The following is a 72,089-nucleotide window of genomic DNA, read 5'->3' as shown; positions in this document are numbered from 1 at the left end:
TGCCAAATTTTTTATTTCTGGGATGAACTTAAGGAAGGTTTTTCGGTATTTGTGCAGGTATCGGAACGGGATATATTTTGAGGCCTATATTTCATATAGATGCATCACTATATTTTTTTCAGATTTTTCGGCTGGATAGATTCTGAGAAGGAGACGTGTTTCAATTTTTGGGGAACATATTTTGAGCCCTATTTCCCCTATGCTTTACCCAAATCAGAAATAAGACCAGTTTCGGAAACTACTATTCGATTCCTTTTATTTGATACCCCACATGACCATATTCTGTTGGTCCTTTCGCATATATGGGGAGCCCCCTTCAAACTTAACACAAAATGGAGCCATTCGCTGCATGCAGAGGAGCACAAGGACCACATATTCTCACCAATTTTCGGATAGACATTGAATCGATTTTAATAAGGTTTTGTTTCACACAAAACCTCTCCATCGGTCTTCCACCGTGTCATGGGCAATTTATTTGGAGGAATACAGGGGAAAGTCTGCTTAGTATACCTGGATGATATAATTATCTATTCTACATCCCTATAAGAGCATACGGAAAGCCTTCGGAAAATATTTTCCGAATTACGGAAGACAAATTTGCACTTTGCAAATATTTTAAATAAATGAACTTTACCTTTGAACTTTTGATAATTGCAAGGATTTCCTAATGAATGATCCAATACTCCAATATACGAAATTTGCGAAACCCTTTATCCTAATGATCCGTTGTTGATGTCGAATGTCTTGAGAATGATCCTGCTGCTTTTATCTGGCCTCGCACATTGGTCAGGGTCAGCCTAGTTAGTTTTATTAATTTCGTCGGGATACCGAATTCTCTCATGGCCGTGTACAGTTTTACCCTGGCGATGCTATCATAGGCGGCTTTAAAGTCAATGAATAGATGGTGCAACTGTTATCCATAATCCAACAGTTTTTCCATCGCTTGCCGCAGAGAGAAAATCTGATCTGTAGCTGATTTGCCTGGAGTGAAGCCTCTTTGGTATGGGCCAATGATGTTCTGGGCGTATGGGGCTATCCGGCCTAGCAAGATAGCGGAGAATATCTTATAGATGGTACTCAGCAACGTGATACATCTATAATTGCTATACTGTGTGATATAGACAGATAATGCCTGGTTGCCAATCGTCAGGCATTGAATCGCCGCCGCAAAATTGCACTAGCCAGCATGATAGGTCGAGGAGTTGCAGGAAGTGTGGGAAAGAGGGCCACCTCATCAAAGATTGCACCGGATGGACGACCGGCATGTTGCGGGAAGCAGCAGATGTCCGGTATATAGGAGGAAGCTGAACCGCACAGGCAAATGAGATTGATACAAATCAGACAGGCCATTCAGGAAGTCATGGCTCCACCGGCAGCCGGTTTTATAAGGGCGAAGGTCAATTGTGTCCATATTTACAGCTGCTACGCTCCTCCTAGTGCAACCTTAGCACAATATGAGGAGATGTTAGACAGTCTGGTGTTGGACGCTAGAGACCGCAGCCCTAAAATCATTGCGCGCGATTTCAACGCGTGGGCCCTGGAGTGGAGAAGCCGATCGACGAACACCAGAGGTCAAATTCTGTTGGAGCCATTTGCGGAGCTGAACATCGTGCTGGCCAACGTTGGATGCATGCCCACCTTTCGAGGAAGAGGGTCGGGTTCGATCGTTGAACTGACATTTGTTAACACTTCACTGGTGAGGGAGATGGGTTGGCAAGTGGGTGAGCACTACACTTACAGTGACCATCAGGCCATCTTCCTCCGTATTGGGAACCGGGGAACCAGTCAACGACGCCGTGGAGGTGGAAAGGCTAAGGCGATTGGCTGGTCTATCGGAGCTTTCGACGAGGAAACATTCCTGGCCGCATTGGAGGGAGCCCATGATCCGGATGGAACAGCGGTGGAAAGGGTCACACAGCTGTCTCGGAGTGTAACCGAAGCATGCGACGCTACGATGCCACGACGACGTTTGCACCACGGCAAGAAGCCAAACTACTGGTGGAACACGGAGATCGCTGCCTTGAGATCCTCTTGTCTCCTGCATGGAGGCTAATACGAATCCGTGGGAGACAGCCTACCAAGTTGTAATGAACAACATCCAAGGCCGAAAATCACCTCAAGTGACATGCCCACGGCTCTTGTTGCAAATAATTACAACTCTTTTCCCGCAGCAGGAGCAGGACGAAAGAGAACCCCAACTGGCAGCTCAGCAGGACGTCTTCTCGATCCCTGATGTTACCGAAGAGGAACTTTAGGAAATCTGCTTGGCCTTCGCGTGCCGGAGGAGACAACGCTGATTGGTTTTGCGGACGACCGACCTGGCCGTAGTTGCAATTACAAAGCATCCCGAGGATGTGGAGCTTTATGCAAATGAAGCCATTCATACCATCAAGTCATGGTTACGAATGGCCAAGCTGGACCTGGCGGACGAAAAGACGGAGGTGGTCCTCATTACCAACCGTAGGAAGAACAACACGGTTACCATCCAGGTTGGTAATCGTGAGGTCGTCTCAAAATCGGTTGTCAAATACCTGGGGGTGATGATCGATGCCAAGTTGAGTTTCAAGGGACACTTGGATTATGCGCAAGAGATGGCAGCAAAAGCCAGCTCATCCCTTGCAAGGATGATGCCTAACGTGGGAGGGCCGAAGTCTCATCACGGGAGTGGTGAGGTCGATCCTGCTATACGCGACCCCTGTCTGGGCGGGAGCGTTGAACCGCGCTGTCAACCAGAGGAAGATAAGTTCGGCATACCGGCCAATTGCGCTAAGGGTGTGCAGCGCATTTAGAACGGCGTCGATGGAGGCAGTGTGTGTCATCGCAGGAATGATCCCTATAGATCTTCTAGCGAGCGAGGCACACTGGCTCTACGAAAAACGGAAGGCAAATCCGGCCGAGGTGAATGCGGATTTCCGAAAAGCCATCAGGAGAGAGTTGTGTGGCATGCGGCAACAACGATGGGATAACTCCGACAAGGGCAGGTGGACCCACAAATTGACCCCGTGTATCGAGAAATGGTTCGGAGAATTGAATTACCACCTGACACAGTTCCTTACGGGACACGGTGGCTATAGGAAGTACTTGCATCGCTTCGAGTTGGACGAGTCTCCCAACTGTCCTGAGTGCGGTGCTACACCCGAGGACCTGGAGCACGTTATGTTCCATTGTCCCAGATTTCTGCAGCAGAAAAGGAGATTGAACAGCATCTTAGGGGCGGACATCGAGCCCTCCAACCTGGTGGAAGAGATGCTGAAGTCGGAGGAAAACTGAATGGTGGTAAATGAGGCAGTAGCCGTGGTGCAGAGAAAACTTCTGGAGTTGGATCGAGCTCGGAAGGCGGCGCAACGGAGACGTGACATGGACGAGCTGGTATAGCGAACCAGAGCCTCCCCCGCGAAGTAATACTTCACGGTGATCCCGCGGGGAGGGGCGGAAGAGTGGGGGTGGTTTTTGTGCAACCTGGCGCAGCAGCGTCTTTCTAAGATTTACACCTCCATCCATAAAAAAAAGGCATTGATTCGCTGCCCCATACCTTGAGCACAAGTTGATGAACCACTTGGTGTAACTGGTCGCCTCCATATTTAACCAATTCGACTGTAATTCCATCGGCTCCTGGCGACTTATGATTTTTTAGCCGATGAATTGCACGGACTGTTTCTCCTAAACTTGGTGGCGCCAGTATTTGTCCGTCGCCTTCAGTTGTAGGGACCTCCAACTTGCCGATGTTCTGGTTGTTCAGTAGCTCATCAAAGTACTCAACCCATCGCTCTTATATGGCCATTCTGTCGGAAATCAGATTTCCCTCTTTGTCTCGGCAGGATGAGAATCGAGGTGTATAATGCTTCATCCTGCTGACTTCTTGGTAAAACTTCCGCGCCTGGTGCGGTTGCTCCCTGTATTTTTCCAGTTCACAGACTTGTTGGTTCTCCCAGGTTTCTTTTTTCGTCTGTGAAGTCGCTTCTCCGCTCAACAAAGTTCGTGATAAGTCTCTGCGCGTGGCCGCGTTCTTTGAGAATGCAACATTACTTGGTACGCGGGATTCTTCCGTTCCGTTGCTAGCTTATGAGGTGACTCATTGGGCGCGACCTAGAAGTGTGTAACCGATATTGTGATAGAAAGTGCAAGCTTTGTATTACAATATGCGGAACATACTTGTCGGTCAGTATTGTGTTGTAGAATGCTGAGTGTTTGCATAACAGCACTGACCTCTTAATCATGTTTTGAGGTAATCGTGGGTCGGCAAATGAGAATAAGAAAGCAGGTTAAGATAGATCTAGAATAAGCATAAGGAAATGTTAGAGTGAGTCATTTTTAAAAGCGAACCCGAAAGGTAGGGAAAGTTTAAGTAGTGTAAAGTAACGTAAACGTAAGTGTAAGTGTAAATTAAGCGTAATGAATAATAAATTTAAGTATAATAACTAATAAAATTTGATTAGAAACGGAACTAAAGAGTTTGAGTGTTAAAAAGAAGTGAACAGTGAAAGTGGAGGTGACGACACTTACATTCATCGTCAAACCAGCCGTTCCGACTCCGTTTGCGGCTGGAGCCAAGTATGTTTGTGGTCGTATCCATGATAACGTTCTTCAGGTGGTTGTGAAGATCATTTGTTGATGCTTCATCTCCAGGTCCTCTGTTGACTGCAGTTATTGCGGCATCCATTTCCCTCTAATAGGTGTCGCGGAGGGTTGTGTTGTGGATGGCTTCAGTGTTCACTCTCACCTGCTTCTCAGAGGGGATTCTAGGTGGTATTGTTATTCGAGCTCGGAGCACCATGCCAACGAGATAATGATCCGAGTCTATATTGGCCCCCCTATATGTTCTGACATTCATCAAGGCTGAGAGGTGGCGGCGTTCGATCAACACGTGGTCAATTTGGTTGAAAGTGGTCCCATCTGGAGAGGCCCATGTATGTTTGTGGACCGCTTTCCGCGCAAACCAGGTACTTCCAACAACCATTTCGTGTGACCCTGCTAATTGAATAATCCGCAGTCCGTTATCATTTGTTTTTTCGTGTAAGCTATGGGAGCCAACGTATCGCCTGAATACGGGCTCCTTCTCTACTTTTCTGTTAAAATCCCCAAGTATGATTTTGATATCATATCTGGGACAGGCTTCGAGGGTTCGTTCTACTGCCTCGTAGAAGGTATCCTTCTCCGACTCTGCATTCTCCTCTGTAGGGGCGTGAACGTTAATGAGGCTTATATTTCTAAACTTGAGTGCATAGCCGTTCGCATCTGTTTTCAAAGCCGATAACAGCAGGTTTCATTTTTTGGCTGACTAAGATACCTACTCCGAGCACATGGTTTACTGGATGACCGCTATAATATATGGTGTAGCGGCTCTTCTCCAGGAAACTTGTCCCTGTCAATCGCATCTTTTGTAACGCTGTTATATTAGCCCTATATTGGGACAGGGTATCGGCTAGCTGCTCATCAGCTTCATCTTTGTACAGGGAGCGTACGTTCTATGAGACAATGAGCAAATCGTTTATCCGTTGTCGTTGCCGGGTTCGTCGTTGTAAAGTCCATCCTGTCCGAGGCTCCTTTCGTGGCTCCGTAACATCGGTTTTCCGTATAGGGTTGTCAGCCCTACCCAACCCCCCACCTGGAGGACCAGTTGGGACAGTTTGTCCCGTTTTTAGGCACGGGAGACTCACCTTCATCTTTCTCCGTCTGCAGCTTTTCCTTACGAAAGAGCTCCCAGCGGTCACCACGTGGAGTTGGAGATAGGGTTGGTAGTAGAGCTGTTGGTGTTGGTTCAGCAGGCATTTCCCAGGTTTTATGCTCCATCGTGGGTACCAATCCACGTTTGGCCCTGGAACCTATACTACCCTTTGACCACCAAACTATATCACTAAATTTAATTAGAATAGAAACAAATCAAGTACATTCAATGAAAGTGCAATCATGTATAGGAAAGAATGGCGCCGAAACAAGTTAATGCCAATATTAAAAAAATGCAAAACTAAACGTAACAACTACGTAACTATAATTTCTAATACAAATAATAAACTCCACAAAAATAGATTAAAAAAAACAAAAATTTTAAATAAATAAATAAATGAATAAATAAAAATATCTATTATAAATTTCAAGCCAATCATACTGCAAATATTAATGATGCTGATAATATTCGCATTGACCAGCATACCAACGAAAAGACAAAAATTTTAGTTCCAAGACCTAATAAATAACAACGGGGTAGTACCTTTACGACTAGGGAGGACGATAATATGAACATGTAACAATTAACTACACATTATTAGACCAGACAGATACAAAGACAACATTAACCAACTTGCTAAATCACTAGATGCTTTCGAATATATACACGCTATCAACAACTCGCTACATGTAACTAAACTTAAATTAAAAGAAACAAATTATAAACTAATGACACTTTTACCTAAAACGAAAGCAAAAGGGGAACTGATAAACGGACTAGGAACTAGATAGGACTAGGAAAAGAGATAATAGGAAATTTTTATACGAGGACGATACTAATAAAATAAAGAACCAAATGAACGAGTTTCTAAAGATCGGAAATGATTTAAAAAACCAATTTAAAGGCCAAATTAAATTAAACATGAAAATGATTCAGCGATTCCATAACATCAGAGATCACATAAACCAACAATAGGAAACCATAGCAAACTATCTAAAGCACACCCAATATAAGTTTCAAAATAAAATAAGAAATTTCCTATAATATCGACTTGCTCGGACACTTGGCCAATATCGCGAAATCCATAATCTTAGCAGGAATTAATACAGGTTGCGGCAGCATAACGTCCTTGTTTCAAAACTCAATAAAAACTATTGTATGCATCGGAAAATATTTATTTATTTTTTATAATGTAGGTATATGTTTAAAGTTTTTATTTACATTGTTTTGAAGATGAAATCTGTTAGGTGACGTCCCCCATTCTCCATACATTGCGTAAACCGATTTCTGGCGTTTGTCATGACTCTTGTTAGCATAGCAGGTGTTATGTTGGCAATTTATTCTTGGATGTTAGTCTTCAAATCTTGTAGGCTTCTTGGACGGTTCACATAAACACGAGATTTCAAAAAACCCCATAGAAAAAAATCACAAGGGGACACATCGGGAGAGCGTGCCGGCCATTCCAAATCGCCTCTAATTGAGATAAGGCGCTCTGGAAAGTGCTCCCTCAAAACAGCCATCGATGCTTTTGAAGGGTGTGCTGTTGCACCGTCTTGTTGGAACCAAGCGTCCCCCAAATCCAAATTTTCTAGCCGTAAAAAAAAAAAATTCTATAGCATGTTTACATACCGGTCCGAATTCACTGTCACTGTAACCTCATTTTCTTCAAAAGACCAGAGACCAATAATTCCAGCTGAGGAAATTGCATACCACACTGTGACTTTGGGAGAATGCAAAGGCTTTTGATGCAATTCTCGAGGGTTGGTGTCAGCCAAGAAGAAATTGCCAACATAACACCTGCTATGCTAACAAGAGTCATGAAAAACGCCAGAAATCGGTTTACGCAATGTATGGAGAATGGGGGACGTCACCTAACAGATTTCATCTTCAAAACAATGTAAATAAAAACTTTAGACATGTACCTACATTATAAAAAATAAATAAATATTTTCCGATGCATACAATAGTTTTTATTGAGTTTTGAAAAAAGGAAGTTATGCTGCCGCACCTTGTACTTTGCTTCAAAGCTTACGTTGTTAATTGTCGTATTGTAATCGTGCATTGTAGTCGTGGAACCAAATTAGTTTTATGTTTGATAAGAATATATTGTATATCATATTACTCGCGTTAGTTTCTTTACGATTTTGTCCCCTCCCTTATTAGGTCGTTAGACTGTATAGTTCCTTTGGGAATGAAATTTTCGGTGGTATCATCTCGCCTCGAGCCTTCACGTCGCTACTGGATGGGTTTAATTCTTTTTGAGTATTGAGTATGGTTGGACAACCCAACGCTGTCGTGGCGGAAGGCCGCGGTTCTAACCTCACTGGTGGCAGAGGGATTTGTATCGTGATTGGATGTCGAATACTAGTCGAATCAGCTGTGAATAAGTACCTGAGTGAAATCAAGGTAATAATCTTGGGTGAGCGCATTCCTGACCACATTGCCTCCTACAGGGTACTGTAGTGTACGGTTACGGTCTTTACTGAAGCGCTTTAACACACTTCAAGGCCCTGGTCCAGTATGAATTGTTGTGCCAACGATAATTGTTATTAAGTCTAGGCACATGAGTAAAATCTCTGTGTCTTGAGAGGGAGATAGTATTTGTGAATGAACACCCTCGGGTCTCATCTTACCGAACTGCTGGGATTCGGGTTAGCTCCAGCACGTGTCGTCCGGTTCCACATATTTTCTCGCGCAGTTGGTGCTCACGACTGGCAAACCTGTTAGGGAAATTTGGTTGGTTGACAGCTTTGGTGAACGTGTTGGTGCCTAGGTGATGCAATGCCGAACTTTCCTCGTAACAGGCCTTTTTTGTTTTTGTTTTTTAAAATCATTTTTATTTTTAAGAAATAGGTAACAATAGTATATAGATTGGAAAAATGAACAACAAAAAGCAATCTTTTAAAATAACAAAAATAACTTAAATCTAATGGCCACTGTGGGCTCTCAAAATTTTTGAATAACGATTTACAGACAGAGAAGAGAAACAGTAAGAAATGAAAATCTAATTTTACAATAAGTTGTCGGGAAATGGTCAAAAACCCGACAGAATTCACTTGGCCTTAGTGGCAAATAAAGAAATATAAAAGTAATAATAAATATTTGATCGCTTCAAAAGATACTTTTAACTTAAATTATTGTTCTTAAAACTATCATAATTATATATTTTATATTATACATTTTTTCTTTTTTCTACAATAACATCCATACAAAAAAAAAAAGAATAATAACGTATGTATTTATAAGTTACAACTGGAGACAAAATCAGCACCCGTTCAATGTGTACATATTTACAAAGCCCCACCAAGAAACAAATGGCAGAACTGAGCACGGCCACCGCATCCCGCAGCCACCAGTACCAAGATTTCTCTTTTTCATCCCGCTTAATGTCAATTGCTCTCGCTCTGGAATATCTCCAGTCGAATCCCGGAGCCCCCACTGTCAAATTCGGGGGGTATTCTATCCTTTTGTCCGTGGCCCGTCTATGTATGTGATACATAACCGGATCACCGGCAGAATCAAGAATTAGACCATTCCTGTCAAGATACACGAACGCTTCGGGAGGAATGAAGCCTGTCGTGGGAGTTTTCTCGAAATACCCATCATTTGGGTAGAACGGCTGCGAAACCCAAGGGTTCTCACCATGCGAAGCAGATCGCACTATATGATTCCGAATCAATCTGACGATAACTGTGTCGATTCTTGGCACAGCAGCAGCTGCATACATCACTTCATTAGTTACATAGTGCTCATAGTTTGACGAAGCAGTCCTATTAAGCCCCGTGCAAGCACGCAGACATTTCCTTTCAAAGATCCTTATTTTCTCCATTTGGCTAGCACTCAAATTAAACCAGATAGCACACCCGTAGGTGAGCACCGGTCTAACCAAAGTAAGATAGCTAATAATCTTAACCTTCCGGCTAAGATGTGGAGCATAAAAGAGTCTTCGAAGAGACATGAATGCCTTGCGAGCGCTTTCTAGCGCGATTTTAACGTGCTCGTTAAATTGGAGACGCTCGTCAAGACGCACACCCAGGTATCTAACGCACTTCTTATGAGGAATGCGCTCTGAACTATCCTCGTTCGCGACAATGTGGAAATCTCTCCAATTCCTTTTCAAGTTCCTACTGGCATACGCCAAGGAATTCCGAAACAGAATCGTTTCACACTTTTGCGCATTGATTTTCATCCGCCAACTGTTCGTGAAGAACTGTAACAGGCCTTTGTTATGGAACGTCTTGTGCGATAGGGAGTTGGCCTTTGCTTAGCAATGAAGATTACTTTGGTTGGTTTTACAGACTACCTAATTTTCAAGCACGCCGAGCACGTGGAACTAGATATATAAAAATCAAAACATTCAGTCCATTAAATCATAGTTACGAATGGGTATCTGACGACAAAAAGACGGAAGTGGTCCTAACTGCCAGTGGCAGGAAACACAGTATTTTCGTCGCCTTAACATCAATCATTCAATACCTCAGCGTAATGATCGATGCCAAGTGGAGCTTCAAGGGATACTTGGAATATGCGTAGGACGATGCTTAATATTAAGAAGTCAAAATAAAGGCACCGGTTCCTCATCGCAGAGGTGGTGATACCCATTTTTCGATATACGGCTACTATCTGGGCAGAAACAGTGAACAATGCTGTAAACCGAATGTCAGTGAGTTCAGCGTACTGGGTAATCGGGTTGAGGACAGCATCAAGTGAGGCAGTGGGAATGATACCCTTGGGTCTTCTAGCGATCGAAGCGTACCAACTTTTGCCAGGAAAGGAGAACAAATCCATTCGAATTGATTGCGTTCTTAAATTGAATTACTGTTTGACGCAGTGCCTTAGGGGACACGGCGGTTAGGAGAAGTGTACGCATGACTTCGGATTGAACGAGTCCCCCAAATGTCCCGTGGACCCCTAGCATATTATGTTCCATTGTCCAAAATTTATGAAGGAAAGCAGAAGATTAAACGATAGCTTCAACGTAGATATCGGACCTCCTAAACTAGTAGAGGACATGCTGGGGTCAAAGACGAATTGGATTGCAGTAGACGCCACAATATGCACGATTCAGAAGAAACTCCGGAAAGTGAACGGGCAGGTGAACTAAACTTGCCGGTGTAGATAAGAACAAGGTGATGAGACGTCCACTAATTTATTCAACCTAGCTTTAGTCAAGATTAAATGTATACTACTGTTCAAGTTAATTTAAGATGTGTTAAACGCTGATGACATATAAAGAATGAACAGCCAATGCCTTACCCGAATGAGAAGAACTTAAATTTAGTAGCAAATGAGGACAAGTTCAAAATTCACAAATTAAAAGCGAAAATCCTTACACAGCCCGAGTAAGTAGACCATTTCAGCAAAACCAGGAGATTATAACTTCGAAAGTATCAATCACTTTATTTATCAAGGTGGAAATCTTGATAAAGATGGAAATAGATTGGATGAAGTTCAGCAGTGAATCTTGCCAACAAATAAAACGTATTATTGAGTCCGAATGGCTCAGTGGTTGAAGCGCTAGGCTGTCGTAGCGGAAGGTCACGGTTCAAATCTCACCAGTAGCAGCGGAATTTGTATAGTGGCTGATTATCGGATATCAGTCGATGCAGCTGTGAATGAGCACCTGAGTCAAAACAGGGTAATAATCACGAACGAGTGCAATACTGAATACTTTACCTTACACAATGTACTGCAGCCTTGCAGTGGACTGTTATGGTCTTGAATAACGTGTTCTAATACGATTTAAGGACCTGATTCAATTAGTTTGTCACACCAACGATTATTATTTTCTTGACAAGTTATCACCATCTCGGCAGATGCTGGATTTTACCTAAGATTAACACAAATTGCCCAGCAATTAGGCTCGGATGATCCTATCTTCATTAATATAATACAGAAGATCTGACGGTGATGGTCTGTGGTAGATTAGCGGGAGAATCCGTCCCGATCCCGCAAGATCGAACGCGTATGCAAAATAGTGTATTTCTGCATGATTTGAACCAGACTATATGAGAGTCTTAGAATATCAAGGGAAATCGTAAGGGGTTTAGGCAATATATAAGCTGACAATATTATGGGAACAGCTACCACCACCTTGAGATGCCAAATTTCCGTATACAAGGTGCGGCAGCATAACTTCCTTTTTTAAAATGCGCGCCACTCAGTTAGTTGATGTCATAGCGGAGCGCTAGTGGTCTCGTTCAAGAGGGGATACTGTAAAGTTTTGTCCCGACACGGTTCAGTCGCCATCATGCATTGGAATAGTGAGGAGCGTGCCTTTGCCGTTGAGGTTTACTTTTCAAGCGGATGTTCGGTTATTGGAACACAGCGTGCATTTCGGAATCGCTTTAATTTAGCCCCGTTGGCTCCCGTCCCAGACCGCAAATCAATTGTTACATGGGTCACTACATTCATCCAAAGTCACAGTGTAGTGTGCAATTTCCTCAGCTGGAATTATTGGTCCCTGGTTTTTTGAGAAAAATGAGGTTACAGTGACAGTGAATTCGGACCGGTATGTAAACATGCTACAGAATTTTTTTTTCCCTCGGCTAGAAAATTTGGATTTGGGGGACACTTGGTTCCAACAAGACGGTGTAACAGCACACACTTCAAGAGCATCGATGGCTGTTTTGAGGGAACAGTTTCCAGAGCGCCTTATCTCAATTAGAGGCGATTTGGAATGGCCGGCACGCTCTCCCGATGTGTCCCCTTGTGATTTTTTTCTATGGGATTTTTTGAAATCCCGTGTTTATGTGAACCGTCCAAGAACCCTACAAGATTTGAAGACCAACATCCAAGAAGAAATTGCCAACATAACACCTGCTATGCTAACAAGAGTCATGACAAACGCCAGAAATCGGTTTACGCAATGTATGGAGAATGGGGGACGTCACCTAACAGATGCATACAATAGTTTTTATTGAGTTTTGAAAAAAGGAAGTTATGCTGCCGCACCCTTTAGTTCAACTTCTCCACGTTCTTCCGTTCAATGTTACTATTACGAGGGATAGCAACATCAATAATATAGGCGGAGCGACCCAATTTGTCGACTAACCGCAAATCAGGCTTGTTGTGGGGTACACGGTGATCAGGAAGAATTTGGGGATCCCAATACCGGATAGCTCAGTAGTTAGAGCACAAGGCTGTCGTACGGAAGATGGCTATTCAAAAGAAAACTATTGAAAAGAAAGGTTTCCAATTAAACTAGAGAATTTTATTTATGTTGAGGTAGCAAACATGTATTTCGTACACAACATGTGTCCTTCTTCAGTGCTTTCGGTCGCGGTTCAAATCTCACTGGTGGCAGTGGAAGTTGCATCGTAATTTCACGTCAGTTAGCAGTTGATTTAGCTGTGAATGAGTACCTGAATCAAATCAGGTCAATAATCTCGGGCGAGCATAGTGCTGACCACACTGCCTCTTACAGACTATCCTGTAGTGTACCGTTACGGTCTTGAATGGAGTGCTCCAACACACTTCAAAGCAATGACCAAAATGGATTGTTCCGTCAACAATTATTATTATTAATACATCCTATAAACACAACTATCGAGTCCTGCCTGCGGCTCATATCGGGAAACCGGACATGTTCCTGTGATTAGCCCACGCTTTTATGTGAAGTTCTGATGAGCTAGGGTAGTGAAGACAACGTCTTGAATGGCGCACATAAACTCCTCAGCAAAGAACTCAGCAGTAAACAGCCATCTGTCCGGCAAATGCAAATCGCCAAACGGCTGCCAAAGGCCTTCGATTTGCATTGATCAACCGGAATGCAAAGGAAGCGGTCGCTGTCACCGAAAGGGTCCATTACAAAAATCTTTACGATAAACTGGACACTCAGGATGGCAAGGGAAATTTGTATCGACTTGCCAAAAGCCGACACGAACGCACACAGGATATCGAACACTTCTGTTGCGTTAATGACAAGAACGGTACTTTGCTTATCTACCGTCGAGCTGCACGAATAGATTACGAGAGTATTTCGAGCAGATTTCAACTGAAGAATTTGTTCATCCTCCATTTAAACAAGCGTTGCCGACATTTGGAGCAATTCCACCTGTCAGTGCAACTGGCACTCAGCGGTGGCGTTGAGGAAGATCGGGCGACAACCCTGTCGGCTGAAATAAAACCAAATGCCGGAGGAGATTCTGCACCGGGAGGCATTGTATCACGTTAGTTTGCCGGCCGTGATGCAGCAGGCGAATGCTCCAAAGGTCTAATTAGGGCGATCAGACCCGAGTCTGCCCCAGGATTCATCTGAAGTGACAATAGGTCACGAAACCTTACCAGGGGTATACTTGTACCAGGGGAACCGGGATAGCCCCTGAATTTACATACTTCAGGAGAATTCCTATTGTATGTGCGTTCATCTCGGTTGTTACGGTTTGCCCCCTAGCTTCATGGGGGTTGTAGTTAGGTTCAAGCAAACAGAGACCTTCTGGCCTCGGCGTCGTGTTGCTTTTCAACACTGGAGCTGCACTCCTTAGTTCGGAAAAGATTTAGGTAGGGCTTTCATTCATCAGTGCGATTGCTGAACCATGCACTTGGTATAGGCTGGTATCGTTGTACCTCGTCACAACAGGACCCAAAATGTGATCACAAATTCTATCCGTGTCGTAAGAAGATCGTGGCATTAAGTCAAGCTAACAGGTACCCACGTAAAACCATAGAGACGAGACTGTCAGTCCAACTAAAGTCGGGGAAACAATTGAATGACATGGGGGTATCCACAGGACCAGACGACATCGCATCTGAGCTCAGAAAGCAGAGAGCAGTGACCCAACACTATGGTTCAGTGAATTCTTCAATCGGGCTTTTCAGGAACGTAGAAAGTAGAAAGTACCAAAGTTCCAATATGGAAAAAGAAAAGTAGTCCACCAGAATGTTCAAATTACTGTTCGATCTGATTACTTTCCCATACCATAAAGATTTTTTAACACATTCTTGACAACCGTATTCGAGAAATCGTTAAAATTATCGTGAATCAAGCCGGATTTGTGAAAAACTGCGGAACAATTAATCCAATACACGCTGCCCGATTACTCATGAAGAAAAATGGTGAGAATCATCGCCCCCTTTATATTACACTTCTGGATTTAGACAAAGCGTTTGACCATGTGCCAGAAACCTGATAGCTGGGAATTCTTTCTTCATGAAAAACTGTAGACGGTGAAGGATAAAAGCGAGTCAACCGCGCCCAAAAACAAGGCAAATTGTAGCAATTGGTCCTCCAGGTTGGAAGTTGGCTAGGGCTGACAACCCTGCATGGAAAACCGATGCTACGAAGCCACAAAAGGGGCGTTGGACAAGATGGAATTTAAAACGACGAATCCGGCAACGACTAAGGAATAACGATTTGCGGATTTGCTCATGGAACGTGCGTTTCCTGTACAGACCGCTGGGCAGCTAGTCTACACTCTGTTCCAATATAAGGCTGATGCAACAGCGTTGCAAAAGATACGCTGGACTGGCACCGGTTTCGTGGAGAGGAGCGACTACACCATATATTATAGTGGTCATCCAGTAAACCATGTCCTCGAAGTAGATTTCTTCATCATCAAGGGCACAACAACCAGTATCCGGTCTAGGCCTGCCTTAATAAGGAACTCTAGACATCCCGGTTTTGTGCCGATATCCCTAAAATCTATCTGGCGTCCTGACCTCCGCCATCGTTCCATCTCAGGCAGGGTCTGCCTCGTCTTCTTTTTCTACCATAGATATTACCCTTATAGACTTTCCGGGTGGGATCATCCTCACCCATACGGATTAAGTGACCCGCCCACCGTAACCTATTGAGCCGGATTTTATCCACAAGCAGATGACGGACCGTTATGTAGGCTACAGAATCAATCGTCCATCCTCATGTAGGGGGCCAAAAATTCTTCGGAGGATTCTTCTCTCGAACGCGGCCAAGAGTTCGCAATTCTTCTTGCTAAGAACCCAAGTCTCCGAGGAATACATGAGAACTGGCAAGATCATTGTCTTGTACAGTAAGAGCTTTGACCCTATGGTGAGACGCACAGTAGATCTACTATAGGCAGTACCCTTACAAAAATGACCCCACTTGCAAATGTGCTTCCAGAAGCTTATCTGTACACATCAGAGACGCTAAACAAGGAAAAGGCATAATCTTCGTCAAATCGTATTGGTAAGAGAGAGATCGGTGAGCTTTTGCTATTCTGGTACTACGGCGTGCTCACCCATATAGCAAAAAGTTGTTTCACGTATTCACTTATACATAAGCAAAAACTTGCCAATCTCACCAATACATTGGCAAGTCCGGGCGGTATGTCAAACACAGCTGATCGGGTTTTCGGTACATCTCGCTCATGCTCAAGGGCAAAACAATTTGAAATCGTGTGTACTCGCACTGATTTCCCCCCTTGCGGGGCAAGGGGGAGTGAGGTAGCTGTCTAGTATCTAACTGTGGTGAGACGTTTCGAGCGGAACAGTTTTTGCAAGCTGAGATAGGCTCTGTTGGCTGACAACAACCATGCGCAGATTTCATCATCGTAGCTATTATCGGTTGTGATTTTCGACTCTAGATAGGAGAAATTATCAAGGGTCTCAAAGTTGTATTCTCCTATCTTTATGTCTCCCGCTTGACCAGTGCGATTTGATGCTGTTGGTTGGTTGGTTTTCGGTGCTGACGTTGTCACCATATATTTTGTTTTGCCTTCATTGATGTGCAGCCCAAGATCTCGCGTCACCTGCTCGACCTGGATGAAGGCAGTTTGTATTTCTCGGGTTGTTCTTCCCTTGATGTCCACATCGTCAGCATAGGCCAGTAGTTGGGTGGTCTTAAAGAGGATTGTACCTCTTGTATTTACCTCAGCATCACGGAACACTTTCTCGAGTGCCAGGTTAAAGAGGACGCATGATAGGGCATCCCCTTGTGTAGACCGTTGTTGATGTCGAATGGAGTGATTCTGCTGCTTTTATCTGGCCTCGCACATTGGTCAGGGTCAGCCTAGTCAGTGTTATTAATTTCGTCGCGATACCGAATTCTCTCATGGCCGTGTACAGTTTTACCCTGGCTATGCTATCATAGGCGGCTTTAAAGATGAATAGATGGTGCAACTGTTATCCATATTCCAACAGTTTTTCCATCGCTTGCCGCAGAGAGAAAATCTGATGTGTTGCTGATTTGCCTGGAGTGAAGCCTCTTTGGTATGGGCCAATGATGTTCTGGGCATATGGGGCTATCCGGCAACGTGATACCTCTACAATTGTTGTACTGTGTGATATCTCCCTTTTTATGTATGAGACAAGGGGATGCCCTATCATGCGTCCTCTTTAACCTGGCACTCGAGAAAGTGATCCGTGATGCTGAGGTAAATGCAAGAGGTACGATCCTCTTCAAGTCCGCCCAACTACTGGCCTGACGATATCGACATCATGGGAAGAACCACCCGAGATGTACAAACTGCCTTCATCCAGATCGAGCAGGCGGCACATCAATGAAGGCAAAACAAAATATATGGTGGCAACGTCAGCACCGAAGACGAATCAACCAACAACATCAAACCGCACTGGTCAAACACGAAGAAGAATAAGGATAGGAGAATACAACCTTGAGACCGTTGACAATTTCTCCTATCTAAGGTCGAAAATCACAACCGATAACAGCTACGATGATGTAATCCGCGCACGGTTGTTGTCAGCCAACAAAGCCTATTTCAGCTTACAAAGACTGTTCCGCTCGAAACGTCTCACCATAGGGTCAAAGCTCTTACTGTACAAGACTACACAATGACGAAATCTATGAGCGATACCACGACCGTCCGGTTGTGGATAAAATCCGGCTCAATAGGTTACGGTGGGCGGGTCACTTAATCCGTATGGATGAGGATGATCCCACCCGGAAAGTCTAAAAGGGCAATATCTATGGTAGGAAAAGAAGTGATATCGAATTGGTGGACCTCAGCGCAAAACCGGGATGTCTGGAGTTCCTTATTACGGCAGGCGTAGACCGGACAACCGGTTGTTGCGCCGTTGATGATGATGACTAGGGACAAGCTTTGAAGGTCCGCTCAACTGCCTCGTAGAAGGTATCCTTCTCCAACTCTGCAGTCTCCTCTGTAGGGGCGTGAAAGTTTATGAGGCTTATATTTCTAAACTTGCCTCGCAAACGCAGAGTGCATAGCCTTTGGCTTATATTTTCAAAGCCGATAACAGCAGGTTTCATTTTTTAGCTGACTAAGAGACCTACTCCGAGCACATGGTTTACTGGATGGCCACTGTAATATATGGTGTAGCGGCTCTTCTCCAGGAAACCGGTCTCTTCCCAACCTAACTCCTGTAACGCTGTTACATCAGCCTTATATTGGGACAGGGTATCGGTTAGCTGCATGGCATCTCCATCTCTGTACAGGGACCGCACGTTCCAAGAGATGATGCGCAAATCGTTATTCCGTTGTCGTTGCCGGGTTCATTGTTGTAAAATCCATCCTGTCCGCGGCTCCTGCTGTGGCTTCGTAACATCGGTTTTTCGTGGAAGGTTGTCAGCCCTACCCAACGCCCAACTTGGAGGACCAGTTGGTACATTTTGTCCCGACTCGCCTTCATCCTTCTCTGTCTGTAGTTTTTCATAAAGAAAAAACTCCCAGCGATCACCACGTGGAGATGGAGATAGGATTTGGTAGTATAGCTTTTGGCGTTGGTTCAGCAGGCGTTTCCCAGGTTTTATGGTCCATCGTGGGTACCAATCCACGGTTCGCCCTGGGACTTATACTACTCTTGGTCAGCCAAAAAAACGAAACCTACTGTTATCGGTTTTGAAAATATAAGCGAAAAGCTATGCACTCTGCGTTTGAGAGGCAAATTTAGAAATATAAGCCTCATAAACGTTCACGCCCCTACAGAGGAGACTGCAGAGTCGGAAAAGGGTATCTTCTACGAGCCAGTTGAGCGAACCCTCGAAAATTGTCCGAAGTATGATATCAAAATCATCCGAAGTATGAAATCAGAATCATATTTCGAGATTTACAACACCATCTACAATCCCCTCTGACAATCAGGTGAGAGTGAATTCTGAAGCCATTCATAACACAGTCCTCCGTTACACCTATAAGGGGGAAATGAAGGCCGCAATATCCGGAGCTAACAGATGTCCTGGAGATGAAGCACTATCATTGATACGGCCACAAACATACCTAGCCCCAGCCGTAAGGAAAGTCGGAACGGTTAGTTCGATGATGAATGTAAGCTAGAAACGCAACTGAAGACTGTTGCATACTGTTGTTGCATTCCGAAACAACGCGGGCACACGTAGATACTGCGTTGAGAAGTGACTTCTCAGACGGAAGAAGGAAGCCAGGAGAACTAGCAGGTCTGTGAACTCTTAAAGTACAGGGAGCAATCGCACCAGGCGAATTGGAGCTCCCGACAACTGAAGACGACGGACAAATGCAATTCATCGACTGAAAAACCATAAGTTCCCGGGAGCCGATGGAATTATACCCGAATTGGTTAAATATGGATTCGATCAACTATACCAAATGGTTCAACAACTAATGCAACGAGGCATTATCTGTCCCATACATAAAAGGGAGATATCACGCAATGCAGCAATTATAGAGGTACTATGTTGCTGAGTATCATCTATAAGATATTCTCCGTTATCTTGCTAGGCCATCATTGGCCATTAGCAACAAATCATATTTTCTTTCTGCGGCAAGCGATGGAAAAACTGCTGAAATATGGCTATCAGTTGCACCATCTTTTCATCGATTTCAAAGCCGCCTATGACAGCATAGCTAGGGTAAAACTGTATATGATCATGAGGAAATTCGGTATCCCAACGAAATTAATAAGATTGACTAGACTAGCCCTAACCAATGTGCGAGAGCAGATAAAAGCAGCAAGATCACTCTCGAGAGAATTCAATATCAACAACGGTCTATGACAAGGGGATGCCCTTTCTTGCGTCTTCTTTAACCTGGCCCTGGAAAAAGTGGTTTGCAATGTAGATGTCAATTTGAGGGGCCCAATTCTCTGCAAGTCCACCCAACTACTGGCCTACGCTGACGATCATGCAGATCGAGCAGGCGGCGCGAGGTCTTGGGCTGCACATCAATGAGGGCAAGACGAGGTACACGGTGGCAGTGTTAGCACCAAAAACCACAGAATCAACAATATCAAATCGCACTGGTCAAGCGAGAAGAATAAAGATAGGAAACTACAACTTTGAGATCGTTGGAAATTTCTCCTGTCTAGGGTCGAAAATCACAACCGATAACAGCTATGACGATGGAATCCGCGCACGTTTGTTGGCAGCCAGCAGAGCCTATTTAAGCTTACTAAAACTGTTACCAAGAAAAATTGCGAACTCTTGGCCGCGTTCGAGAGGAGAATCCTCCGAAGAATTTTTGGCCCCTTACATGAGGGTGGACGACTCCTTAGCTGGTATTGTTGTGGATAAAATGCGGCTCAACAGGTTGCGGTGGGCGTATCACCTAATCCAAATTCGTAGCATCTGATAGCAAAAATGATCTCGAACAACTTGGCCAAGAATAGAATCATCACCTCATGCAACATGGTCTCATATTGAACCTAAGCAAAACTGAATTTTTTGACGACCGATGCCCATGAAACAGACACAAGCGGCAGTGATCTGCTCAGAACTGAGCGATTTAAATACCTTGGGTCAATGTTATCAGCCAATGGAGAAATGCGTTATGAAATGGTTTCACACATTAACACAACCTGGATGAAGTGGCGTTCCACAACTGGTGTTCTTTTTGATCCACGTATCAACGAAAGTCTCAAATCTAAAATTTACCGCAATGTCGCCCGTCCTGTCGCTCTCTATGGTTCTGAGTATTGGCCGAATATAAAAGACAATGAACGGCGCCTTACGGTAATGGAGACGATGATGTTACGTTGGACTAGTGGTGTGACATGTTTTGATCACACCCGAAGTGAGGATATCCGCGATCGTTATGGGGCTGCACCGATCGGGGAAAAGTTGCGAGGGAGGCGTCTTCGATGGTATGGTCACGCAATGCGCGCTAAAGAGAATTTACTTGCCAAGATTAGTCCGAACATCGAAGTCGATGGTAAACGACCAAAAGGCCGACCGAAACAACGGTGGCTTGATATGCTGGATCGGGATTTAAAAGCCTCGAGATTACATCCAGATCAGGTATTAGATAGAGCCAAATGACGAAACCGATCATGACGAGCCGACCCCGCTTGTGAACGGGACAAAGGCTGAAGAAAAAGAAGAATTGGTGGACCTTTCCACAAAACCGGGGTGTCTGGAGTTTTTTACTAAGCAGGCCTAGACCGGATACCGGCTGTTGCGCCGGTGATGATGATGATGGAAAACCAAATCATATTGAAAATAGGCAAATCCAGCAATGTAAAACGGATCAAATTTAACAATCATAAATAAGTAATATCCACGTATAAAGAATACAACGATAAAACAATTGAATACATTTTAAAAAATCACATAACAACAACAACAAGGAAATTCTACTGCTATTTCAAAAGCAATATAACAAATGGAAAATAGACAATCCAAAAGGTTCGGTGGTTCAAGCGAATTGATCTCTTTGGAGCATGGTTGGTTATTAATACCAGGAATTCTTAAAACCTATGAAATAATATCCAAAAGATACTATTACCCGTACTTAAAAGGGCGAATCGTTAATTACATCAATACGTGTCTGATATGCACTCAAAGCAAATACGAAAGGAATCCAATAAAATTTCGACCAACAAGATACAGGAAATATACCATGTATGATAGATATATGGTTTATAAATAAAAATTCTCCTCACCTTAGGTGCCTAAATACATTTTCAAAATTTATGACTATTATACCACTAAAGAACAGATAATGGCACACAGTCATCCAAGCATTGCAAAAGATGTTTAATAGAACCGGCAAGTCCAAAAAATTAGTCACAGATAATGAAGGTGCACTTGACTTCGCAAAAACCAAAGATGGTTAAGTAAATCCAAATATATTTCTATTCCCCGCATTATAAAACTGCAAGCAGTGATGTTGAAGTAGCGCATCGCATGCTAAACGAACATCTCGAAACATTTTACTTACGACAAAAAACAGAAGTCAAAGAGACCTTAACCCTATAGAAGAATGTCTAAAAGTTTATAATAACATAAACTAATCAGCTCATAAAGAAAACCCAGCTGATGTATCTTTTAGCGAATGTGAAACAGATGCAAAGACCATTTATTACCGACTAAAATAATATAAAGAGAATTGCATAGGAACGTTGAATCTTAACAAGATGACGTTAACGAAAATTTTGTTCAAAATCCGAATCCAACTAAATTAGAACCTAGATTTTGTAGAACAGATATAAACACAAAATTCATCCGCAAAGATTCAAAAAAACGCAAAATCTATCTTTGCAGAGATAATTCGAATGTTGTTTCCGGCATTGATTTGGCCAGTATTTAATATCATGATCTGACAATAACATACTAATAGGAACTAAACAGAAATATCTCAACTAAAAAAATTAAATTTAAACGTAATTAGATATAACGTTCTTAAATTTCAATATGTTATATTTGACATTCTGACTAAAAAGGTGTAAATTATTGTATATCATTACTTAGAACCAATAACAATCTTTCGACTTATCCTCTTACCCAACGAGAATAATGTACTTATCCCCTTCAGTTCTATGTATCTTGCTTTGTTAAATGAACCTTATTGTTTGTTAAATGAACTTTGTTTATTAAGAAAAAACCAAGGAACTATATTCATGTTATCAAAAAAAAAAAATTATACAATCATACAAATTTTCAGCAGCTATTTCGGTTATATACAACATATTTATCACTTAAATTCATAAGTTCAACCTTATTAAAACCAGACAATTTCATGATTTTCTAATGTTTGAATTTCCTACAACTACTCTTCCAGTTGCAACAATCTTAATTCTTGCTCCTTTAAATATATACTTCACAATTAATATTGTTAAGAATTTGCTTTTATGTACTTCTACCGCAGTCACCAATTTCCACCGATTTCATTTACGTAACCCGTCGCTGTCACCAATTATTACGTACTGCGCTATACGTACTCGTCACTAGTTACATAACTCGCTTTTCGTAGGCTCGTATCACTAGATTGCGTAGCACTAAAGAAAAACCCGTTCTATAACTTTAATATAAGCGTTTATTAAACACTAAATTATACAACCGTACTGTATACTTAATTATAGAACAATTCTTTAACCAGTACAATTCGAGGCGTATTCATAACCGACGCGATCTGTTCTAATTTATAACCAGACTGACTTTGCGGGCGGATTTCAGTCCTTTTTATATCCCGCGGAACATTCCTGAAAGGCATGTAAACACTTTACCAGAAAACTACTTCGCGCCTTTGACAAGATCTTGTTACCGACATTAGAGTCATCTGTTAACAATGATCATAATTAAATATTCGCCCTGCTGTTTTACAATTTCGGCGTCTTGGCTAATTGTCATAACTACGATCTACATTGACGTCACACATAATTTTCCAAAGTGATTTTCGTCACTTCTTCTTGTTCTTCAGCCTTTTTCCCGTTCACAAGCGGGGTCGGCTCGTCGTGATCGGTTTCGTCATTTGGCTTTATCGAATGCCTGATCTGGATGTAATCTTGAGGCTTTTAAATCCCCATCTAGCATATCAAGCCACCGTTGTTTAGGCCAGCCTTTTGGTCGTTTACCATCGACTTCGATGTTCAGACCAACCTTGGACAGGTGAATTCTCGCTAACACGAGTTACATGACCATACCATCGAAGACGCTTCTCTCGCAACTTTTCCACGATCGGTCCAATCACATAACGATCGCGGATATCCTTATTTCGGATGTGATCAAAACATGTCACACCACTAATCCAACGCAACATCTTCGTCTCTATTATCGTAAGGTGCCGTTCATTGTCTTTTATATTCGGCCAACACTCAGGATCATAGAGAGCGACAGGACGGGCGACATTGCGGTAAATTTTAGATTTGAGACTTTCGTTGATACGTGGATCAAAAAGAACACCAGTTGTGGAACGCCACTTCATCCAGGTTGCGTTAATGCGTGAAGCAATTTCATAATGCATTTCTCCATTGGCTGATAACATTGACCCAAGGTATTTAAATCGCTCAGTTCTGAGCAGATCACTGCCGCTTGTGTCTGTTTCATGGGCATCGGTCGCCAAAAATTCAGTTTTGTTTAGATTCAATCTGAGACCGTGTTTCATGAGGCGACCATTCCATTGTTGGATAAGTTGCTCGAGATCATGTTTGCTATCAGATGCTAGGAAAACATCATTTGCATAAAGCAGTGTGTAGGGCGCTGGACGTTGGATATCCCGTGTGATGGTGTCCATAACAAGAAAGAAGAGGAGTGGTGAGAGGGCACTTCCTTGATGAACACCAACAGAGACACGAAGCGGTTTTGATACACCCGCCATACTTCGAACTTTACTTTTCGAATCGTGGAAGAGCAATTAAACCCAGCGTACGAGTTCCTCTAAGTTCACTAAGTGTTGTCGTAAAGCATACCAGATGCGTTCGTGTGGCATACGGTCAAACGCTTTTTCTAGATCCAGAAAGGCAATGTAAAGAGGGCGATGTTTCTCCATGAATAACCGTGCAACGTGTATTGTGAGTAGTTGCGCAGTTTTTGACAATCAAGCCGGCTTGATTCACGGTTATTTCAACGATTTCGCGAATACGTTGGATATGAATGCGTTCAAAAATCTTCATGGTATGGGGAAAGTAACCAGATCGGACTGTAGTCTGAACATTCTGGTGGACTACCTTATTTTTTCCATTTTGGAACAGTGGTACTTTCTTGCCAGTCAGATGGTGTTCTTCCTGATTTTCGTCACAATATTAATTAATCTGAGGACAGATTTAAAAAAAGGAAGGAAGGAGTTACGTCCTCACATTCCAATGTGCGCTCTACCACCCAAGCAAGAAATGGAAATTAAAAGATAAGAAACCCAAAGTGCATCCGAAACATCATAAACTAATAGATGTTTAACAAAAATGAGTAAAATATCGGATGCAAATCTGTTTAAATATTCAAGGATAAGATAGATCATAATAGTAGATTTATGGACATTCAGAATAAGTTAAGTGTATTTTAAGAATAGGATATAAACGAAAGACAAAGAAGAAAACTTGGTTAGTTATCGTTAGGAATTTCTAGCGACCACACGTCCGATAATAAAAGAGTTTATTGAAGTCTAAAGTTTTTTCGTTCTTATTTCACAAAGTAACAAGATCTAGACAAATCTAGTAATTAACGAAGCTCACGATGCAACCATGTGCACTTTTCGACATTTCGCATCGTAATGGGCCTGGCGACACGACAACGCGCACTCTTCGAGTTCTCGCAACGAAATGAAGTTGCAAGGTCGTTTGCAGAGTGTGTAGCCATCGAACCATAGCCTGGTTATCAACTTAGTTGTGCTTATGTGGCCGCTATAATGGACCTGGTATATAATCAAGTTTAGGACCAGATCAATGCCATTATAGATCAGCAGGAGGTAACAATTCTTAGGCAGGAAATTTCGGAGTATTCGATTAAGCTGGACCACTGGAATATTGGTGAAGCACAGACAGGGGGGTCAGCTTCGGCAAAAATGAATTGAATTGGAACGGAGGAATTGCTGGTCAGTGTGGACGATCACTGGAAGTTTTTGAATACTGCATACACAATGAAGTAAGCTGAGCCATTGAATGAAGAGGAAATTGGGGCGTATAAGCTGTTTACAATATGTTTCGTTGCGAGTTACGTTTCGTTGTGCATTCGGGGCTTGCATGGCAGGGTCCGCCCCGAAGCCCAAGCCGGAGGTGCCTGCAAAGGTTACTTTTATAACTTTAGTATAATAAATGATCATAAGTTTCCGGAGAATTGCAAATGCAAAAAATTGCCTCAACCCTACAGTACTGACGCTTATTCCCAATGGGCGGCTTTTACACCAGGGGTTGTTTAGAAGGTTTGGAATGCACTATTAAATGACCGCTATGCCATCGCTGGATTAGTCATCACCGAGGCGGTGTTGGAGTAGTTACCAAGAGTGTTTTTAATAGTGTTTGGCCCGGTACAAGATTCCTAAGCTTCAGGATTTGCTGAAGTTTTTGGAGCAGCACGCCCATAGCCTGCCTTCGGAGATAGTCTGGCTGTCGATGCAAACGAACATGACCATCATCTGACGGATCACCTGCTTACGGAGCATGAATCAACCAAAACCAGATTGCGACACTTCACACCTTAAACCAGCTGTTGAATGGCTATTCTCTAGTTTATAGTCAATGAGAGGATATATAAACTTTAAAATTAATTGAACTTCGCAGGATGATACAATAAATAAACAAGATATGAAGTGAAAAAAACATTTATTATGGTGTCTAATGTTAACTATTTAATAATTATTGTAATTTTTCTTTGCTTTCTTATCTCATTACTTAATGCTAGTTATCTTTGAGGCAATATACTTTTATTTTCTACTATATTTCTATTCAAAGTCCCAATTCTAAAATAATTTCTAGACTTATAAAATTAATTTAATTCTAACGCTGCAGGTGCAGCGTGGCCACACAAATACCAGTGCGGTCGTTCATTGCGTATTTCAGCGACGACTGTGCTGGCTACTACATCGAACACCACGCTTTACAGCAGAAGTTTCGAGCACAGTAGATCTACTATAGGCAGTACCCACACTAAAATGACCCCACTTGCGAATGTGCTTACAGAAGCTTATCTGTACACATCAGTGACGCTAAACAAGGAAAAGGCATAATCTTCGTCAAATCATATATAGAGATCGGTGAGCTTTTGCTATTCTGGTACTACGGCGTGTTCACCCAATAAATTGGCAAGGAAACTTTTTGTTTTAGTTTTCTAATCATTTGTATATTAATATCAATTACTTCAAACAGACATATGTGTTTATGTAAGTATATACATGTGCTGATGAAGTTTGCAGGGAGTGTCTAATTTAGGTAGATATATTGGTACATTAAACCAGTGGTATTCAATATACGTACTATATATGTGCATATGTATGCTTTTTTCATCATCAACGGCGCAACAACCGGTATCCGGTCTAGGCCTGCCTTAATAAGGAACTCCAGACATCCCGGTTTTACGCCGAGGTTTACACTTTACGCTTTTTTACACGAAGTAAATCGGAAATACGGGTACGATCAATTTATATACGTGGATGTGTATGTACAGTATTCGGTAGTAGGTAGTTTGTTTGTTTAGGGTGAGGATATCTATGTTTTGTAATATGTACGTATATCTTGTAGTTTGGAAAAATATGAAGGAATATGTTGGATTGGTAACTATATACGGGTGAAAAAATGTGCGTTGAAATTTCTCACATAAGATGAATACAAAACCTTTATACCCGAAGCGCGAGCTTCCGGCATTCCGACTTGTTTCAACTTTGTTGGCCATACACTTTGAAACAAAATGTTATGTAGAAATGCATCTTTTTTTCCAAAAATTCAGATTCATAATTGCCTGTTTTACAAAAGTCCCTTAACCGTACATTTATCGACATATTTTTTTATTTTCAGAATCGATGATGAGAAAATGACCAAATACTCCAAACGTAAAATAAATTGAAATATTTTAAAAACAGTTAATGGATGGATATATTACGATTCGGTTGCAATTAATGACGTTTCCCTTGTTTGAGGTTCGTTGGGTGTTGTTACAGTCAAACCGGTTGTGTACATTACTTCATTGGTTGTGAATGTTCTGTCAAGTGGGATGAAGTTTTTGCATGGGGGTGGTGATAGTGGTATTGTTGTTGAAGAAGAATATCCCAACGTGATTCCAGAAAAAGCCAAGATGACCCGAAATGCAATTAAAGAGGAGTTTGACGAAATTGATAAAAAGAATGGTTGGCACTTTCTGTTTCAGGTAAGTGGAAAGTTATTGATCATTTTGTGGATAATCTCCAATTCCCGTAACATTGTCCGTGTCGTTTATAACTGCAAAGTAGTGAAACATTTTCAGGCAGACTTTATGTCATTACAGTTATATTGATTCGTGTATTTGGAATAATTTCAAATGCCTCTGCGAATTTCTGAAGCGGAAATCGATGGCATAAATTGTAAGTTGGTGTACTGTTGAAATCTACCAATTAAAATCTGAATAGAACTTTAGTTTTTTGAATTCTCTATTTCCGGGTAGTATTAGTGTCTTTTTGATGTTGAATTATGCTAATTACTTGCCTGAACGATGCATTGGAGAGTAAGATTGAAGAATGCGTGTTTACGCCTGCACCGTAAACATATTGTCTGAAAATTGTTGGCTTGTATCGTAGTTTGCTCTTCCGCGCTAATGGCTTGCCGGCCAACTGAAGATGGTCGCACCGGGTGTGTAACCGTATGAATTTGATAATGGCGACTCAACAAGTTCTGTAAAAATACCTAGTTACCATCGTATTGAATTCAAATTTTGTTTATCCAGAAATAAGCTGAAATGAGGTGGATCAAGATGTTTTATAATTAATATTGGCCTAGAGCGGTTCCTAGTAAATTTAAAAATATAATAATATAGTATTAGTAATTTTTTGGGCAGTTATCGTTACGTAGGGTTTCTACCCGGTTAATAGGTTTAACCGTTACGGAGAAAATTGCGGCTGACATATAGGCAGACAATAAACAGGGTTTGGAAAATAAGGCAAACGTTTAAAAGTTTCCCTTTTCTCTGCTGTGCATAGTGGTCGCCTTGCATAATACCCCAAAAACGCCGACAAATGAGGTGAAAGCAGTCAGTAGATGTTATCTTCAGGATGGCAAGCCAAAATCTTTTATTTTTTCGTTAATTTGGATTTTTAATCTTTCTAATAAATTAGAATTAAAATTAAAATCCGCAAATGTCGGTTTATCAAAGCTATACATAAAAATAATTTCAAGTTATGGAAGGTATGAGCTGAAATTCGCTCTTATTCAGCAAATTTCGAGGCAAGGATTATTATTTTTTTTATCACACTTCATATATTCAATTTCGTGAGGAAAATGCAAAGTGATTATATAGTTCGGCGAAAAATTCAAATCTGCTGCTGTATAATTTGGAAATAGTAAAACAATGGAACTGCAAATTGATTAATTCTGATCAGGATTGCCTCAACAAATGATCTTCACAACCACCTGAAGAACGTTATCATTGATACGGCCACACAGATACTTGGCCCCAGTCGCAAAAGGAGTCGGAACGGTTGGTTTGACGATGAAGAGACTTGTCACGAACTCCGTCGAGCGGAGAAGCGACTTTACAGACGGAAAAAGGAAGCCACGTGCTGCGCTGGTGTAAATTCTCAGAGATATTTGAGGCCCAAAGCGGAGACCACCATGCAGTGGAACGCACTGTCTTAAGACGGCCGACGAATGGGTCGCCCAAGAGCGCTTGGCGCAGAACCGTTGAGAAGAAGTGTAGGGTTCTCTGGAAGTCTTGGAACGAATTGAGGTGTATTCCAGTGGACTATGTACGATGATACGTAGGCCTAGTTACGCGGTATACCCTACTAAGGGCTTTACGACAACCATATATTATATGAGGGAATTTCGGTCGATGTTTTTTTATTTACAGTTAGTTAAATTCAAAATATTTCCTCATATGGTACCGAGCGCTAAGATACGCCTTCGCGCTAGGATTGAATTTCGGTTGTAATGGATGTGTTGTGTCCGTCTTTGTGCTTTACTCCGTTACTGTAAGCTGGACAGGCACAGCATAAATTGTGTGGATAATGAAACTGAAGTTCAGTCTTATTGAAAGTAAAATGAGAAAAAATAATAATAACATTGAATAGACTGTGTGGATGCCCTATACTCTACAAAGGAGGGAACAAAAAACAAATAAGGTATACAACCCACCGTTAAAAATTTGGTGTAATTCTTATAAACCGGTTTTCCTAGTATCTTTCAGCTCTTTTGCCATTTTCAGGCATAGTTACACAATCAGATTATAATTTAAATAATATTTGATATTTGCTTTATTAAATGCCAAGGATTCGAGTAATTGTATTGCTTTCGAGTGAGTTTTTCGAAAATGAAACATATTTTAAAGAAAGAGGAAGGAAAGTTGAATGCACAAGAAATAGCGAGATTTCTAGTTTGCAAGAAAGAATCTTTACTTGTGCGAGAAATGGCTCTCAACTTAGAGAGAAAAGAGTGGAGTTTATCTGACCAGAGAGGAAATTTTGAAAGGAAAGAAAGAAAAAAAAACGATTGCAAGGAAATTAAGACGATTCTGAAACATTTGAAGCAGCTAGACGCTTCAGGAATAAAAGGTTTTGTGTGTCCCTATCTGAGGAATGATCAGGACATGACAGTTCCCTGTGTCCATAGTTGAAAATTCAATTGCCCTCTACTTTTTAAAAAGCCATTTACACACATAATTTGATCTGCAAAGCACTATATTGATAGGGGTCGAAAGTGATCATTTCTACAAAGGGCCGATTCACAGAAACTACTTAACCAAAAAATCTAAAAAAAAAACAAGAGGCTGTCACTATATGGTCCCAGGGCTCGGAAATATCTCCCATACCGATATCTGCTCGAATAAAGTTAATAGTATATTACTATAATTTTTAGTAATTGGCAGCAAAACCCCCCTTAAGTTCTTCTTAGCACCATGACATTTTGCAGTGATGTAGGCTATAATATATATCATGATCCCGGTTTGGTGGAAATCGCACTATTACTAACAAACTTATAAAACATCTAAATTGACGCTTTGCAAATTTGCAAATTCAAGAATATGAATGTCAATATCACCCGAAAGTGGATATTTTCACATAATATATACATACATTACGTGGTACGTACTAATGGAACAAATATACACTCAAATCTCGTTATATAGGAAATACACAAAACCTTTCGTACCTGAAGCGTCCAGCTTCCGGTTTCCCGACTTGTTTTAGGTTAATCGAAACTACGCTTTTTAAATTCACCAAATTTTCAGAATTTATTGGGAGGGGATTCTATTTACTTTCAATTTATACGACAAAATCAAATTTTTCTTTGTTGATTTTTAAGGTTTTGTGTGAAACAAAACCTTATTAAAATCGATTCAATGTCTGTCTGTCAGTCTGTCACTCCCGATTTACTCGCAAACGAATTTTAGCAAGAACAGGACGGTGATCCCTTTACATACAACGGGTGGCATCACTTTGCGTAGGGTTTAACGGGTTTAAGGTGCCTATCCATGCGAGAGGGATCTGTACATTTTTTTCACAGAATATGGTCATGTGGGGTATCAAACGAAAGGGCTCAATTAATGCTTTTCGTAAATTTTGGCCAATACTTTTGACATTGGATGAAACGCAGGGTAGTGAGGACTCAAAATATTTGCTCTAAACACGGGTCTCGAATGCAATGATAACAAATCTGGGCCTCAAAATACATCCCGTTTCAATATCTGCTCAAATAGAGTTAATAATAGCATATTACTATATTTTAGGAATTTACCTGAAACCCCCTCATATTCATTCAAGAAATACGAAATTCAGCATCAATATTGATGATAATATACGACAGGAATTCTGGGAAGCTTGAATGCAATCTAACGATTACTAACAAAATTATAATTTCAAAGTTGTTTACTCCACGTGAATTCATTGTACTGCAACATGTATGACGTCATCATTATATAAACTAGGTCACATCACACGCCATCTACTGAATTTTGGCCGCATTAATTTGAGTCACAGCGCACCGCTCCGATCTTCAGTAAATGGCGGGCTTATGACCACTGATCAACTGAAATCAGTCTAGGTAAAGAAGTGGCGTTTTGAGCAATAATCCATGCCCTTGTTGAGTTTTGAATTAAACAAAAATGGAGCAAAATGCCACCTGTAGCCGGTTACGATCACGGTGCTCCTCAGTGTGGAAGCGCGAAGCGGCGTTTGATGAGATCGCCTCCATCCTGCGATCGAAACTGGTCAGCCAGGAAATTTTTTGCGGGTAGTGTTCCATCCGTTACATTGGTGCATGCAGTAAAGTGGAAATATTCAAGGACAATGTTTGTTTAAGATAAGCATAATATTTATACCACCAATTTGTACATATATCTGAAAGTTAATACATCTGCATATAAATGAAGGAATATTTTAGATTTGTAGCTATCTGCGAAAAGAAAAACTTGGACAGAAGGTTTCTCACATAAGAAGAACACAAACCTTTGTACCTGATGCTTGGGGTATTCTGACTTGTTTATGTCAAAAATTCAGTTAATTGTATTAGCTCCATTATTATTTGCCCCACCGACTATATTCTAGCATACCTCCTTTTCAAAGTTTGCTCAAGCACAGCTTTTATCCAATTTTCATGAAAAAGTTACTGGTTTTGCGTTATTTGACGTTAAAAGTATTCATTTTTTAAGTCATTTGAAGTTTATATCCGTGAGCCATAACACAGTCTACATTACACCTACAAAATAATAAAAATGTTCATTCGATTTATTATTAAATATGCTTTGTTTCTGCTTATGTTGTTTGCAAAACAAAACCTTATTAAGATCGGCTCAATATGTCTCGTCTGTCATATGTACTTTTCTCAGAAACGGTTACACCCATTGACATGAAATTTGGTGAGAAGGTGGGAACTGTAAACGCCCCGACATGCAGTGAGTGATATCTTTCTACGTTGAGATTACATTCATTATTACATGCAAAAGGGGGGTGTACATACTTTTTTCACCGAATATAGTCATGTTGGGTATCAAATGAAAGGTCTTGATTAGTACTTTTTGAAGCCTGTCTTAATTTTGATATTTGTTAAAAAGGCGGGGAGTATTACGTATGCTCAAGATATTAATAAATATATGGTAAAAAATTCGTATTCGTATCTTTACCCAGTTCTTCACAAAAAATTTCTAAAAAAGGCGAAAAAAAAACGGCCTTCACACAGGATGACCCCCCTTAAGTTAATAATAGTATATTACCATATTTTTGGGGAAATTGAGTAAGAATCGCTCTGAAGTTTATCCTAGAGTTATGAAAGTAGTAGCAGTATAGAAGATAATATGAAGCATGTTACCCTCAAGTTTGATCAAAATCATCACTAACAAATTTAGAGTAGCTCAAAATTTACTTTACCGTGTAAATTTACTGCAACTATCAATATCACACTAAAATGGGCAATCTGACATGCTAAGTACATATACATAATAGGCTACGTACAAATTGGATAGTTCTGCACTCAAATATACTCACAGAGGAACAAACAAAACTTTTCATACCTGAAGCACCGAGCTTCTGGTTTTCCGACTTGTTTAGAATTGATCATTTAATCGATCGGTTATTTCGAATATGCAATTGCACCCCCGATATGGAGTGCCATTCAGACTGTTCTCTAATTACTGGGAGTTTACTTGTGGACAATTTGTAAACGCCTCAAAACCATTAGGACCCAAAAGGGTATGATAGCTGGTCCAATGAGAGATAAAGGGGGATTTTTGCTGTTATTGGTAACAAATAGCGGATTCGGTACAACACTCCAACGCGCAAAAATTTTGGAATTTGTCCAGTGATGCATCGACATCATCGTCTGACCATGTTGTGCATATGGTAGGATCAACTGGGCGTGGTCGATTACGAACTGCTCCAATCGGGTGTTAATGTTAGTTGATATGTGTAAATCAAGCGTTCAATAAAAAACGCCTGCAATTTGAGGGTCGACGCGGCAATGTGATTTTCCTTCATGTTACGGAAGTTGTGAAAACTTATTTGGAATTGCTGAAATGGGAAGTTCTACCCCACCCGTCTACATACACTCTTACGTCAGTCTCACTTAACGAAAACAAAAAAAAAAGAGTTAAGAATAATTGGAATGACTAAAGCTTCTATCAGTGTCGTGGCATGGTTTGGGAATGAAGGAAAGCAATATTTCTTTAATTTATGAAGTTCAGTTTTTAAAAAACTTTTGAATAGTCATACTCGCTTTCGCGATAAGTGCAATATCAGAAAATTGATATTCCATGAATCACATCTTCTTTTTCTTCAGCCTTTGTCCCGTTCACAAGCGGGGTCGGCTCGTCGTGATCGGCTTCGCCATTTGGCTCTATCGAATGCCTGATCTGGGTGCAATCTCGAGGCTTTCAAATCCCCATCCAGCGTATCAAGCCACCGTTGCTTAGATCTGCCTTTTGGTCGTTTACCATCGACTTCGATGTTCAGACCAATCTTTGCAAGTGAACTCTCGTTTGCACGAATTGCGTGACCATACCATCGAAGACGCCTCTCTCGCAACTTTTCCACGATCGGTGCAACCCCATAACGATCGCGGATATCCTCATTTTGGATGTGATCTAAACGTGTGACGCCACTAGTCCAACGAAGCATCTTCGTCTCCATTACCGCAAGACGCCGTTCATTGTCTTTTATGGTCGGCCAACACTCAGAACCAGTGACAGTGGTAAAATGTTGGCGTTTTATGAGAATATAGTCGATTTGCGTTTTATTGTTCCCACTATAAAATGTGGGAAGATGGGACAATCATTTGATGAACCATGTATTCATAAGTACAAGGTCATGGGTGTCCGCAAAATCGATTATACGCTCGCCACCTTCATTGCGCGCTCCGAACCCCTTTCCCCCATGGCACCTGTTACCGTCTGCCTTTTCACCCACATGACCATTAAGGTCGCCGGCAATGATTATGTAATCGTCAGCAGGCACGTGACAAGTCTTTTCATCGAAAAGTTGCCAGAAGGCATCTTTCTCGGCATCAGGTCGGCCTGTCTGTGGTGCATACGCGGTGAAGAAGTGAATAGTGCGATCAACTGATATAATGGTGAGCTTCTTCAGCCGATCATCAAATCGTTCGACTTCTTTAATGGCATCACAGAAACCCTCTGAGATGGCAATGCCAACACCATATTGAGTGTGTGGGTTACCAAAATAGAGAAGTTTGTAGCCATTTTTACCGCGTTCGCGTTCAATGTCGTAGCTTTTGGAACCAGACCATCGGGTTTCTTGCAGAGCGCAGATGTCAATGCACCTTTTCCGAAGGGCTCTTGCGAGTTCCTCGGTCTTTCCAGTTAGGGTACAAACATTTAGCGTGCAGACACGTATTTGTTTTTTTCGTTGTGTGCGGACTAACTTGCTTACGTCCTGACGATGTCCATGCGTCAAGAACCCTTGCCCATTTCTCGACAGGATCGGGGCCCGTCCTGCCGCGTCGACTGAGGTGGACGCCCTAGCATTTCTCCGAGGCATGTGACTTAATCCGATCATCATGTTTGTAACGACATTCTATGCATTTTCTTGGTCGACCTGTCGCAGGGCCTGTCACCAAGAGAGATCAGGTAGGATTTAGCATAGTAGAATAACTCCAACTATACTCTATTTATCTCTTTCCCTGATCTCAGCATTTTATTTTTGTTTTACTGAGGACCAGCATACTATGTTAATAGCATGGCGAAATCACATCACGTGTATTTTTGGAGACAAAATTGAAATCCGAACAGTACTATTAAGGAATCGTAATAATGACATCAAAAACTTAGTGGCGAGGGAAGTTTTGTGGTGTACGGCTGTTGCGGGACGGACGGCATGGGTAATTTACTATTTGGGTAAAAAAAATCATGCCAGCGCAGGGAAATTGGGTGTTCGTCAAGCATTCAAGATCTATCAAGATAATAACCCTTAAAGGTAAGTTTCCTCGGAGTATTGAAAAAATCCAGGTTATATCCCGAGTCTGGTCAAATCCATACTAAGAAGAATAAAAAGCTGTATATAAAGTTAAAACGCTTTATACAAAGTATCAGCTAATAATTTTTTTGAGCTTTTAATGTCATTAATACGATATTTTAGGTATCCGAATTTCAGTTTCGCCTAGGGAAGTTTTTTTTGTAATTCGCTCTCAGTACGGATTTTATTTGATCCTTTTTTGTGAATTTTGTCATACAAAATATATACAACTCCTTTCTGAGCACTAATGTATTTCTTATGACAGCGTCCAGATTTCAATTTTGCTCACGATATGTATACATGTGAGAAAAACACAAAACCTCTTATATCCTTTTTATTTTGCTTAATAATATCAGTAATGATCTGTTTCTGCCAGTTTTTCATACGGGCACAGACAAATGAAAAAAAAAGACGAACAGGTCACAATTCTATCAAGCTGTAATTGGAACTGTTTAGCATAATGGATTGTTTCATAAATTAAAATAAAATCAAATTTCTAAAAAAGGTGTAATTATATTACGTTTTCAAATTTGTTAACTATAAACAGCAGCACTTACCAAGTCCATTATATTGTAATGTATTTCTAGGAAGTAAAGGAAAAATGTGAGAAAGAGGCTAAGGAAAAATCATATTCAGTTAATGCATCCAGTAAAAATCAAAATCGTATGCTGAACCGTTACAGAGATGTTCATCCCTACGATCACTCACGCATAGTTATTCATCGTGGTAAAGTTGACTACATCAATGCGAACCTCGTGAAAGTGAGTATTCTTCATAAGTAGATTCAAAAGTACATATATATTTTTTTCTGAAGCTTGAGAGAGCCAATAGACAATATATTTTAACGCAAGGCCCACTAAAAGAAACTATCGGGCATTTCTGGCTTATGATTTGGGAACAAAACACGAAAGCGATTGTTATGCTCAATAAACTGTTAGAAAAAAAACAAATAAAGTGTCATATGTATTGGCCTGAACGAATCGGTAGTGAGCACAGCCTCCACATGGATGATGTTGGTTTGACTGTTGAGTATTTGAATTGTGAAGAATACGCAAATTTTTCAAAAAGAATCTTCAGGTATGTTGATCGATTAATTTTAGTAACTTCGCACTGATTACATTTTTAAAGACTTATAGATGTAGAATCGAACACTTCGCGTGAAGTGATACAGTTTCATTATACTACCTGGCCCGACTTTGCCGTTCCGAGTTCACCAGTTGCGTTCTTGCAGTTTCTCAAAAGAGTCCGTGAGTCTGGCGCCCTTGAATCCGATATAGGTCCAGCTGTAATTCACTGCAGCGCTGGCATTGGTAGATCAGGCACATTTTGCCTAGTGGATTGCTGCTTAGTAATTGTAGGTACTCATTTACTTCTATTGATACTACTTATACTAACAGTCATATGTATGTACAGAGTAGACAAAATGTAGGGTATCACTTATAACGGCGTTATGGTTAAGAGGTAAAGCGACGGCCTCTCAATTTCCCTCTTGGCTTGAATGGGTGTGTGTTGGTCTTGTCCTTGTCTCGATGTTGTGAACTTATCACTTGCACAACGTTAAGTGTTATAATAAAACCGAAGCCTCAGTATCATTAAAAAATAGAGGGAACAACAATAACAACGACTGAAACTGTGTGAATGCCCTATACTCCGCTAAGGAGTGAGTAGGAAACACTACACTTAATTTTAAAAAAATATAAATTCCACTGAATTGTTTTTAGTTTATTTATTAAGTTTACATGTTAAGTAATATAATTCATTACATTAATATTTGGTGTTACATGTTTTCATTTCGTTACATTCCACTCCAATTTTATCCTTGACCATATTCTTAATTTTTTCTTATCGGCCGATTTTTGCATATGTTGCCTTCCACTTTTTTGCATTCTTCTATTTGTTCTGCAGCTCACTGGGCCCAGTGTGGTTGCAATCTTGAGTCAGATCCTCAATTTCGTTTCGTTTTTGATTCAATGTTTCCCGTTAAATATACTTTTAATAAAATAATCGGCATTAAATTACTCCAGTAGTTGCAGCTTTAATTATTTTCATATTTATCACTTACTGAACTTCACTTTTGTATCAAAATTTTGGAATTTCACTTTTCCATGTCGCCATGGACACAGCAGTACCTCGTTAATACGCGCTCGGGCTATAAAAATAGCTTAGTTTGTGGATAACTTACCAGAAACATGTGACTAATGACCTCTTATAAACTAAATACATAAAATTTGCTTATCTAACCGCACAAGGCAAATTATATTCCTCAGTTTAATAAAATGTGGATTTCCCAAATTTAACTAATTTAATTGAAAAGTGATACTCTACATTTTATCCACCTTGTACATATTTACAGAAATAATTTCTACAAGTCGATAGCCAAGTCACATCTCATTTCAGCAAATTATCGTAATCTACATTATAAGCGTTGCGGTCGTGGAATAAAATCCCGTAACATCCTTGAAGGCCTAAATACAAAATGTATTGTCGCGCCATAGAATATTATTATTATTACCTTATAACCTTATCGCCTTCTGTCCAGCAAAGCCTTTTGTTGAATGTTTCCGTTTTTTTTTGTTAAAAATATGTCATTTTATATAACATCTTACTATAGCTACTTTCAGCTATTTCAGGGTAATAGTCAAATTATTGCTTATGTGTCCTTAACTTGTGATTATGTTTCTCATTTTCAGCACACGGTAATTATCTGTTTTCTTGAAATTGAGCAAATCAACCTTACTTACAACAAAACAGCCATTTCTTAACTATGATTGTTTTTGAATTGCAAGGTACAATTTCAATTACAAAATATATCATTGATGTTGTATAAAAAATTGTGCAGTGTTTAAAATGCGATCTTACCGCTAGTCCACACATTTCTAACTCTATTGTTGACGTTTTACGATAATATTGAATAATTATCGTGAAGTCCTGTGAGAAGCTGACACATACTTCACCGAGCCAGCAACGTGTATTCCACCAATCTGTTGATTAGGAAATTTAATAATTAGTCTAATACCCCTTTTTATATGGTTGCCCTACACCCTCGGTGGGGTATAGCGCGTCAACCACACCCACGTACCATCGCCTGCGGTTACCTGAAATGCCTTTCAGTTTTCCCGATGACTTCCCGAGACACTTGCACTCCTCTACTGTTCTGCGCCAAGTGCCCTTGGGGCGACCCACTCGTCGGCCATCTTGTGAGAGTGAATTCCACTGTATGACATAGCCCGCAATGCAATGTCGCCTCTCCTGAGTGTGTGACGTATCCACTACCATTTCCATCTTCTGATCACATCGCATGCGAGTGCCAAGCCTGTGCGCCGACCAAGTTGTGCGTGTGAGATAGTGCCAACATACTCCGATGATACTACGCAGACGGGGATGACGAAAGCTTAGAGCTCTCAACTTGATCAGGAATTGATATATATTCTGAGCCTAATCAAAGTAAGATGGTGGGACTCTGGAGGGTACTCCTTCCCCTCTTGCGACACTAATGGCAATGTGCTGTTGTACCCTAGACACTCAAGTGATAGCAGACGCGAATCTGGTGCCGGGTTGCTTCTGACAGCTACCACAAGGGGCGCTCTCTTGATCTAGGACCCGGTTTCTGGCAGACTTCTAATTGCAAGATTTCGGTCCAGGTTAAGAAGGATCACAATTGTACAATGCAACGGAGCAAAGAGACTTTCGGTATAGTGGAAAGGGATGCTCAGGGAAGGATTCCTAAAGGTGACATTGTGACCGTGATGGGTGACCTGAATGCCAAGGTGGGATCTGACATGTTGCTTGGACATGTGACGGGGTAATATGGTCTTGGCAACCGCAACGGTACTGGTGGGAAATTTGGGAATTTCTGCAACTTCCACCGCCTCTTTATTATAATAATAATAATCGTTGGCGCAACAATCCAATTGGATCAGGGCTTTGAAGTGTGTTAAAGCACTTCATTCAAGACCTGACCTGACAACAACAAATTTTTGATATAACCTCCGTGAATGGGTTTCTTTTCCACATGTCGACCTTCTGTTGGACTGAAGTAACATTCGATATGGGATCCCATTCTCTGCTTCTCAAGTTCAAAGGGGATAATTTATTTTCTGCCATGACGGTAGCCTGATGTATTTGGCTAGAGGATTGTTTCTCTTGAAAAAAACTCACGAAGAGAATGCACTTGATTTTCGTGCAATGTTTTTAAATCAAGTACCCCCCTTCCTCCCTGATGACATAGGATGGTGATCGTCAATTTTTCGGCAACTCTATTGTGCATGTTGTTGTTTGGAAGAACTATCCTTACCCGTCTGTTGACAGATTCTAAATCCGGATTACTTCACTGCATCACACAAAGTATATAGAAGGACGGGAATGGCGAAGGTGTTGATTGCAATGATTTTATTTTTTCCCGTACAGCTCAGTTTTCAGGACAAGATTCAGACGCCGTTCAAATTCCCCCAGCAACTTAGATTTCATTATTGCCAAAGCAGGTGTTGCTGCTTGCAATATGCCAAGGTATTTGTAGACATCGTCCGAATTCATACCATAATTCGGATGTTATTATGGCTGTATCCTTCGCTGTGGGTGTGTTTCCCCGAACAATTGTTTTTATGCGACATTTCTCCAAACTTAACAACATGCCGATATCCGTGCTGAACTGAATGGTGATGTCCAGCAAGGAGCGAAGTTGGTCCTCGTCTTTGGCATACAATTTGATGACGTCAATATACATTAAATGACTTAATGTACATTTCGACAATATGCCAAGATTGACTTGAAACCAATATTTGCTTTCATGAAGAAGATGGGATCAAAGCCAAATAAAATCACAATGGGCTTAGAGAGTCGCTTTGAAAATGCCACGCCTGGTTGGTATCTCTCCTGATGTTTGTGAGGATACCGCTAGCTTCGTGCTCCAATTCTTCATTACTGTTCTGAGGAGAAGAACGACATTCGGGTTGATTTTGTACAAGCGCAACACTTGTAGTAACCACGAATGCTGTCGAGATATTTCGTTTTTGGTGGACAGCCTGCTTTACAGCGCCTCGGGAGCATTTTGCGCATCCGTTTTGCTCCTCAGCTATCAAATTTATGAACATCAAGATGTTTTGAAATGTTCACGCACAGAACTGAAGTAAAGACCTTGTAGATGGTAGGACGACAAGTAATTGATCGACATTTTGAAGGGCAAGAGGCGCCCTGTCCTTGGGGTTGAGAAAAGTTATCTCTTTGGTGAAAAATTGTGGAACTAATTTAGGATGGGCAATCATCTGAATACAACTTTGAGACTGGTGACAATTTCTCCTATCTAGGGTCGAAAATCACAACCGATAACAGCTACGATCATGAAATCCGCGCACGGTTGTTGTCAGCCAACAGAGCCTATTTCAGCTTACAAAAACTGTTCCGCTCGAAACGTCTCACCATAGGGTCAAAGCTCTTACTGTACAAGACTATGATCTTGTCAGTCCTCATGTATTCCTTGGAAACTTGGGTTCTTAGCAAGAAAAATTGCGAACTCTTGGCCGCGTTCGAGAGAAGAATTTTTGGCCCCCTATATGAGGATGGACGATTCCGTAGCCTACACAATGATGAAATCTATGAGCGATACCATGACCATCCGGTTGTGGATAAAATCCGGCTCAATAGGTTACGGTGGGCGGGTCACTTAATCCGTATGGATGAGGATGATCCCACCCGGAAAGTCTATAAGGGCAATATCTATGGTAGAAAAAGAAGACGAGGCCGCCTCTGCCGGAGATAGAGCGATGGCGTAGGCCAGGACACCAGACAGTTTTTAGTGATATCGAATTGGTGGACCTCAGCGCAAAACCGGGATGTCTGGAGTTCCTTATTAAAGCAGGCCTAGACCGGATACTGGTTGTTGCGCCGTTGATAATGATGATGAATCATCTGATTAAAATGGTTTGCCAATACCCTGTGAGTGCTCTAGAACCGCTTCAGCCGGAAGTTGTGAATCTTGTCAACTCCTGCCGCCTTCCAATTACCTGTCGTTTCAAGGGCTGCTTCCAGGTCAGCTTTAGTTATTCCAGGCATGGTCATTTCGGGGAAGGTCTCGCATGAACGCATAAGGTGTGGGAGTCACGCTGCTTCTAAATTCGCTCCAAACACTTCTCCAGAAGTCTTCTGTCTGAGCCAGATCGAGGTTACTTTCCCTACCTGAGTTGGTGAGATTTTTATAAAATCGCCGTTAGAACAAGGTGTTGTCTGTCCTTCGCTGAAAGCTTTTTTGATACCTACGGATGCGATTGGAGCATACCGCAAGTCCCTACTTCAGCACCTTGAGGATTTCTTCGATTGGCATATCATTGGACAGATGGTAGTTTCCAATGATGTTCACTACGCATCTGTGCATTTTTGGTGATGGATTTCCAAGAAGTGCGTGCGTGACACGGCCAATCTCTTTTCTCAACTTTTCGACTCTTTTGTTGAGTCGAAATATCCAGAACAGTAAAGTCCTCCTGCGCATTCCTTTGCTATTCGCTCTAAGATGTTGATTACAGAAAAGACCAACCGCGGCAGCTTCAACGTATATCAGGCTGTGAACTTCTGTAGTAGTAATCTCGCTAGACAAACGATCAGCCAAAATTCTGTCAACGGCAGCAATGAATGTCTTTTTCATTTTGGAGGAAATACGCCTTCCGCCATGCACGCCTCGAAGGTATTTATGAACCAATCAAGTCTGGTCCCCACCGCCAGCTTGAGTGCTTTATTAGGGACGCTATCTAAACCCGGAGCCTTGCCATCGTCGATCCTTCTGCAGACCTCCCGAAGTTCCTCCTCGATAGCGCGAGGCATTACCTCCACCTCGAAATGGGCCTCAGTTTGATACCTGCTCCCCGTATGGTGAGGAAAGAGCGTGGTTACAATTTTTTTAAAGAAGCCGTGGACAGGCAACTTGAGGCGCCCCTGCAACTTCTTCATAATCACCCTGTAGGCTATGCCCCAGGGGTTTATGTTGGCATCCACACACAGTTGTCTAAAGCAATCTCTTTTGCTTCTAAGAATGGCCTCCTTTATTCTGCCAGGCAACGCGGTCCTCGTGATCGGGTTTTCCCCTGGATCGCTGGAACTGCCTTCTTGCTCGATGGCATGCCGATCTGAGCACCGCGATTTTGCTATTCCACCAATAATTTGGTTGTTTGCTTGCAAATTCTCGCCTCAGGGGCATAGTAGCGTCGCATGCCTCGGTCACCCATCGCGTGATTCTCGGTGCCATTTCGGTCGCCCGGCCATATAGGACGTCATGACCCGCCAGAGCTTCAGAGAACGTATCTTGCTCGAACGCCCTCCTCGTCCAGCCTGGCATCCCTATTCGCTTTCTGCGAGCATTCAACTCGCCACTTGGCCCACCAGCGACTTTAATAAAGATCGCTTTGTGGTTGCTGTGAGTGTAATGCTCACTGACATACCAGGTAGTTCCCCTTGTCAATGCGGTGCTCACGTACGTGGGGTCGACGATAGAGCCCAGGCCTCTCCCTCTGAACGTAAATAAGGTCCCAATATTGGCAAGTACAACATCCAACTCGACAAATGCCTCGAGCAGGATACGCCTTCTCTCGTTTGTCCTTCGGCTAACCCACTCACCTGCACAGGCATTGGAGTCACCCGTTATGATTTTCGGGGTATCATTCCCTGCGTCCAGCACCAAATCGTGCAATATCTCCCCGTACTGCGAACGCGTTGCGCTAGGAGGAGCGTAACAGCTGTAAACATGAATCCCGCCCATCTTTGTTCTCACGAAACCAGCTTTCGGGACGTTGCATAACTTCCTGAATGGCCTGCCCGCCCCACGTCCATATCGCTGCTTTACCGGTCTGGTCACTGGTCCAGACACCATCACCATAGTTGCGACAGGGTTTACAAATAATGGCAACGTCGATTCCCTTCTCTCGGATGGTCTGTGAAAGGAAATCTTGCGCCGCTTCGCAGTTGTTGAGATTGATTTGAATCAACCTCATTTGGATCTTGTATTTAGCGCTCTTCTGAACACTAGACATCTGCTTCTGCCAGTAATATGTCGGTTGTCCTCCTTTCTTTCGCACAGCATGCATTTCGGGTCAGCTGTGCACTCCTTGGCGATATGTTCATCTCCTCTCCTGAACACTAGACATGTGCTTCTGCCAGTAATATGTCGGTTGTCCTCCTTTCCTTCGCACAGCATGCATTTCGGGTCAGCTGCGCCTCCTTGGCGATATGTTCATCTCCTCCGCACTTTCTGCACCGCTTTGATCTATCGTGGGCGCTGCATGCTGCGGCTATGTGTCAAAGTCGAGGCACCTGAAGCATCTTTTCATGTCCACTCGCTCTCTGAGTCGACAGGTCAGCCAAGCTATCTTGACTCTGCCCGCCGCTGGTAATTTGGACGCTGTCTCTGTTGACAGGCTGATAACTGCAATCCGCTTCCCCCATAAGCCTTTCGCATCGATTTGACTCCCGATTCCTATAGTCCCGGAAGCTCGAACATCTTTTCCAGTGCTGCGTGGACATCCTCCTTCGTGGTGACCTCATCGATGTCCTTGCACTCGAGAGTTACCTCCTGCCGTCTGGCCCTTACTTCAGCCTGTTGGCCAAGGGATTTTTCCACTTGACCGAGGAATTTCCACGCTATTTTATCATTTGACTTCTTTAGCTCCAGCATAAGATCTCCCTTCTGCGACCGCTTAATTCGGTTGACGCTGTTTCCTAGATCCCTAAGCTCCACGTCCGAGACAACCTTTCTCCATTCCTCCGTACCTCGCACTTCATGCTCTGCCTAATTTGCAGACATCACAGCTACCGTCGTTCCTTTGGCACTTTTGGCTGTTTGCTCCGGTTTCTTTGGAGAAGGGCGTATTTCACCCATGTCCTCACGGCTTCTTTTTGATGATCTCACTGCTCTCAATATTTCCGATTTTACCCATGCAAAAAAGCACAGATATGTACACATACATTATGTAGGTAAATTGAATACCACTGTTACTACATATTTTATATATGCGTGTATACATTTGTGTATCCATTTAAATTCGAGTAATTGCAACACATGCGTAACATGCAAAAATCTACAAAACAAGCTAAAAGAGGAAAACTAAGATGTTCCCATGCGCCCACTGTGCATATAAGTCGACTTTATATGATGATGACATCATACACACATAAAAATGAAATGTATTTTGAGGTTCCCAGAACAAGATCTGTTAAACTTATTTTGAGACCTCACTCTCCTATGTTTTATCCAGTATCAGAAATAAAATCTTTCTTGAAAGTAGTCCTTTCATTTGATACCCTACATGACCATATTCTGTGAAAAAAGCACAGATCGCTTTTGCATGGCTGGGTAGCCCCCACTTAAAACCAAAGCAAAGTAATGCCACCCGTTTTATGTAAAGGATTCACCGTCCGCATGCATTTACAGTGATCCGTTTGAAATGTATACACACCGAAACCGTTCAGCCGATCGCCATGAAAATTGGTATATACATAGATATGTAAGCTCGCGACCGCGCCGTCCTGAACGACACAAATAAATCCTTTCGCCGCAGCCAAAAGTTCCCCAGCAGGCCGACAAATGACTGCCAGAGACAATTCACGAGTTCACCGTGCATTGCCTTCGACTTCTATTCATCGCTACGCCCTTGGTCTGATTTCACCTCAGTCAAAGGATTGTCGATAATGTTGTGCCACGTCAACCACGCCCCTTCCTCTGATGTCACGAAGCAGCAGGCTCCATCCGAATATTACATATCTATGATTCACCACAGACTTCCAAGGTGGTCACCAGCACCAGCATACAACTTGATGTGATCTAAGTGCATCAGCTCGCACTTATCACGTATGCCATACTTTTTGCGAAACCATGCCCTGTAGCATCATTCTGTAAACATGAAAGGGGGCTCAAGTGCCATCCAAATCAAAGGAGAATCAACGAATAACGGATGTTATGAATTTGTACGGGGTTGGTAAGCAAGTATTCGGTTTTGTATCTGCGGGGTCTTGCATAGTGTCTTTCTGAGAGATAAAGTTTGGCAATCTCCGCAGTGAGGGGGAAGTGCACCCGATCCTGGCCGAGACTTTTCCAGTTCTTCGAGATGTTCATCGCTCGTCGAACTTCCTCTTCGGTAACATCCGCAAAACTTATGCCAGGCACAGTGACATGGCGGGTACGTTCATGGGTAATCCACTCAGCAGCTCAACATGTTGGCTAGTTAACCTCCAAAGTCCAATACTCGTTTGTTTCCGAAAACTGCACTGTCTGGACGCTCTGTTGGGATTCGTTGAGTGGTCTGAAAAGGCTTGTGTACGTTGCATTCTAAACACGCCTGGAGTGACTTTCGCCACACCGTCGCAATCGACTGCATATGGTAGAATGCTACGGGTGAACTACGGGTGTTTCGCTGGGGATGGCATAGTTCCGGTAAACCCTTTGCACATTATTTTTCACCCGTCTGTTGTGATTGCCAGTGCTGATTTGAGTGAGCCTAGCAATGTCCTGCCGTTAGCAGTGACGCCGGTGCTCTAGAGGAATTTCCCATGGTGGATTTCATCGGTCACTCAAAGCAATTACACAAGTGATTGTAGTTGCAGCAACGACATATCAGCGCACACTCAAAATGCAATTGCATAATTCATTTGATATAAAATTTTCGGAATTGCTGGAAATGCATAGCGCCTGGGAATACCTGGCCTATGTAAAGGATCCATTTCTGAAAATCCTATACAAGCTCTTTGGAATTCGTCTCGAACCTCAGCGGAGACTTCAGCCGAGCGATGAAGGAGGGTGCTTCGGTGAGTACGAATCAAACAGGTCCTCAGATGACTGCCAGGATTGTTTCGCTGCGAAGCGGGTTCAGGACTGCGACCCGCTGTACAATCATGTGCGCTTATTGCAGGAAATGCTCGACAAATCTTTATAGCAACAAGAGGGCGGTAAGATGTGCAGCCCACTTCATCCAATCCCAACACGAACCTGCTGAAGTGGTCGCCACAGTTTGTGGCGAAACAGCCGCAGCAGGCGGAACCATGCTCCTGGTCATCGTAGCGCCTAGACGTCGAACAATTACGGAAGCTCGACCCAGTAACCAAGTCAGAAAACTCCCGTTGGTTATCGGTAGCGGACCTCAAATTTACCGTTCTCGCTCGATGGATTTGCATTTTATACCTAACTGCCAGAAGTAGTGATAGCTTCTTCAGTGAGAATCTACAAGACTGCAAAGTTCATGCACTTTCCTCACCTCCCCCTAAGATGCTGCGATGGCCTATGGCCATTTAAACTTGAACTATTTATCTCTCCGGAAATTGTCACAATCTCGGCAGATGCCGGGTTTTACTAAATACTAGCACTTAGTGACAAGCATTTACGCTCGGAACTATCCTACCTACTTAAAAATAAATATAAAGGGGTTCTGGTGGTGGTGGCCGGTGGTAGGTTAATGGAAGAATCCGTCGAGAACATTGAACATGTATGGAGAATGGTGTATTTCTGCATGGTTCGAACCAGACTGTATGAAATTTCCAGGATATCAAGGGAAGCCGTGAGGGATTTGGATACAATACCTGTAGTTGACAATATTATGGAAACTACAACCACCTTTTTGAGGCCTGTGGCTCATAATTCACTTTCTTCCCCACGCGTTCCAGTTCAATGTTGTTATTGTGGGAATAACATCGATAATATACGTGGAACGACTCACAGCATTGAAAGATCGATCCTTCAAGTTAAATGGAGTCAGTCCACAGTCTGCCTTACAAACACCACGTTCTCGTCTCCGATGTCAAGAAGCAGGATCATCCGCTTCACGGCAGAGTTTGGAAGGTGCATTCGGAATTCGAACATAGTCCGTATCCGCCGCTGGATATTTTCCAGATCGGTCTCCGTCCACGGACATATTCCGAATGCATAATCCAATGAAGGGATAGCGAATATGTTATTATTATTATTATCAATTTTACAATGACGTCAGTTCTCGGCACAAAAGCAGCTGTAACCATATTCATCTCAATATTTGTAGTTGAAAGTGAATTGCTGTGGCAGAATTGAAGACGTTGAATGAAACGGAAGAATGTTGCATAGCGGGCAACGCTACACTTTCAAAGAACGAGAGCGCGCGCAGAGACATGTCACGAACTTCGTCGAGTGGAGAAGGGAAAAGGAAGCCTGTTAGTATCACCAAGTTTGTGAACCCGCAAAGTACAGGCAGCAATCGCACCAGGCTCCGAACAAGTCGGTAGGATGAAACCTTGTATACCTCGATGATCATCCTACCCCGACAAAGAGGAAAATCTGATTTCCGACCGTATGGGCATATTGAAAACATGGGTGGAGAACTTTGATCAGTTGCTCAACAACCAAAATATCGGGGAGTTGGAGGTTGCACCAACTGAAGTCGATGGACAAATGCTCCCACCTCCGAGCATGGAATAAACAGTTCGTGCTCACCAGGAGCCAATGGAATTACAGCCGAACTGGTGGAGATGACCAATTACACGAAGCGGCTCATCAACTGATTTTCAAGGTGTAGGACAGCGAATCAATGCCTAACGATTGGCAATGAAGCAGAGCATGCTCCCATACATAAAAAGGGAGATATCACACAATACAGCAATTATGTATGTATCACGTATCTTGCTAAGTCAGACAGCTCAATATGCCCATATCAAAGAGGCTTTACTCGAGGCAAATCAGCAACTTATTAGGCTGGCGGAGGCCAAGACGGATCTAGGCGTAAAACCGGGATGTCTAGAGTTCCCTACCAGATACCGGTTGTTGCGCCGTTGACGATGATAATATTTTCTAAAACATACTACAATCATTTTCTAGGGCATATAGGCAATTCGATTTGGCTTTACCTTTTTCGTAAACCGTACAAGCCTGATTCAAATTTGATACTCCCCCATTGTAGTGATGAACATCTTTAATCATAAAGGTTAACTTTAGAGCTGCTTCTAGTGTCACCTTATATTAGATTGTATTGAAATTGTAATCCCTCTTGCTAGACGTTCGAGTCAAACACTCATTGAAAAGATTCTAAGTGATTCAAATGTATCAAGCCTCAACTAGAATTTAAGGAAATTTTGAAGTGTAATTTTTTTTTATAGTTAAGAGAATACTTCATAAGACATACACTAAGAATTTCTGAAAAATTGTGAGAGAGATTTTACCTATTTATTTTTCCAGGTTGAAAAAGAAGGGGAAATTGATCTCTCTGTTCAAGAAATACTTTACGAACTGCGGAAATATAGAATGGGTCTCATCCAAACACCAGATCAACTGTATTTTTCGTATCAAGCGGTTATAGAAGGCATAAAGCTGCTCAAAGATCCAGTAAGTAGCTTAGCAATTTTTTACTTTAATTTCTGGTAATATTGAAAACGAGAGATTTCTATTTGAGCAAATATTTTTTGCTTAGTTGGAGGAATAAATTTAAGAAGCTGAATTCTTTGGTTCTTCCGAATTGTACGATACGTCAATCTTTCTCTTTTAACAGTTGATGTTGGTAACCGTATTCCTTAATGCCAATTTATATATCTTTTAAATTCCATTAGACAGAATTTCAAATAAAAGATCCCGGTTGTTTCCTGAAATCAATAGGGTTGAAAAGTATTAAACCTCTAATACCTGAGGCGATCATCTCTTTTGCTTTCAGCTAGTTAATAGGCTTTCAAAAAAATGGTTGTTTCTACTTTCACGAAACTGGTTAGTTCCATTATTGTCAATATAAAATTTGTAGTTAACGAACTTTATCAAATATATGGCTTAAAAGTGATAACTTCGGTTTATTAATTCCTTTTACTTCATTTATTAAGATGTATTGGGTGCATTGAAAGCTTATTCGGCAACATTGTTATTGCAGAATTTCAATAACTACGAAGAAGTTCCTTTAATCGCAGAAGGTTGCAACGATGATATTCACGAGATACCTCCTCCATTACCACCAAGGATTCAGTCGTTACAGGTGTCCTCAGTGATAAATAAACCATTGCCAACGATCCCAAATAGCGAAAGTGTATATGAAGACCTTGTAACCGGTACATCAACAGCCGAAGATATTGATGAAGATGGCCATAATCCACCAGATTCTTCGTCGCATCTCCAGCAAACATCAATCGACAAAATATTGGCTATAGAGGAAAATACAATACTGATGCAAACTTCGCAAGATCCCGGCAATATTGCAGAAAGTACGAACGATAATGAAAAAGTTGCTGGATTGAATGGAAACAACAACAAAAATCTGGAAAAAGGAGGTTCTCCGCTTCTCAAATATGATATGGATGCAACAAACGATGAAAGGTAAATGTGCTTTTCTATATAATTAAATAATGTAATTTTTGTTTCTGTCAGGTTGAATGATTCCCAAGTACGACGACGAAAACGTGCCGAAAAACAGTTAGCTCTTGAAAATAAAATACATAATATCAAACGAAAACAACGTGAAGTTGATGAACAAACTAGAATATCAAAAAAGCGGAAATCATTACTCAAATATATTCTAGCAGGTGTTGTCATCGGCTCTGTTTGCATATATGCGTATTCAAAATTCAGTTAAATTACTATGACGAACGTTCAGAGAAACTGCCATTGTGTCAAATTTGATAATAACACTCAAAGCGAATATCAGGTGCGAATTTCGTTATTATAGACTGATTAAAATAAATTTTATACACATCCGCAAATGTAACAGAGCTTGAATGTGTTCGTGTATACGACAAGCTTCCGTTCAATGTTTACAAGAGATCAAAACCAAAAAGACGCATTCATTGCAAAACAAAACAGATTTTTCTTCCATAATTCGAAGATCACTTTGTAGTAATCCTCAGGTTCACATAGAGTCTTTTTACTATTATGAATTATTTACACTCTAATTTTACGAACCAGAAGGTTTGAATATTTTGTTTTGCGTTATCGAAAAGCAATGTCTTTTTTCCTGTAAATAAATGCAGTTTGTATATTTTCTAATTTAGATTGTTAATCACTCATACAAATGATTAGTTGTCACTCAACCGGTTTCCAATCATCGAAATCGAAATTCTAAAATGAGCCCAGCTGAAGTTCGAATATGTTTAAAAATAGAGAGTGGTCCTTGCAATAATATATAGTTGCTAAAAACTGCTGAATTAGTAAATGGACTAAGCTCTATTCGCCAAATAAAGTCAGGTTCATTGTCACTATCAGCACCAGTACAACACCAACAAGATGGTTCGACAGTATCTCTGCCCAATCTAAATTAGTACAGAAAAACTTCGACAGACTTTTCAGTTTATCGTGCAGTGCGTTTTGCATTGCGTTGCATTCAATTATCACTTTTACTGAAAAACAACAGTCAAACGCTCATCACAGTCCCTGGTATGGATCTCAATTTCAGAGAACTCCTTTATTATTGGGCGCATAGGCTGAGATATTTCCGCATATTCCATTTTATTTGCAGGCAACATTTATAAGCATAATTCATGAACCTACAGCAAGCCATACGAATGTAATGCCTCCTGTATCTGCTACTCAACCTTTGATTTGTAAATGAAGTTGTATATAATTCTTTGCAATATGTACAAAATCAAAAGACATTTTGTGTGCAAAAATTCGGAGGAAACATACGTTGACGTGAATGAATTGGTATACAGTGTAAAAATTGAATACTTAAGGGTTAGTCAATCTTATTATAGTAGCTGCTATGCGTGTATCTGAATTTTTTAATTGAAAAGTGTAAACCATTCAAATAAGTTTATTATTCCGAAACTTGAAAGTTTGGTCAATATTTTTTGTATGAATTTAGTTTTATTATACATCTAGAAAAATATATGTTAATTACCATACAGTATCCACACTGAATGGAATTGTGTTGTTTGAGAATATATAGCAATGTGGAAAAGTGAGGGTTCAAGTTCAAACGAATGCATTTCGACTCGATCCGGGCGTGGATTTCGGGTTCGGTCACAGCTGCTTGCGCATATCTTTTATTTGCCACGCTGCTGCATGCTTACCACCTGCGCAGCATTGACTACGATAATGAAATTACATTTCATCAACTGGACCGTGGAGAGAAAATCCGGGCCCCGGGGTATGCGAAAAAGTTGCCCCGGGGTGAAAATTGTATGGGGGAGGGCAATTTATATTCAAGACCCCCGAGAACACTCCCAGGTCCCTCGATTTTTCCTAGAAGTCTCATATTTAGACTTCCAAGATTGAAGAAGTCTAGAAACAGGTAAAATTAAATGAGTTGGCATTGCATGTAATCAAATTGTTCTTTTCATTCACAGCGTTCTTGAAGTTGTCGTGTACAAACTATTGAGCTATATTGTTCGTGCATAGTTTCTAGACCTTTTTTGTATAAAATTTAAATGAAGAGAGTAAAGTTAATTTTTGTAATTTTATTATAAACGGCACATATTAAGTTATATAATATGGAAATAGAAGGAAGTGTTTTTTTATGCAATACAAAATTTGCCGTCTGAAAAGCAAATTGTTCATTGCCCCATCCTGTATTCTCTGCTGTCAGTGTTCGGTTGTGTCGATTGGTCATCGGATGCAGTTGTATCCACTCATCTATAAACGAAGTGTTTGCACAGCAAGCTCGACCACGGGCGTTATAATCCGCCAACCAAAGTTTCGGAGATTGCTGCAGAAATTCACATCGATCGCCCATAAGCTTTATGAAAAGGAAAGGTTCCAAATAGTGTCTATTCACTTTTTGCTACTACTTGTTTGGTCGAAATTATCATTGTTCATTTCGCTGTGACTCTTATTTATTAAGCCCCGTGGGTGTGCTCATTTTTCGCAGGTCCACTCCTGCTTTATTTTTAGTCAATGTTCGGATCTTTCTTTTCGTTTCTTTAGAGAGCTATGCTGGTCTACTACTACTTTTTTTATCCTTCACATTTCCTCCTGAGAAAATCCATTTTTCACGGTGTTCTTGTAAATTCCCAGTATATCTTTAAATTTTTGTATTGTCGTAAATTGCAGAGACTTTACGATGTTTTTTTTCTGCTATATTATGTATTTTCTGCTATATTATGTATTTAGGCCATAATCTTTCAACAGTACTGAATAACGACTTTTGGTAAAATTAAGCGACAAAAAGATAGAGGATCACTCCGATTTTTTTGATTTGGCAAACTCATCGCGTTACTTTTTTGTAGGTGTATTTAAGTTACGTCCTACCGGGGTGGTTCATTATTAACTCTTTTTTGTTTCAAATTGTGAAATAACCACTTTGAAATTGAAAGTTATGAAATTTGATCAAGTTTACAAATAAAAACTTTGTTCAAAGTTATCCTCTAGTGTTCTGGAACGCAATCCATTAAAACCAGTTGTACCACAATACAGACCAAATTTCGTGTCAGCAGATACAAACCTTCCCCCTTTGAATAAAAAGAGGACGTGCGGGGAGCGGGGCTTTTCAGTTAACATTATCGTTTCATTGGTATTGGTTCTCATTTGTGTGATGGCGTTAGAGCAAGTGGCTCAATGCGATGAGCTCGAAAACTAACATTTGTTTGTACTCAGACGTCGAACCGCAGTTAGTTTTTAAGCTTTTGCTTTGCAAAAAAAAGCCGTATTAAAATCGGTTCAATGTCTGTTTGTCTGTCACACGCACTTTTCTCAAAAGCGACTGTATCAATTGACACGAAATTTGATGAGAAGGTGGAAACTGTGAACGCCCAGCCATGCATCCTTCTACATTAAGATTTAGGGTGGAGAGGGGGGGGGGGGCGGTATGGGGAACATGTAAAAGGGGGATGTAAAAATTTATTTCACTGAATATAGTCATGTGATTAGTATTTTTTGAAGCCGATCTTAGTTTTAAGATTTAAAGGCGGGGAGTGGGATGGGTGGAAAGTGATGATTGTTTTAACGGACCCATTCTCAGAAACCACCCAACAGAAAAATCAGAAAAAAATCATGCAGCTGCCCTGCCTAGTGCCCAGGCCCCAATTCACTCTCCATGTCGATATCTGTTCAAATTAAGTTAATAATAGTATATTACCATATTTTTAGGGAAATGGTGTAAAATCCCCCTTCAGTTTACCCCAGAGTTATAAAAGTTGGTGGTAGTATAAAATATAATATGAAGCATATCATCCCCAAGTTTGATCAAAATCATACTATTAGTAACAAAGTTACAGTAGCTCAAAATTGACTTTACCCTGTAAATTAACTGCAACTAAATATCAATATCACACTAAAGTGGGTAGTCAGACATGCTAAATGCATATACATAACGGGCTACGTACAGATAGGATAGTTCTACACTCAAGTATACTCACAGAAGAATCAAACAAAACCTTTCATATCTGAAGCGCCCAGCTTCCGGTTTCCTGACTTGCTACTTTGTTGACAATGTGCAACTCTTCATATGACGGTTTGTGACAACGGAAGCAGAAAACGCGATCTATATATTTTTGCTAAAATTTCGTCATTTTCGTTACAATAATAAAATATCAGTTATTGATATGGTCGATTGAAGAACTAGTTTTTCAGAAATAACCGATTCGATAGATTTCGAAAAGCTTTCAAAAATGTATGGGTCGTGTATTTGCTCTGAATCGTCGCCTGTAGCGCCAATGGAAAGTGGCGCATAGACAATAGATATATTCAACCGCATTCTAGGACGCGCATTCTAATTAGCAAACAACATGGATACGTTCTGATGAAGGACTAAAGCAAGGAGACTACATGCAGGAGATTCATCTCCCGGCCCATTGCCGGAATTTGCACGGTGGAAGAAAATCATTGCGGCTGAATCTTTTTTCCCGGTTCTGCGCCTCCCGGTGGGACTTTGTGGAAGTGCTTCATTTTTTCATCAATGATTTCATAAATGCAAACTGATGAAAAATGAATCCATCCATTTAGCGTGGTTCTTATCGAGAATTGCAACTACCCCACTTTCTGCATAACATTGTAATCATTCATCCAAGCTGGTGATAAAGTCAGAGGTGAGAAGGGACAAGTTTGTCATTAATGAAAATATCACTACTCCACTCATAAATTGCGCAGGAAGTAAATCATGAAAGCAAACAATTACAAATTCACTAGTTCTTAACTCCTGCTTCTAAACACATTACATTTCATTCCGTAAATAGGCTATTTGATGGGTGCGGTATAATCTGTAATAGAAACGCTTTCCTCTAAAAAAATCATCCAGGTTCAACTGGGAGGAATTGAGTTTCAAAGCGGAGTCCGCCAGGATTGCAATTTATCATCGATATTATTTCTTCTTGTTCTCGGTGATGCTTTGATGTTTAAATGAGGCAATTTATTATCTGCCAATGTACTTGATTGTAGTACACGGTTCTTAAATCAACACGCACGGTTCTTAAATCAGTTCGTGTCAGAACCTAACATGCATACCGCAAAGTTTATCCTGTCGAAAGCTGGAAGACTTGCACACGAGTATTGTAGGCGTTCTGACTGACTATAATTCATTAGCTGGACATATGTTTAGGAATTATTCAAGATGATATGTGCCCTCCTGTAAATTATGATTGCCTTTCACCTCTGGGGTATAGTGCTACAACCGCACCTACCCGTCATCGCTCACGATTACCCGAAATGCCCTTCAGCTCCCCCCACGACTTGCCTCCTCTACTATCCTGCGCCAAGTGCCCTTGGGGTGACCCGCTCATCGACCACCTTGGGAGAGTGAATTGCACTGCATGGCATAGCACGCAGATTATTGCGGCCCGCTCCCTTGCACACGATGCGCTGGTTAGTTTTTCATGGTGTAACAGTGTGAACTAACCATTAAATGTAATACATAGTGTGAATTAACAATTAAGTTTACTACAACTGTATTATTATACATTCAACTGTCAAATATTTTTTCAAATAAATATGATTCCACAACATACTGGCGACGAGGACGGTCGTGTTTTTCGTTTTTCCGATCGCGAGTTGCCACACAGTTTGCCGAATTTTTACGTGTGCAGGCGGAGCAACAAACCGCCATCCTAAAAATTCTTGAAAATTTCGCTACCGTGACGGTTGGTAGAGAAAAACATCTCTACAGAGGTAAAAAAACAAAACATCCTAAAAAACTTTAAATGTGAGAAATATGATGGCGTTACAACGGCTAGTGTTTTCGTAGATTATTTTGAAGCCCAGTGCCACATGTGGGGAATCGCGGATGATATAAGTTCGAAAAGAGAATTATTCGTATCATGTCTAAAGCCGGAAACCTATGGTGAACTAAAAATTGCATTTGCGGACGCAAAGAAAAAATTTGAAAACCTGACTTACACGGAAATCGCGGAAAAATTCGTGAAGCTTTTTGAACGAAAAACCACGCGCTTCAAAGCTCTAACGAACTTTTGGAATTGTGTGAGGAAAAAAGATGAGTCATTCGAATCCTACGCGAACAGGCTAAAAGACATAAGTCGCGGTTGTGGCTACGACGGCGACATGCTAGAACGTCAATTACGTGATCGGTTTGCAACGGGTCTCAACCATCCCCGACTTGAAGTGGAATTGAAACAAAGGTGGCCAGAGCTAAAAACATTCGATGATATTGAAGGCATAGAAAACGAAGTGTCGTTCGCGGAAGTTTTCAAAATAGCGCTGTCAAGAGAGTTGGCGGAAAAAGACATTGTAGAAAGTGAATGCGCGGAAGTGAAAAAGACAGTAAAACGTCGTTCGAAAATCGGTAAGCGGATCCGAATTTTGTCGGAAGAACAATGTTTAAGATGTGGTGCGCGTGAAAGACATTCAAAAGACAACTGCAAGGCGGCGAATCACAATTGTGAAGCGTGTGGCAAACGTGGACATTACGGGTCGTGCTGTATAAGAAAAGGCAGAGCTAAATTGATCGCGAGAGACAAAAAGAAACAACAGCGTATTTACAACGTAAAAAATAGTGATACATCTATTTCGAGTTGTGAGCAAGTTTTTAAAGTAATGAGTGCCATTGCTAAGAAAAGAAACATTGACGTTAAGATAAACGGTGTCACGTGTACGATGGACTGGGATCCGGGCGCGTCAGTTTCCATTATAAGTACAGATTTTTGGAAACAGATCGGATCACCAACGCTTAAAGGGAAGCCAAAACTACGAGCTTATGGCAATTTCGATTTACCTTGCCAAGAGGAAAGCTACAGTGACAGTGACGCTGAACAAGCGAACGCGATCTTTGAAAGTAGTCGTGGTGGACAACGCGAATCCAATGTTATTTGGCTTAGAGTGGAATGAAGCCTTCAATTTGCCACTGCCCGAACCAGTGTACAACGTAGATCGTGTCAACAACCACGTGCAGCCGACAACGAAACCACTGCATCAGAAGTTAAATGACATATTGGAAGAGAACAAGCAGCTATTCGAAGAAGGATTGGGAAAAATAAATAACTACCAAGTTAAAATTCACGTAAAGGAAACAGCAACACCAATACATATTCCAGCCAGGCCAGTCCGATTCGGAATTCAAAAAAGCGTGGAATTCGAACTTGAAAGGTTACAGCAGCTTGGAATTATCTCACCTGTTGACCCCAACGAAACACCGATCGAATGGGCAACACCCACTGTCAACGTGGTAAAACGAAATGGAAATATACGTATTTGTGGTGATTTTCGTGTTACACTGAATCCAGCACTAGTAACAATACGACATCCAGTACCAATATTCGAAAACATCCGTCAGCAGCTTGCCAAGGGTGAGAAGTACATGAAATTAGATCTACGCGATGCCTATCTACAATTCGAGATTAGTCCAGAGTCAAGAAAATACCTAATCATATCCACACACAAAGGTTATTTTCAGTATAACCGTATGACTCCTGGTATATCGAGTGCACTCGGAACATTTCAAAATTATATGGAAAATCTACTTGCTGGCATACCCAACGTTGCAATCTATTTCGACGACATAGGCATTACAGGTCCAGATGAAGATAGCAATCTAAGATCATTAAGAGAAGTTTTTAAACGTCTGCGTGAAGCTGGTTTTCGTATCGAAAAGAACAAATGTAGCTTTTTTCAAGACAGTATCGACTATTTGGGCCATCAATTCAACCGAAAAGGGATCTATCCAGTGGAAGACAAGCTGATAGCAATCAAAAATGCTGCAATACCCACTAACAAGAGGGAGTTACGATCTTTTCTGGGATTGGTCAATTTTTACGAGAAATTCATACCCAACTTACATGGAGCATGTTCCGAACTACACACATTAACTGGTACAAAGTCGCAATGGCGATGGTCAATAAAGGAACTTAGGAAGCAGACGAAACATAACCTAATATTACGACGAGTAATTGAGTTAATTGAGCGTCACTGGCCAGACACGAAGTGTATCAACAACGAGCTGAAACCATACTACGACAAACGGGAGGAACTATCATACGAAAACGGTATTTTGATGTGGCAAGGACGAATTATCGTGCCCGATAATCTTCAAGAAGTAACATTGAGGCATCTTCATAGAGGGCATCCAGGCATTGGCTCTATGCGTGCGTTAGCGAGGTACTATGTATGGTGGCCGAACATCGACAAGGACGTGGAACATACAGTGAAATCATGCATGGCATGTCAACGGCAACGCCCAAAACAATCTGAACTGCCAATCTACTTTTGGTCCCTGCCAGAGCATTGTTGGCAACGACTGCATGTGGACTTTGCAGGTCCCTTCCAAGGAAAAATGTGGATTGTGCTTGTTGATGCTTTATTAAAGTGGGTAGAAGCAGATGTACTTTATGCTGCCACCACAAGAACTTTGTGCGAATTCCTAGAGGAGAAGTTTATAACATTTGGTTATCCGGAAATTATCGTGTCGGATAATGGTAGTCAATTTACGTCAGAAGAGTTTCGAAATTATTGTCGAATAAAACATGTAACGTCTTCACCGTACCATCCGAAAACTAACGGACTAGCCGAACGATTCGTACGAACATTCAAGGAGCGCATGAAAGCCAGTGAATATGATGGTTTATCACGTCAGCGCTTGCGCACATTTCTACTTACATATCGAAACACACCACACTCCTTTACAGGGAAGGCACCATCTGAATTTTTGCTAGGTCGACGCCTGCGAACTTTATTTGACAATCTGAAGCCTAATGTACGGCGAGAGATGCATTTTAAACATGTAAAACAAAATCTTCAAGCAGAGCAGTCTAACAGAGAGTTCCAACCAGCACAACCAGTATTCGTAAAGACAGACATCGAGAAAATGTGGGAACCAGCCAACATAGTCGAAAGAACAAATCGATATTCCTACCGTGTTCGAACAAAGGACGGTGTAGAAAGAAGACGACATGCAGATCATATCCGAGAACGGAGGGTAATACCACCATCAATCGACTTCCGGGATGTTTCAGACTTTAAGCGAAACAGTTTCCATTACCAATCTGCAAGCCCGACAGCAAATGATGAACAGGAACATCAGCAGTCTATGCAGCCCGCTATACCGTCGCATGAAAACGGAAACATGAGTGAACAAGGACAATACACCGAAGCACAACAAATTAAACATCCAGTACGGCGAAGCCAACGGCTAAGAAATCGACCCAAGAGACTAGTCGAAGAGATGTAAAATTACTGAAGGAAGGAGAAATGTAACAGTGTGAACTAACCATTAAATGTAATACATAGTGTGAATTAACAATTAAGTTTACTACAACTGTATTATTATACATTCAACTGTCAAATATTTTTTCAAATAAATATGATTCCACAACACATGGAGAATAAACATAATAAACAATCCGTATTGGAGCAGGGCCATTATTATTAACCATAAATTGATAAAAAAAATCAAAGAAACAAGGAAGGAGGAAGACCTGAGTGCGTTTGGGGGCAGCACAAAAATGCGTCGTCCACCGCAGCGATCAGCGAAAGAGGCAGCGAGGGCTGACATACCCGATGTTACACCGCGGCACCCAAATAAGGAGGAAACCTTATCGAGTGGCGCGACTGACCGTGCGGAGATGGCAACTCAAATACCCTGTAGTGCCCCTATTTCGAAAAAAAACCCAGTCAGAATCGCTAGTCCTGAGCAGATGGATTCGGACACAAACCCAGTGCAAGTGCAGTTGACCGTCCTAACTAGAGCCTAAGAGGAAAGGCTCATTAGGAAATTCCCAGCAGTGGTGAAGCGTACATACGGTCGGCAACGTTCCCCCAGAGCAACATCAGCAAAGGCATCAAAAACGGGCTGATGGAACTGGAGGAATTATGGGATCGCATTTGCTTCTATAGGCAAACGTGGAGAGCAGCGGAAGACGATTGGAGGGCAGAAACAGCCGCATTCCCCGCTGAGAACGGTGCTTGCGTCAAACGGACCGCAGATAGCCCACTGCAAAGCGAACTGGGGGAAGAGCGGAAAGAGAACGACGTGCCTGAAGGAGACTTTAGCAAAGTAGTTTCCACGGCCCAAAAAAAGAAGGTAAAGAAGAAGGAAAGGGAAACAACTGGCTACGCCGCCAGAGACCTGTCTGTCCAAAGACAATGGGGTTTCAAACCAAAAGTCAGGAGTAGAAAAGTCAAGGAAACGAAGGAGGACTAGACCGTTGACTCTGGTGATTAAGCCGACGGAAGACAAAACATTTGCGGAAGTCCTTAACGAAATCAGCTACAGGATGAACCCGAAGACAACGGGGCAAAGGTGTCTTCCATACGGAAAACGAAGAGTCGCGGAGTCCTCGTCGAACTAAGCCCAAAAACGACTAGCAAGAGTACGTTCTGGCAACCGGTCAGGAAGCTATTGGGGGGAAGGCTTTTGTTTTTAGCCTAGAGGAGGATCTTGACTGCCTCATAGAAAAGGTCGAAAGTAGAAGAGGCGATAAAGCCCGAATGTCCAGAGGCAACCAATGCCCAGATAGATATCACCTCTGTAAATCCTCGAGGCCAAAAGCTCACCGTGGTGGAAGTCTCCGAGCAATATAAGAGGAAACTCCTTAGCAGCAAGAGAATCAACATTGGATGGGTATGATGCAGGGTGCGAATGCGGATAGTCCCCACTAAGTGCTACAGGGCTCTTGAATGGGGCAGCCGGGTAACTAATGTGAGGGGACGTGTTCTCCTCGAAGCATTCGCGGAGCTGGACGTGGTACTGGCGAATGTTGGGTCTTCGTACACTTTCCGGGGAAGGGGCCTGGGGTCTATAGTGGACCTGACATACGTGAGTGCCACTTTAGCCAGTAGAATCGCTTGGCATGTCAGTGAGGACTATACTCACAGCGACCACCAGGCAATCTGCATAGAGATCAAGGGCGGATTGAGCTCCAAAAAGAGTTTTCGCAAAATGCCGGGTGGTATGCTTGGCTGGATAGTGAAAGCGTTCGAGGGGGACACGTTTTCCGCGGTGGTCAAATCCGACATATCCCTGAATGGTACGGCTGGAGAGAAAGCCACCCAGATCACTCGATGGGTGACGGAAGCATGCAATACTACTATGCACAGAAGGCGATTGCTCCCCAGTAGGCAACCCAACTACTGGTGGAACAATGAAATCGCGAGTTTGCGAGCCGCATGTTTTCGGGCAAGGAGGCTTTGCCAGAGGCTCAGGGGAAAACCCGGTGGCGACGGTCGAGAGGAGGCATACAAGCAATTGCGTGGCCGCCTAAAGGAAGCCATTCGGAGGAGCAAAAAGAACTGCTTCAAACAGCTGTGCCGACCATGCCGACATAAACCCTTGGGGCGAGGCTTACAGAGTGGTGATGAAAAGGCTGCGGAAATCACCCCAGGTGACCTGTCCGCGCCTCCTGAAACAGATTGTTACCACTCTGTTTCCCTCACCACGAAAATAGGGGAAGGCAAGTTTTTGTCCAGCCAAATGACGGCATAATACCGCCTGTAACTGTGGAGGAGCTGCGGGAAACATGTGGTAGGTTCGGTGATAACAAGGCCCCAGGTTTGGATGGCATCCCCAACCGAGCTTTGAAACTGGCAGTGCCTAAAAGAAGGAATATTCCCTGCCCAGTGGAAAAAGCAAAAGTTGGCGTTGCTTCCGAAGCCTGGCAAGCAACCTGGAAACCCAGCGTCGTATCGTCCTATCTGCCTGTTGGATACAATGGGGAAGATGATGGAGAGAGTCATCTACAACAGACTCCTGCCCATCGTCGAAGCCAGCAATGGTTTGTCGGAACGCCAGTTTGGTTTCCGACGCGCCCACTCTACGGTGGACGCAATTGGCATGGTGGTAAACCTGGCAAAAGGTGCACTGATTTCTGGCGGCTGCTGTGCCGTGGTGGCGTTGGATGTCAAAAACGCATTCAACTCGGCCAACTGGAATAGAATTAAACGGGCGTTGGCTGACATAGGTGTCCCCGGATACTTAGCGAATTTGGTGGAAAACTACCTCTCAGAGAGGACTCTCTGGTACGGGACGGATGAGGGCCCCAAAGAGTACATTGTCACAGCCGGGGTACTACAGGGATCAGTACTTGGTCCCCTGTTGTGGAATATCATGTATAATGGGGTGCTTGCTCTTCCCGTCCCAGAGGGGACTACGATTGTCGGCTTTGCTGATGACCTAGCTGTGGTTGTTGCAGCAAAACACCCAGAAGATGTGGAGGTTTACGCAACGGAAACAGTGAGAGCGGTAAAGTCCTGGCTAGAAAAGGCCGGGCTGACCTTGGCGGATGCGAAAACGGAAGCGGTCTTGCCGCCACCACGGCACTTGCAAAAATGTTGCCAAATATTGGTGGGCCGAAACATTGCCGGAGGTTGGTGCTAGCCGGAGTGGTGCGCTCCATCCTGTTCTATTCGTCGCCTGTGTGGGCAGAGGCGCTTGCAAACTCTCAGAGACGGAAGCAGGTGAACTCGGTTTACCGGCGGATGGCTTTGCGGGTTTGCAGTGCTTTTAGAACCACATCAGATGAGGCAGTATTGGTGGTGGCAGGCATGATCCCGGTTGACATTCTGGCCAAAGAAATGAGTGTCCTGTACAATGCAAGACATATGGAGGGGCATGCACAGCGTAGAAATGCGGCAAGGTCAGAGTCGCTTGATCTCTGGCAACGCAGATGGACCGAGTCTGCGAAAGGTCGTTGGACGCACAGGCTCATTCCCAACGTTAGGGTGTGGCTTGAGCGAAAACATGGGGATACCAACTACCACATTACCCAGTTCCTCACGGGACACGGTGGTTGCTACAGGCAGTATCTGCACCGCTTTGGGTTGGATGATTTTCCGAACTGTCCCAGATGCGATGGCATACCGGAGGATCCAGAGCATGTGATGTTTCACTGCCCACGATTTGCGATGGAGAGAAGGAGCTTAAACCAGGTGCTGGGCAGAAAGCGGGACCCCGGAGAGCTTAGTTACTGAGATGCTGGAGTCCGAGGAGAAGTGGCTTGCGGTTAGCTCCGCAATCATCCAAATGCAGGAGGAGTTGCTGAAAGAACAAAGAAGGAGGAAAGCTGCAAATAGGAGAAAGATGAGTGCCTAAGAGCAAACCTACCTCGCGAAGTAATACCTCAATGGTGGTCCCGCGGGGCTGGGGCTGGAGAGACCGGGGGTGGTTTTTAGTGGGTGTGAACCCCACACGCGCCCGCTGTTGTTCCGCCGTTCGGGCGGCGGAGCTGCGCGGACGTGTCTTTCTAAGATTTTCCACCTCCGTGTACGCACAACAAAAAAAAAAAAAGGTGTCTGGACTATGGACACACGTCAACAGCTTACAAGGGATCAGACAGGAGGACAGCATGTCGGAGAAGCGGCCAAGTGGGTCATCAAGCGAAGGCCTACAATGAAACTGAGAGTTGCTTATCTGCAGGGATCGTAGCGCGTCTGGTGAGAGCGTCGCACACACTGCAGGCTCGGAATTTTTAGGACGGAATTAGAAAGGACTTGAGTGCGAACGCCATGACCCGCATTTTACAAATTAACATGCACAGGAGTGCAACCGCTCACTAGTCGCTAGCACAGTTCGCTGCGGAAGTAGATGCTGATTTAGTGCTAATTAGCGAGCAATACCGAAGGAGAAGATGAAGGATTTTCGGTGCCAGCTTGATCCTCTGGAGGACGCAGTTTTGAGCACGGAGGGGCGAATCTTAGTAGGCGGGGATTTTAATGCCAGGGCCCGTGAATGGGACATGCCTCAGTCAGACTCCAAAGGGAAATGGATTTTGGAAATGGCAGCAAGAACCGGACTCGTAGTTTTAAACACCAGGAGCATTCCTGACATCACTTTTTCGTGAAAATCTCTGGCATCATCGGTGGACGGGTGGCGAGTCTTCTCAGCAAGTGATCACCAGTACATCGCGTTCGCAGTGGTAGACGCTACTTGCCGACGAGCACCAACGCGACGCTCCCCCTGCCTGTGGAATGTCGCGAGGGTGAACATCGGGAAGTTCGTCGAAACTCTTGAAGCAGGTAGGGCCGCGCTGGAGGGTGGCAATGTCGCAGCTGATGCCGTCGTAAATTCAGTGATGAACCTGATAATGACGGCGTGTGAGGCTTCCATGCCCCGGAGGGGATCCAGGCGCGACAAGCCTTACTGGTGGACGGCAGAAATCGCCGACCTACAGAGGGAGTGCCATAAGCTCCGCCGTTTTGCACAACATTTGCAACCCAAGAGGAGGACACGTACCATAAAGGCACAGTATAGATCAGCAAAAAGGAGACTCCGTAGCGCTATAAAAAAAAAGCAAAGCTCGCGGCTGGCAAAACCTTGTCAACGAGGTGAATGAGGACTCGTGGGGACTTGGCTATTAGCTTATCACCCGGAAAATCGGGGTCCTGCGGAAGCCCTGCATACTGAGAACCGACCAGATGCATCACATTGTGCGGGCATTGTTGATGTCAATAGCGCGGAAAGCGTTGAAGATTGCCCCCTTTTCACAATGAGAGAGCTCGAAGAAGCGGTTCGCACTATGAATAACAGGAAGGCGCCAGGTCCTGATGGCATCCCGGCGGAAGTTTATAAACTGGTGTTCCGCCTAACGGTAAGACTTGCTGCTTGAGGCGTTCAACGCTTGCTTAAAGGAGGGCATTTTTCTTTGTCGCTGGGAAGTGTCCAGACTCGCGCGGATCAGCAAGGGTAAAGGAGACCCGGAGCTCCCGTGTGCATACCGACCGCTTTGTATGGTTGACACGGCCGGAAAAGTGCTCGAGAAGCTCATCAGGAGTAGACTCGCTGAAGCGAACAGCGTTGCCGGGGATTTATCCCAAGGCAGGGAGATCCACAGTGGATGCTATTATGGAAGTCATAGATGCGGTTCATCGAGCCGAGGCACACAGCCGCCAATCTCGATGGATAGTGCTCCTCATAACGCTTGATGTCAGAAATGCCTTCAATTCCGTAAGATGGACAGATATGCTAGGCATACTAGAAAACTTATTTCACGTGCCAAGCTATCTCTTGTGAATATTGAGGGATTATCTGAAAGACCGCTCCCTGCTCTATGAGACGCTAGAAGGCCAAAGGACGATGGAAATCACGTAGGGAGTAGCACAGGAATACATCCTAGTGCCGCACCTCTGGAACGCTTCCTATGATGGTCTGCTGAGACTCGATATGCCCGAAGAGTCTCGCATGGTTGGTTATGCAGACGACGTTGCGGCACTTGTTGTCGGACGCACTGTTGAACAGACGCAAAGCAGACTTGGCATATTGATGGAACGGGTGAGCGGATGGATGACTGCTCACGGTTTTAGTAGTCATCTTGTCCAGAAGGGGGACTCCGACCCTGCGTTCCATATCGATCAGCAAGTTGACTATAGAGTCAAAAGCAGCGGTTAAATACCTTGGTTTAATACTCGACGCGAAGATGAACTTCTTCCAGCAAATCAAAGCAGCAGCAAATCAGGGATCGTCAACGATCCTTCACGGGTCACTTACGATACGGGGAGTGGCGTCCCCGAGGTGCCCGGGCAAGTAGTTCTGACCCCCTAACTACCATAATACATGCGTCCTTAGGTAGTAGCCTCGAGAAATTTTCTTGGTGAAGAGCGAACTGCTAATGACCGGTACACGCCGAAACACACTGGGAGTCCCCGGAGCAGTCGACAACTCCTTGTCGACGTCGATGGAGTAATGTGAGCTTAGCTCTGCCAAGGTGGTAGTTGTGGCGTGTTTCAGAAGCCAGCCCCTTTAGACCCTGGTCGGATAGTGTGCATTGAATCGGTATTAGTAGAGGGTATACCGGTTCCTGACTATTGCGGCCCGCTTCCTTCCACACGATGCGCTGGTATACAACTTAAATGGAAATAAAAACAAAGGAAACGAGGGGATAGTGGAAGTGGAGAGTGAGCTGGCTGCGTTTATTCGCAGCACGAAAATACGCCGTTCGCCCCAGCACCCAGTGAAGGACGCAGGATACGGCACCTGCAATGGAGTCAGGAACCCAGACTATACCACACAGTGCTATAATTGCTGTTTGAGAAATTCCCACAACCCATCGACCACCTAAGTCCCCGTAAACATCGTCAACAATCACCGACAGTGATTTCTGTAAGGTCAGCGTACGTCGCAGAATGCTCCAATTACAAAACAAACATTAGCAACCTTGTCCATGTGCTAATGTATAACTTTGCAAGCGATTCCGTGTTCCGGCTTGCTATCGAGCTATATCGTCACCAGCACCATAGTTTCAGTGATGTGTGCACCTGAGTATATTCTGACGACATCGCCCATTGGCTAACTGTATTTACTGCTGTATTAAGAAGCAACAAACAAAACTTGACCTGGACAACTGTGTAAGTTCCGGATTGCTGCAAGTGGTTTTGGCGACTGAAGCTACTTAAGCTGCAGCGAGGCGGAAATCAATGGAGTTACCGGAGTGAGTTAGTAGAGGAGTTAGTGGTTGGAGTCGCAAAGGAGTTGCAGAGTGAGTAGCACAGGAGTTAAAGAGTGAGTAGCAGAGGAGTTGCAGAGTGAGTTGCAGAGCGAGTAGCAGAGGAGTTGCGGAGTGAGTAGCAGAGGAGTTGCAGAGTGAGTATCAGAGGAGTTGCACAGCGAGTAGTAGAGAAATAGTTTAATTAAATTAACGGGCTTTTTAGCATGTATTTTAACGAGTGCCCGAGCGGCTGAGTAAAGTGTAGATTAATGTAGTAGCGTAAATAACAAGTGTTAAACGTGTACAATAGTGTTTCCTTCATTGAGGACGGAGAACTCCCTGGTTTAGAAAGGAATTCTGGTAAGACCCAAAATAAAAAGAATTATTTCCACAGCTACCATCTATACTCAGCAGCGAGGGACAAGGGGAGAGGAGATAGTCACTCCCAAGAAATAAGCGCGCCTAGTAAAATACTAGGCTGGACTTGGGATGACCTGCGCCACATTTTAAGACAAAGAGAAACATGCGGAAGGAGGCATGGAAACTGCCGAAACTAATCGAATATAAGCCGAGTGGGAGGACTGTCGACTACTCTGGTGTAAGCTGAAGAGGACTATAAATAAAGTTACGTTCTGTGAAGCAGTCAAGCGGCTTCTGGGAGAAAAAGCTTTGGTTTCCAGCCTGGAAGAAGAGGCCATCGAACGCGAATGTCCGGAGATAACCAATGTCCGGATTGGTATCACCTCTGCGAACTCCCGAGGCCAAAAACTCGCTGTGGTGGAAGTTGCCGAGCAATCCGCGACCAAGCTTCTAAGCAGCGGAAAAATAAGAATTGATTGGGTAGTGTGTACGATACGAATCTGGGCCGCCCCAACCAAATGTTACAGATGTTTGGATTATGGGCACACACCTGCAAACTGTCGGGGACCTGACAGAAGAGCAACATGCCAGAAATGCGGTCAGGCAGGCCATAAAGCAAACACCTGCAATGAAAAGGAAAGCTGCGTCCTATGCAGAGACCGTGGCGCGACAGATGAGAGTGTTGCGCACTCTGCGGGCTCGGGGCGGTATCCAGTTTTCAGAGCAGAATTGGAAAGAGCTAGGACACGGTCAACATGATTCACATCCTACAAATCAATATGCACGGGAGTGCAACCGCTCACGAGTTGCTAGCGCAGTTCGCTGTGGAGACCAAAGCTGATTTAGTTCTCATCAGTGAGCAATACCAAAATAAGGGGCCAGTTTCATGGCACCCTGACATAACAGGTACCGCGGCCATCCGGCTTCGGGACGGCAACCTCCTTAGGCTTCTTTCCCAAGGCCGAGGGGACGGCTTTGTCTGGATTCAGTGTTCAGGGATAACGTTTTTTAGTGTCTATCTTACGCCGAATGAGACGATGCCGCACTTTCGTCGGAGGCTTGATGCTTTGGAGGACGCTATCACGGATGAGCGAATCCTGGTCGGGGGTGACTTCAATGCTAGGCCGCTTGAATGGGGCATGCCTCACACAGACTCCAGAAGGAAACGAATTCTGGAAATGGCGGCGAAAACAGGACTAGTAGTTCCAAACACCGGATCCACCCCAACGTTCTGGCGCCCGGGCTGCGAGGAAAGCATTCCAGTCGTAACCTTCGCGTCGGAAGCACTGGTGAACAGATGGCGAGTTCTGGATGACTTCTCGGTAAGCGACCACCAATACATTGCCTTCGAAGTGGTGGACACAAACTCTCGGTGTGCGGACCTCGGTGATCTTTCTGTGTATGGAACGTCGCGAAATTGAACACCGGGAAGTTTGTCGAAACTTTTTGAACAGGTAGGGGCGCGCTGGAGGGTACTTCTGGGGGCGATGGCGCCGCAGCTGACACTGTCGTAAATTCAGTTATGAACCTGATAACGACGTCTAGCAGGCGACGTCTACTGATGAGTTCAACGCAGTCTGTCCTGTTCTACGGGGTACGAGGTATGGGCTGACGCTCTTGGCAAGGAGGTATATTGTAAACGTCTCGCGCAAGTGAAGAGACTGGGAGCTTTGCGGGTGGCATCTGCGTACCGCACTGTCTCTGAACCGGCCGTGATGCTGATCGCGGGAGTGATACCCGTTTTCCTTCTTGCTAAGGAGCGTCAAGCCATAGTACAAGGGCAAGGGAGATGAGCCAAGGGAGGTGGTTGTCCACGAAGAACGGCAACGCACTTTAGACGAGTGGCAGATCTCGTGGCGAAATGAAACTACAAGCAGATGGACTTCGCTCATCGGCAACTTAGGTGAGTGGCTGAATCGGAAGCATGGTGAGACTGCTTATTTCCTTACCCAATTTTTCAGTGGGCATGGAAGTTTTCAGTGTTACCTGCACAAGATTGGAATGGCACGACCTCCGGATTGTGTGTTCTGCAATGGAGTTGAGGACGACGCCCACCACACTTTTTTTCTTGTGGAAGATGGGATGAGGTTCGTCAGCAGCTCTATTTAAACACAGGGGATCTCTCTCTAGACAACATTGTCGAAGAGATGCTGAGGAGTGCTGACAGGTGAAGCCGTGTTGCCCATTACGTTCGGGCTCTTCTCGTTGCTAAGAAGATAGAGCTCGACCGGTGGAGGAGGCGGATGGCAGGGGGTTCCTTGAACTGAAAGTTTCCTCCCTCCCCTCCCTTTGGTGAAAGGAATTCCCTGATTTGAAGGCTCCGCAAGACGGGAGAGTTCGGGGACTAGCCCGAAGTAATGTGACAAACGGTTCCAGGCTAGTTCTCTGACGATGAGGACGTGTTTTGTTGGTAGTCCGACGACGTGCTGAACCGGGAGTCCAACACTGTATGCATAAATGCATTCACCTACCATATTAAAAAAAAAGCGGCAGCGGACAGGATTGCAGTTGTGGTCGCGGCCTTGAGTCGGCTAATGGCGAATGTCGGGGACCCTATATCTACTAGGAGACCTCTCCTTATGGATGCAACGCAGTCGGTTCTGCTCTATGGCGCGGAGGTATGGGCTGATGCCCTTGACAAGGAGTTTCCACATTTTTTCCCTTGCGAGAGGTGGGACGGCTTTCGCCAGCAACTTTATGCAGACACAGGGGAGCTCTTTCCAGACAACATTGTCAGAGAGATGCTGAAGAGCGCTGGCAGCTGGGATCGTATTGCGCATTATGTTCATCATCATCATCAACGGCACAACAACCGGTATCCCGTCTAGGCCTGCCTTAATAAGGAACTCCAGATACCCCGGTTTTGCGACGAGGTCCTCCAATTCGTTATCCCTTAAAGCTGTCTGGCGTCCTGACCTACGTCATCGCTTGTTCTCTTCTTTTTCTACCATAGATATTGCCTCCATACGGATTAAGTAACCCGCCCACCGCAACCTGTTGAGTCGGATTTTATGCACAGAGGAAGATTCTTCTCTCGAAAGCGGCGAAGAGTTCGCAGTTTTTTTGCTAAGAACCCAAGTCCCCGAGAAATACATGGGGACTGGCAAGATCATTGTCTTTTACAGTAAGAGCTTTGACCCTATAGTGAGACGTTTCGAGCGGAACAGTTTTTGCAAGCTGAAATAGACTCTGTTGGCAGCCAACAACCGTGCGCGGATTTCATCGTCATACCTGTTATTGTTTATGATTTGACCGTAGATAGGAGAAATTTTCAACGGTCTCAAAGTTATAGTCTCCTATCTTTATTGTTTTCGTTTGACCAGTGCAATTCGATGTTGTTCGTTCTTTTGGTTTTGGCGTTACCTCCATGCACTTCGTCTTGCCTTCATTAATGTGCAGCCCAAGATCTCGCGCTGATTGCCGTCTGCTCGATCTGGATGAGGGCAGTTTGTACGTCTCGGGTGGTTCTTCTATGATGTCGATATCGTCAGCGTAATCCAGTAGTTGGGCGGACTTGAAGAAGATGATGCCTCTCGCATTTACATCGGCATCGCGAATCACCTTCTCCAGGGCCAGGTTGAAGTGGACGCATGATAGGACATCCCCTTGTCGTAGACCACTGTTGATGTCGAATGGTCTTGAAAGTGATCTTGCTGCTTTTATCTGGCCTCGCAAATTGGTCAGGGTCAGCCTAGTCAGTCTTATCAATTTCGTTTAAATACCGAATTCTCTCATGGCCGTGTATAGTTTTACCCTGGCTATGCTATCATAGGCGGCTTTAAAGTTGATGAAAAGATGGTGCAACTGATGTCCTTATTCCAACAGTTTTTCCATTGATAGTCGCAGAGAGCTTTCTCTACCATATATATTCCCCCGTATAGACTTTTTGGGCTGGATCATACTCATCCACACGGATTAAGTGACCCGCCCACCATAACCGATTGAGCTGGATTTTATTCACAACCAGACAGTCGTGGTATCGCTCATAGATATCGTCGTTATGTAGGCTATGCAATCGTCCATCCTCATGTAGGGGCCAAAAATTCTTCGGAGGATTCTTTTCTCGAACGCGGCCAAGAGTTCGCAATTTTACTTGCTAAGAACCCACGTCTCCAGGAATACGTGAGGACTGGCAAGATCATTGTCTTGCATAGTAAGAGCTTTAACCCCATATTGAGATGTTTCGAGCGGAACAGTTTTTGTAGCTGGAATCGGTTCTATTGGCAACGTGCGCGGATTTCGTCGTCATAACTGCCCTATATTGTGATTTTTGATCCTAGCTAGTAGAAGTTATCAACGGTCTCTCGTTTGACCAGTGCAATTTGATATTGTTGGTTGCTTTGTTTTTGGTGCTGACGTTGCCACCATATATTTTGTCTTGCTTTCATTGATGCCCGGATGGGTGAGCGGTTAGAGCACAAGCCTGTCGTACGAAAGATCGCGGTTTAAATTTCATTGTTGGCAGTGGGATTTGTATCGTGATTTGAGGTCGCATACCAGTCAACTCTGCTGTGAATGAGTACCTGAGTCAGATCAGGGTAATAATCTCTGGCGACCGCAATGTTGGCCACATTGCCTCCTACATTATACTGTAGTGTACCCCTACGGTCTTGAATGAAGTGCTCTAATAAACTTCAAGGCCCTGATCTAATATGAATTGTTACGCTAACGACTATTATTATTATTATTTTATTGATGTGCAGTCCAGGATCTCGCACCGCCTACTCGATCTGAATGAATGCATTTTGTACGTCTCGGGCCGTTCTTGTCATGATGAGTTGGGAGGACTTAAAGGGAATCGTATCCCTCGTATTTACCTCAGCATAACAGATCACTTTCTCCAGGGCCAGGTTAAAAGAGGACGCTTGATAGGGCATCCCTTTGTTGTACACCGTTGTTGATGTCGAATGGTCTTGAGAGTGATCCTGTTGCTTTTATCTGGCCTCGCACATTGGTAAGGGTCAACCTAGTGAGTCTTATTAATTTCGTTGGGATACCGAATTCTCCCGTGGCCGTGTACAGTTTTACCCTGGCTATTCTATCATACGCGACTTTAAAGTCGATGAAAAGATGGTGCAACTGATGTCCATATTCCAACAGTTTTTCCATCGCTAGCTGCAGAAAGAAAATCTGATCTGTTGCTGATTTGCCTGGTATGCCTCTTTGGTATGGACCAATGATGTTCTGGGCGTATAGGGTTATCCGAACGAGCAAGATAGAGGAGAATATCTTATAGACGGTACTCAACAACGTGATACCTCTATAATTGCTGCACTGCATGATATCTCCCTTTTTATGTTAGAGACAGATAATGCCTCTTTCCCAGTCGTCAGGCATTGATTGGCCAGTTGGGTGCAAAAAAAATTGAGCCAGGGTTGGGGAAAAGGGAAATTTTTGTTATGCTGCGGGAGAAATGTAAAAAGTTCCGGGAAATTGGTAAGCGAAACTCATTCTTCTGTCCAGAGGGTTATTGAGAACTACAAATTGCTTGGGTTAACTGCATCTGGGCCACATTCTCAATGCCCACCTGAAGGTAGTAAACGTGAACAGCATCATATTTTCACACAAGTCAGAATACCGGAAGTTGAACCGGGTATAACGGTTTTGTGTTCACCTTGTGTAAGATATTTCTTATGCACGTTTTTTTCATACGTACAAAGCTAAAAATTCAAATA

The 72,089-nt window shown here is 43.0% G+C and overlaps 2 protein-coding genes across 2 annotated transcripts; both read left to right on the top strand.

Moving 5' to 3' along the window:
• Nucleotides 1-27,353: 27,353 nt before the first annotated feature.
• On the top strand, nucleotides 27,354-50,311 carry LOC119648254 (tyrosine-protein phosphatase non-receptor type 61F). The gene is made up of 7 exons (XM_038049897.1): nucleotides 27,354-27,581; nucleotides 35,949-36,122; nucleotides 36,176-36,438; nucleotides 36,490-36,715; nucleotides 48,530-48,676; nucleotides 49,206-49,645; nucleotides 49,697-50,311. The coding sequence occupies exons 1-7, from the start codon at nucleotides 27,429-27,431 to the stop codon at nucleotides 49,899-49,901; spliced, it is 1,608 nt and encodes a 535-aa protein (XP_037905825.1). The 5' UTR covers nucleotides 27,354-27,428; the 3' UTR covers nucleotides 49,902-50,311.
• A 5,439-nt stretch (nucleotides 50,312-55,750) lies between these two features.
• On the top strand, nucleotides 55,751-58,868 carry LOC119648460 (uncharacterized protein K02A2.6-like). Its single transcript, XM_038050217.1, has 2 exons — nucleotides 55,751-56,480; nucleotides 56,524-58,868. The coding sequence occupies exons 1-2, from the start codon at nucleotides 55,751-55,753 to the stop codon at nucleotides 58,866-58,868; spliced, it is 3,075 nt and encodes a 1,024-aa protein (XP_037906145.1).
• The last annotated feature ends 13,221 nt before the right edge of the window (nucleotides 58,869-72,089 follow it).

The sequence above is a fragment of the Hermetia illucens genome, chromosome 2, assembly GCF_905115235.1.
Source record: "Hermetia illucens chromosome 2, iHerIll2.2.curated.20191125, whole genome shotgun sequence".
Classification (NCBI taxonomy): Eukaryota; Metazoa; Arthropoda; class Insecta; order Diptera; family Stratiomyidae; genus Hermetia; species Hermetia illucens.
The sequence above is the reverse complement of the archived record's forward strand: the minus strand, read 5'-3'. Positions and strand labels throughout refer to the sequence as shown.

What these genes read in the sequence shown, in the direction of transcription:
- LOC119648254 (XM_038049897.1), top strand. Translation starts at nt 27,429, where the DNA reads ATGAAGTTTTTGCATGGGGGTGGTGATAGTGGTATTGTTGTTGAAGAA. An exon ending in GTTGGCACTTTCTGTTTCAG is followed by an intron (nt 27,582 to 35,948) that starts GTAAGTGGAAAG and finishes ATGTATTTCTAG; the next exon opens with GAAGTAAAGGAAAAATGTGA. An exon ending in TAAAGCTGCTCAAAGATCCA is followed by an intron (nt 48,677 to 49,205) that starts GTAAGTAGCTTA and finishes TTGTTATTGCAG; the next exon opens with AATTTCAATAACTACGAAGA.
- LOC119648460 (XM_038050217.1), top strand. Translation starts at nt 55,751, where the DNA reads ATGCTAGAACGTCAATTACGTGATCGGTTTGCAACGGGTCTCAACCAT. An exon ending in AGCGAACGCGATCTTTGAAA is followed by an intron (nt 56,481 to 56,523) that starts GTAGTCGTGGTG and finishes TATTTGGCTTAG; the next exon opens with AGTGGAATGAAGCCTTCAAT.